Raw genomic sequence first — 69,976 nt, 5'->3', positions numbered from 1 at the left:
CACACACACCTGATTGGCATTAGCATGAACAAGCACTCAAAGAAGAACCTGTGTTATTTTACCAGGATATTTCTGTGGAAGTTAGTGCTATTTTGTCTATTTTCTCACAGGAAAACAAGAGAAGATATATACCTTTTTTTACACCATGAATAAGGAAATTTATCCTTCTTTTCATATGAATAAATGAAAAAGCATTTGATTGATTTTGTTAGGGAAATACAAAGTTTATCCAGACTATATATAAAATATATTTACAAATGTTTATTCTGATTTAATTTTCACTACGAAACAATGAATTGTGGGATTTTTCTTTTGCCATACTATAAAAATGCTACAATGCATTATGCATATGATATGTGATTTACAAGTCTGTATAAGAATTTTTACATAGCATATTACCTTGCACATTCCAAACCTGCTGAGCAGAAAATCCCAGTCTTTTTTCTAGGCAGACATATCTTTTCGTGTTTGCTTCTCTGTCCTCTGTCTCCCCTAGGACCACTAATTAATCTTGAGTAAACACCTTGGATACACAGAGTGACAACAAGCTATATGCACAAAAGAGAAAGAATTTACCAGAAAAAACACTGGTAATCTCTTGACAGGCACTGAGAAAGTGAGAGTAACTACCCTATATTCAAGCAAATATAATGAATATTATAGGCTTTAATAGCCTATAAATCATATATGCACATAGTTTGAAATAACTTACTCACCAAGTACTCAGAATAATTTGATATATATGTATATCTTCCTTCACTTCTCTCAAAACCTTCTAGTTATCCTTTCATCAGCACTCTCTGATATTTACTGTGAAGGTTCCCAAAACTGACGGAGGGAAGCCAACACAAATTTATCTTTCTCAAGATCCACTTGACCCAAGTCCATAAGACGATCACCTACAAACTCAATCACGTGAAGCATGGATACTGCATGAAGCAGAAAGTGGCATGCGCACTAAAATACACAATTGTATGTATGTACAGATCAAAAGAAGAAAGAACACATTAACATACAAGTGTAAGCTTTGCAGGATTGCATCATGGCACTGCTGTCTCTGACTTCACAGTTTTCCCAATTTTATCGGCAGTGAGATTGTTTGTTTGTTTGTTTATTTATTTATTTAAATAAGTTATGAAGGCATGGTCAGAATTTTACCAGTAGCAGCTGACCAACAAAACGCTGCCTTAGGAGACTGATAACAGACTTACTTGTAGAAATACTAATTTTACAAGTGCAATTATCATTTTTTTCTCAGCCCTGGCCTTCCGCCTGTCAATAATGAACAATTAGTAAAGGGCAAGGGTAGAGTAAGGGTATTTGTGTAGCCAGATCTGTAAATTTTTGTCATATTTGAATGAAAATGTCTATATTTAGAAAGACTCTTCTTTTCCCCATATTTCCTTTATTTATCAACTGATTTTGATAACATTTGAAATGGAGTCAGTTTCCTCTTTTGTAGAGACCCCTCATAGGGTGAGGCCCTAAGATGTAGTTTAGTTAATTTATGCCTTAATCCGGCACTGTTCCTGATGAAGCCACCATACATCTTTTTTGACAAGTTCCATTGACAAGAAGGCCCTAGCCAGGCCTTCCCAGCTGAGGTTGCAACTACTCCACCTCAACAAGTGTATAAAGGGGATGTGGATTTACTGGAATCAGGGGCTATTCCTGAGAACGACCCTGTGTTCTCTCAAATAATTTTTTATATTTGTGTGTAAGCATCAGTGGGCTCATCAGAATTAAGCCCTATGACATTCAGGGTGCAATACAGATGAGCAAGGGGCTGAGTCACCCCTACCCTGCAACCTCAGATGACTCACAATGCCTTGCTACTGTAGTTCTCACCTGGGTCACTCACAAACAGCCTGTCAGCATACAGGTCACACTCAGAGTGTCTGTGTATGGTCACAGTGCTGGTTCAGCAACTCTGATCCCAGCAGCCTGTCAGCAAACACCAGCCACACTCCGGCTTCAACCGGTCTGGGTCATTACTTGTAGGGTGACCCCAACACACTTCCAGTCCTGAATCTCCTCCCCGAAATGTGTGTTCTGTAATGTGCAACCCTCTCCTGGACAGTTCAGATACTTCAGGTTCATTGTCACTGTAGGGGAACAATATACAGCGACTTACCACCTTAAATAGAGTGACCCACACAGTTCACAACACCAGATTAGTTTTGATTAAAGAGTGAAACAAATTTATTCAACTACAAAGAGAGAGATTTTAAATGAGTACAAGTATCAAGGCAGTAAAGTCAGAAATGAAAAATAAAGATAAAACACTTCCTAACCTTAAACTAGAGATGGTTCAAGGTGAAATTCTTACCACAGGTTTTTGGTGGCCTTGCTGACCAAGTTTCAGGCCAGAAACTGCTCAGAAGCTCTAGTGGTCTGTTTCTTTTGTCTTCTAAGGTGAAAAAAAGAGAGATGGACAAGGTGGAATAACATGGAGTGTTTTTGCTCCTCACTTTTATAGTCCAGTCACCCTTTGAAATGCATGTTCCTGAGAGTGACCCCTAGATAAAGTTCTTTCTGGCTGAGAGCAAGGAGACATGGAGTCTGGTGGGGAAGAGGCACCAAGTTGTTTCTTCTCCCCACGTTTGCTGAAATGCAGATTTTGTCTTCTTTCTTTCCCTTCTCATGGTCTGAGGCCTCTGTATACAGCTTATATGCAAACTGAGGTAAACACACATCATTTTTTTAAAGACAGACCTGCTTGACCAGTTCTACCTAATCAGGGATACATGAGTCTGAACATGTGCCTTTAACATCATACAGGGGGGATTTCATAACTTTACACATGATGTTGCTACATGCAAATCACCATATTATTGACCAGTAATTTAGTTTTCAAATGATACCTTACAAGGCATATTTTGTACAAAGATTATTACAATAGCGTGTGAATACGGGGCCCCCAACCTGAACCAGCACAATCCCCTTCACAATCCAGGAAGAAAAAAGCCTTAGGATATTGTTGTTATCCCAGTCGGTCAAATGCCTCATTAACATCACACAAATGGCTCCTGATAAATAGGACCTGGGTACACTTTCATTGTGGAAAACCCAAGAGGACTATAGGGATGTCCTAGAAAACTCTGCATATATCTTCTTGTGGCATTTCTGCAGATCATGCAGGTTTAATGGGGGGGGGGGGGGCAGTCCAATGGCATGGGGGTCAGGATGAGGCTCTCTAGCACCACTCACTCATATACTTATTTTCATAAGAAAATTTTACAGCTGTATGAACTGCTGTAGAAATCCCCTCTCCACTAGTCCCTGCTGCCATCCTACCTTGGACTCTTCCTCCATGTCTGGCTTATGCTATAGCCCTGCAAAGGGTATTTGACAGTGCTGATTAGAAACCCACAAGAATAATATTGCATTAACTCCTGCAGGTAAGAGTTACTCTCCTGGATCTGCAATCACCTAAACTTCTGGAGCTCTTTCTATGCAGGGCTTCCACAAGCTTGGTAATAAGACAAAGGGGCTGCTGCTGCAGCTTGGTCTCAGCTCCTCTCCCTTTGACAGATTTGGGGCAATTACCAGTAATTTATAGGCAGGGCCCGCTGTGTATTCTGTGATTCCATGGCTGTGGGATTTGTTGCAAAAATGTGCTCCAGACTCTCAGCTTTCATTTAAAAATAGTACGTTAGCAGCCCTTATGGTTACAGAAAAAAACTTCAAGTAGATGAACCAAGCATAAATCAATGCAGTGTCCATTTGCCTACATCTGATCAGAGCAAGAACCAATAGTTCTGAGAGGAGTGACCTGCTCCATTTATCTCAGTTACAGCCTGATAGACTCTCGTGGCAGGATAACTTGAAATTTTCCCAAGATGCCATGGAATTCAGCATCCCTGCCACAGTATTTATCATTTTGCTGAAGCCAATGTTTTGTTTTCTCTGTCACCCTGAGTTAATTGGAGAAGTTAATTGGATTACACCATATGTTCCTTGCATTGTTCCTTGGAGCCAGGCAGCAGGGGAGTGAGAAGTGGAATCCAGCTCCCAGACAGAGGAAGCATAAGTGTAGTCTGGAGAACAGTGCAGCAGCTAAGGCTATGTCTACACTGCACTTTTGTCAGTAAAACTTTTGTTGGTCAGGGGTGTGAAAAAACATACCCCAACTGACAAAAGTGTTACAAGCGAAAAGCATAGGTGTGGACATAGCTTTGTCAGCAGGAGACAAAGCTACTGCCCCTCATTGGGGGTGGTTTTATTTTGTCTGCAGGAGAGAGCTCTCCTGCCAACAAAGAGCAGCTACACTGCATGCCTTACGGTGGCACTGCTGTAGCAGCACAGCTGTGCCACTGTAAGGTGCACAAAGTAGACATAGCCTAAGATCTGGAGAGCTGGGGAGATAAACTATAGAAGGCTCCTAGCTCCCCTCTTCCCTGGCATGTTGGGAGAAAGCGGTTTTGAGCTGGGTCTCCTGGACAACATAATGTGAGCTGAGATGGGGATCTGTAGCAGATAAAGAGCATGATGAAAAACCCATCCTTGAAAACAATAATAATGGTAAAAAAAAATCAACATTTATATCAATTAGTGCCTTTGCCTGAGCCTCACTGTGTGTTTTGGGGGCTGGGAACAAAGCAGTTTTCATGTTGACCAGATAAACCAACATTGTTGTGTAATTTAGGGGTTACCACCACAGAATCTGATACCGTTGTGCCATGAAGTATAAGGAGTTCTGCTTATAATGAGTTTTCCACTACTTTCTCTAATCTGTGGGAAATACTGGAAACCATGATACAGCCCAGAATACGTCATTCCCACTAAGCTCTATAATCTTCCCAGGGATAGCAGTAAATTTTGGTCTGTAGTTCTCCCGTCGAACTGGTCAACAGTTTTCTGTCAAAAAAATCTTGATTTAAAATCAGTTTCTTGGAAACTCAATGAGTTAATCTGAATTTGTGAAAAATTATCATGTATTGTTTTGATAAGGTCAAAGAGCCTTGTATAAGTAATTAAGTATAATTAAGTCAATTGTACTTAATTTTCATTATTTGCATTATCATAGCACCTAGCAGCTTGCTACCCAAGCATCAGAATGAGTAGAGGGCCTGCCACATAACATAGGCTATAAAGAAATCCTCTTGTTCTGTCTTAATGATCCTGAGTCTCAAACAGAAAAAAGGTTTTAAGATAGGACAGAATGAGGCACAACACATTTCTCCCACAAGGCCTTCCAATCCACCAAATATTAACTGCATATAATTAATTTGTGGGCCAGACAAGGTTTGATCTTCAGCCTTTCATTTAAGCATGTGTATGCCTTCTATACATTGCACAACATTGTTTGATCTTTACTGACTGTGTCCGATTTAGGGTCCAATCCCACAAACCATTTCTTATTGACTTCAGTGGAACTACCAGTTTTGAGAATAGGTCCCATACAGCCTAGTCCTGCTTCCAGTGAAGTCAGTGATAAAACTCCCACTCCATGTCTTCTGTTCTCTTCAGCACTGAGCACTACTGCCACTCAGTAAAAGTTAAGGATCAGCCCAGACATCCTATCAATTTTATAACTATGAAAAGGGAGTTTAATAGAGGTTTCCTTTTTGCCAAGCTAAATTGCTGCAAATCTGTGTGCTGCAAGCTCAGAAGAGGATTCTTAGTTCTGCAATTCACTTCCTGTTTGTCAGAGCCCAGGTATGGTTATCTTCAGGGGAGAATAGGGTGACCAGACGTCCCGATTTTATCGGGACTGTCCCGATATTTGCTTGTTTGTCCCGCGTCCCGACCAATGTTAGGTCGGGACACTGGACAAACAAGCAAAGGCTCCGGAGCCCGAAGGGCTTGCGCCCTCCCCTGCCCCGACTCCGCCCCCTCCTTCCCCCATTGGATCCTTCCCCAAATCCTCGCCCCCATCCCCGCCCCCTCACTGCCCCATTGTCTCCCTCCCCAAATCCCCGCCTCTTTCCAAGCATGCCATGCCCAGGAGACTCAGGGGAGTGCGGGGCCGGGGTGAGTGTGAGTCTGGCCTGGCCCCGAGCAGGCAGGACTCGGGCGCGGTACCTGGAGGGAGAGTAGGGGGGCGGCCCGTGGGGCTAGGTGGCGGCTGTTCTCCCCACCTGGGCAGGGGACTCGGGAGCAGCCGCTGCTGCAGCTCCCACTGCTGCGGGGGGAGGAAGTGGCCAAGCACGTGGCGCTCGGCGGCTGCGGCTTTGGTGCCCGGGCCCAAACCCCCCGAGCCCGGGCCTGCTGCGGAGCAGCGCGCACACTGCGCTCAGCCCCTGGCCAGTCGCGTCTGGGCTGGCTGCCCAGCTGGTGCAATCCCGTGGCGGAGGCATCGGCAGCCCAGTCCCGTTCGTTCCCCTGCAGGACCCGAGCGGGATGCGGGGGGCTGGGGCCTGCTGCCCCCACTCCGAGGCCGCCCGCAGGATTGCACCAGCTGGGCAGCCAGCCCAGACACGAGTGGCCAGGGGCTGGGTATGCGCAGCGTGCGCGCTGGGTCCCCGCAGCAGGCCCGGGCTCGGGGGGTTCGTGGGCGCCAGAGCCGCAGCTGCCGAGCTTGGCCAGCGGCCGCTTCCTCCCCCTATGGCAGTGGGAGCTGCAGCAGCGGCTGCTCCCGAGTCCTGCTGCCCAGGTGGGGAGAACAGCCGCTGCCTGGCCCCGCAGGCCACCCCGTACTCTCCCTCCAGATACCGCGCCTGAGTCCTGCCTGCTCGGGGCCAGGCTGGACTCACACTCACCCCGGCCCCGTGCTCCCCTGAGTCGCCCAGGCCTCCCTCCAGCGCTTGCGGAGGGAGGAGGAATCGGGGGTGGGGGATTTTTTTATTTTTTTTTGCTCTGCCGCCATTTTTCCCCCTCTGCCCCCGCCCCGCGTCCCGATATTTGACCTGGGTGATCTGGTCACCCTAGGGGAGAATGTGAAGAGACAAGAGGGCCAGGCCAAGCTAATCTTTTGTGCCTACTGGTCAGCACATTGTAAAATCAAGTAATATGACTAGAGAATGTTTAAGGGACTATGAAAAAAAGATTTCAAACCCTGTTGTGAATAAATCAGAGATCCATAATCCTAGTGTTTTGTAGAAGACTATATATTTGTGTGCTCCGTTGGTTTGGAGGGGGTCTGGCATATGCTAGAAGTCCACATTTCCAGGCAGTTTTGTTTAGATCTTCTAAAACTTCCATATTTAAGAGAACTTTAAATCATTTCAGAATATGGCAAAGTATTATTTTAGGATAGGATGAATTAAAAAAATTCAGACAAAAAAGGGCCGTATCTAGCAAAATGTCTTTAAAGAGATTATAGTAATTAACCTAATGCTCACTTTATAACAAAGGGAAGTTTTTTGTAAATTCAGGGCTAGTGTAGCTAGACTGCTATTTGTACTCTTGCTAGCTCGATGAGAGTTATGGAGTACATGTAGTACCAGTTCAAGTGGATATTGCTAGGCATCAACTTTTGCATTGAGCAACAGTGAGTCTCAAGTCCCCCTCTCCCCATACCCCTTCTGTCTTGTAAATATGCAGAGTGAAAAAGGGGCAGGATGTGTGTGGAGAATGAGCCTGAGGAGATATCCTCACACTGAGTTGTTTCACTACATATTCCAGTGTAGCCTGAGGGTAGGCAGGAGTCACTTGGCCCAGGCAACACACAGCAGTACACTCATTAATGCAGGATTGGATTCCTGTGCACTCAGCTCCGCTTATCATTTTTGACTTTTCACATATGCAACATTCCTTGCATCAGCACTGTGCAAGACCAAACCCTAGCTCTTGCCTATTGAAGAGGAAAGTACTGCCTACAGCATTAAATGGTTGTCATGAGAAACTTTCACCTATGTAGCAGTTGTTGGCAGAACTGGGTGACTACTGTAAATAAAGGGTTCAAAAACATTTGTCCAAATAAAACCCATGAATTTGCCTTTGTATTGAAAATCATCTTTTCTGCAAACATTCATGGGACTGATGTTCCTGCACACAGTAATGTTTAAGAAAGTGAAAGTGTTGCCTTGAGTGCAGGGGACTGGACACGATAACCCTCTCAAGGTCCCTTGAGATCCTCGGAGCAGGTGAACACCATCTTAAGTTCAAAGTGTAGACATAGCCCACAAGTTCCTACTCAGCAGGGCCTTTGTGACTGTTCTTCAGAGGAAAGTGCAAGAAATACTCTAATAGGCAGCTCTGGGATAACCTGTCCCTAGGGAGTTTAACACCAGCAGGGAGAGGACAGCTTACATTCATCAGAGGGTTTGTATCCTTTCAAATGTACTGTTTTAGCATTCATTGCAATTTCAGATATTCCTTTTATGCATAGAACTTTGACCTTATTAAGCTACTGGCCTCAAGGGTGTTCTCTGGCACTGAGTTCCAGGAGCTGATTGTGCATGGTTCTAAAGTATCTCCTCCTTTCTTCACTTTTGATTGCCACCTTTCAACATCCCTCTTTTCTTATAAAGAAGATGAACAAAGGTTCCTGTTCTACCCTCAGTGAATACTCGCAGGCTGATTTTTGAGTCATTCCACATTATTTGCCCTAGGTCTCAATTTTATATTAAGGTGAAAACTTATTTTACAGACCAAATAGAGGGAACAGGTACTGTGAAATGCCTAGTTTTAGGTCATCTTCTAAACAGTAGGAAGGAATCAAGAAGCCAACTTTACATGGAGAAACAGGTTTATACCTGTTGTAGGACATTAATGGTCACCATACAGATTATAGACAATTTTTTTTTTTTTTAATTTGCCACAAGATCCTGACTCTGCCAGAGAGCTGCGCTTTATAATTTCATTTTGGGGCAGTGGGATTGCTGGTTGCTACCAAGTGTTTCTGAAAGGGGAAGTAGGAGTTCAGGCCATGCACCATCTACCTGCCAAAAACCACTACACTCCTCTCTCTCAAAAAAGCTAGAAATCACTTATGAATGGGGAAGTTATGAATAGATTGTTATTTAATTGCAAATTTCTATTGCTCCTGCATATAAAGCATTAGTAACATACCACTGCTGTGAAATACCTGTAAGTGAATAAATTGTTCATTAATTGAGGACAATGATTAGGCTCAGACCACTTCAGGATTCTTAAATCACCAGGTCCACTGACTGAATTAAATGCATAAAAAAATCTGCATTACTTTAAGATAATTTAAGTGAGAGTTACGCAACATCCTTTATTGGCAGAGGAAACTTGCAGGTGTCAATTACAGAATCCCCATTAATTCTTCCACATCCCTGGGGGTATCTTTTTTGAGAATCTCCCTTCTTTAGGCTGGTCCACACTCAAGTTCTTGCTTCAGCTACGGTGGATAAAACTCCTTCAGAGTAAATCAGCCTTCTTAAAGCCAGCCAAAAGGGTGCATGGAGATCATGTTTCCTTCCACAAAATGGGAACAGTTGGTAAATTTCTCCTTGCTGCAGAAGGGAGTGAGATCCAATTTCAATAGTCCTATACTTTAAATTGCTCATGTTTTAGGGTGGTCTTCAAGAAGTAATTCAAAATCTTATTTATAAATACATAAATATGTTCATGAAGACATAGAAAATACATGATACTAGGAATGGAAAACTAAAACATGTGGATCCAGCTGTTCAGTTCACTTGTTTTAGTACCTGAGTTTATAATACTAGCGACAGGTGGCTAAATGTAGGTTACTCTGATCTGGAAACTCCATAAAGGTATTATAGTGAGTAGGATTCCAGCTCAGACTCTAGAATGACACCAATGTAGTTTGAGGCATACCAACATGACAGGAAAAAGGAAAGAGTATTAAATAAAACCGTGTTTAAGGAATTTTTATTAAAGCAAGAATTTTATAATCCAAATTACGTTTCTTTGCTCAGCTATCAATTCTCACTGTTAACTAAAACAGTGGTGATATTCTGAGCTTTTCCACAGTAAAGAATTACAAAATTAAAGAAAGGAATGCTTTAAATTTCTGTACTGTGCTGAAAATTCTTTTCCCCCGGGTTTATAAAACATTAATTTGTATTTTTTATTTTACTATTTTTTTTTGTTTTAAATCAATAGGTAAATCTAGGACCAGCATTAGTTTTGCTAGCCCTGGCATTTGCTCTGTACATAAGCTTCAAAGTTTCCTTTCCTTTTTTTATTTATTTTATATTTTGCAATGTTTTTCTCAATATTTAATCATTTTTCCATGTTTAGATTTTTTTTCTTCGGTGAAGCGAAGTTCTAGTTTGAAGTCCCGGATCTTTCTGTAAACAAGAACAGTATTAGAAGCTGTTAATGTGAAAAAATTAGTAACTTACAGTAATATTCTTCATTTTCATAGTATCTTCTATATAATGATCTAAAAGACCGTCACAAACATTACAAGTTCGTGTACAGATGTGGAAAGAGGTACAGAGAAGTTGTGCCTCTTCCAAAGGTCATAGCTAGTCAATGAGAGTTGAAACTAGATCTCTTATCTTTGTACAGTGCTTAGCACAATGGGGCCATCGTCCATGGGGCTATAGTAATACAAATAAATAGTTTGAATTCAAGTCCTCCCTACTCTAAGCACTGGACTATACCACCTCATTCTGAGACAACTATTACCATACACTTAATTACAGCAACGGAGAACACCTAATTTAGTAACTATTCCCAATGGCAAGTAGTAATGTGTCATGAAGCCCAAAAAACATCACAGTATGGGCAAGCACATATGCTGGTAAGTAATGTTGTGATAGTAGTAGTGAAGGACCTTTCCAAATAATTCTAATGTTTAATGATGGTAATTTGCTGGACATCAAATCTGATTCTCCTTTAATAGTGGAGAAGATGCATCAGGTACCCAAGTAGAGCTCCAAGACAACCTACATTAAATATGAGCAAATTTCCTGGAGAACATTACCAAATAATCCTCTCTCTTCAGATACTACATGCTGAGTTTGGGCCAAAATTAGAATTGAAAACATATTTTCTTTTCAAGTAGTGTGAACACATTTTCCCCCTGTTCATCTAGGCACAAACTAATGATGGCAACAATTGGCTGTTTAGAGAGACTATATTGAAACTAGCGTACAACTGTTGTATTTGCTCCTGCAAAACAACAGATCATGATGAAACCAGATGTTTTGAATTCTCTCTCCTCAATTCCCTAACCCCCATTTTAGGGACCTAGATATAGAATTTAAACTTTCATTTTTTAAAAAGCACGTCCCTAGCCATTTCCGTTGAAGACCGTTCAAAAATGTTAACTTATATCAGGGGTAGTCTATTTTTTGTCAAGGTCAAAATGTCTTGGTCAAGGTGTAGTCAAGGTCCAGACTCCACAGAAAATAAAAAAAATTATATGTAAATAAAAAGATTTCAGGATCCGTTCAAAAACATTAGTGGTCCAGATTTGGCCTGCGGCCCGCCTATTGACTACCCCAACATATATAAAGTCAGGTAATGTGGTTTAACTGGACTAAACGCTGGATTGAATGATGGACCTTCTGCACTGTAATCATGACTCTGCAATTCTGTTCCCTTTCTGGACCTGGTCAAGTTATTTAACATTTCTGCCCCAGTTTCTCATCTGTAAAATGGAGACATAAAATTTAGCAACCTCATGGGAAGGACAATTTTTAATTGCAATACAAAAATATAAAAATTAATTTAATCAGCATGTAAAGAAAACCCTGTAGAGTGAATTCTATATACACAGTTAGTTGGACAAAAGACGGTTACTCATCTGTAGTAACTGTTGTTCTTCGAGATGTGTTGCTCCAATCCATTCCAGTTAGGTGTGCGCGCCGCGCGTGCACGGCTCTTCGGAAGATTTTTACCCTAGCAACTCCAGCGGGCCGGCTGGGCGCCCCCTGGAGTGGCGCCGCTACAGCGCTGAATATATACCCCAGCCGGCCCGTCCGCTCCTCAGTTCCTTCTTGCCGGCTACTCCGACAGTGGGGAAGGAGGGCGGGTCTGGAATGGATTGGAGCAACACATCTCGAAGAACAACAGTTACTACAGGTGAGTAACCGTCTTTTCTTCTTCGAGTGATTGCTCCAATGCATTCCAGTTAGGTGATTCCCAAGCCTTACCTAGGCGGTGGGGTCGGAGTGAGACGTGGCAGAGCGTAAAACTGCTGAGCCGAAGGCTGCGTCGTCTCGAGACTGCTGCACCAACGCATAGTGGGAGGCGAAGGTGTGGACCGAAGACCATGTGGCCGCTCGACAGATGTCCTGGATGGGGACCTGGCTCAGGAAGGCGGCAGACGAGGCTTGCGCCCTCGTGGAATGAGCGGTGAAGCGGCCCGGGGGCACGCGAGCCAGCTCGTAGCATGCTCTGATGCACTGAGTCACCCAGGAGGAGATGCGCTGGGAAGAGACCGGCTCGCCTTTCATGCGATCGGCGACTGCTATGAAGAGTTGTGTAGAACGCCGAAAAGGTTTCGTCCGCTCGATGTAAAAAGCGAGCGCTCTACGGACGTCGAGGGTGTGGAGCTGTTGTTCCCTAGGCGAGGCATGGGGCTTCGGGAAGAAGACCGGGAGAAAGATGTCCTGATTGAGGTGGAAAGCCGAGACCACTTTTGGCAGGAAGGCCGGATGCGGACGAAGCTGCACCTTGTCTGTGTGGAAGACAGTGTATGGCGGACCTACCGTCAGCGCCCGGAGCTCCGAGACTCGTCTGGCCGATGTTATGGCGATGAGGAAGGCCGTCTTCCAGGAGAGGTAAAGAAGAGAACACGTGGCCATCGGTTCGAATGGCGGACCCATGAGTTTGGACAGGACGAGGTTCAAATCCCAGGTTGGGGCCGGACGCCGCACCGGCGGGTACAATCGGTCCAGGCCTTTCAGGAAGCGGGAGACCATCGGATTGGAAAAGATGGTGCGACCTTCCAGAGAAGGACGAAAAGCGGACACCGCTGCCAGGTGTACCCGCAAGGAGGAGACCGCCAGACCTTGCTCCTTAGGGTACCAAAGGTAGTCCAAGATGGTAGGAACGGGTACGACGAAAGGGTTGAGCCCTCGTTGGTCACACCAGAGCGCGAACCTCTTCCATTTCGCCAGGTAAGTGGAGCGAGTGGAAGGCTTTCTGCTCTCAAGCAGGACTTGCTGCACGGCCGCCGAACAGTCCCTCTCTGCGTGGGTCAACCACGCAGGTACCAGGCTGTAAGATGGAGGGACTGCAGGTTCGGATGGTGGAGTCTGCCGAAGTCCTGCGTGATGAGGTCCGGCCATAACGGGAGGGAGATGGGATCCCGAATGGAGAGCTCGAGCAGCAGGGTGTACCAATGCTGTCTCGGCCAGGCCGGAGCCACGAGTATGACGGTGGCTCGATCCCTCCTCAGCTTCTGGAGCACTCTGTGCACGAGAGGAAAGGGAGGGAAGGCATAGAGGAGGTGAGTCTGCCAGGGATACAGGAATGCGTCCGACAGAGAGCCCGGCGAGTGACCTTGGAACGAGCAAAACTGGAGACACTTCCTGTTCGCCTTGGAGGCGAAGAGGTCGACCCGGGGAAACCCCCACCTCTGGAAAATCGTATGTGCAACGTCGGGACGAAGGGACCACTCGTGGGAGAGAAACGACCTGCTGAGATGGTCGGCCAGCGTGTTCTGCACTCCCGGAAGAAAGGACGCTTCTAGGTGAATGGAGTGGGTCACGCAGAAGTCCCACAGGAGGATCGCTTCCTCGCAGAGGGGAGAAGAGCGGGCTCCGCCCTGCTTGTTTACATAGTACATCGCAGCGGTATTGTCCGTGAGTACTGTTACACAACGGCGTTATAGGTGGGAGCAGAAGGTCCGGCAGGCGAGGCGGATGGCACGGAGCTCGCGGACATTGATGTGTAGCGCGAGTTCCTGGGGCGACCAAAGGCCTTGGGTGTGAAGCTCGCCCAGGTGGGCCCCCCAACCGAGCGCTGAGGCATCCGTCGTCAGCGTAACGGATGGGCGAGGAGGATGGAACGGGACCCCCGCACACACGACCTCCGGGGTGAGCCACCAGCGGAGGGAGTCGAGGGCCGTCCTGTTGACCGTGACCACCATGTCGATGGGGTCTCGATGAGGCCGGTACACCGTCGCGAGCCAGGACTGGAAGGGGCGCAGATGGAGCCGCGCATATGCGGTGACATATGTGCAGGAGGCCATGTGACCCAGAAGGCGTAGGCAGGAGCGCACGGTTGTGGTCGGGAAGGCGACGAGATCCCGGATGATGGAGGTCATCGTCTGGTGCCGGGCGCGGGGAAGAGAGGCCCTGCCAACCGTGGAGTCGAGAACCGCTCCGATGAACTCCAGCCGCTGCGTTGGGAGCAAAGTGGACTTCTCGGTGTTGATGAGAAGACCAAGCTGCTGAAAGAGAGACAGAATTTCTGCCATCTGTTGTGTCACGAGCTGACGGGATTGAGCTCGGACCAGCCAGTCGTCGAGATACGGGTAGACGTGCATCTGACGACGGCGGAGGGATGCTGCTACGACTGCCATGCATTTTGTGAATACCCTCGGCGCCGTGGAGAGTCCGAATGGCAACACGGCGAACTGGTAGTGGGTGTCGTTGACCACAAACCGAAGGTAACGCCGATGAGGAGGATAGATCGCGACATGGAAGTAGGCGTCCTTCATGTCGAGGGTGGCAAACCAGTCTCCCGGATCCAGGGAAGGAATAATGGTCCCCAGGGTGACCATACGAAACTTGGGCTTGAGCAGATATTTGTTCAGCTCGCGAAGGTCCAGGATAGGACGTAGCCCGCCTTTCGCCTTGGGGATGAGAAAATAACGGGAGTAGAATCCCCTGCCCCGCCTGTCTTGAGGCACTGCTTCTATGGCACCCACGCTCAACAGAGTCCGAACCTCTTGTATGAGGGCTTGCTCGTGAGAGGGGTCCCTGAAGAGGGACAGGGAGGGTGGGTGGGAAGGCGGGGGCGAAACAAATTGAAGGCGGTATCCCGACTGGACTGTTTGAAGCACCCAGTTGTCCGATGTTAAGCGGGACCACGCCGAAAAGAAATGGGAAAGGCGGTTGTAAAATAAAGGGGAAGGATCCGGTAGGGAGAGTGATGGGCCGTCCTCGATCGTCCCATCAAAAGGCCTGTTTAGCCCCCTGAGGGGTCTTGGAAGCGGCCTGGCCCTGGTTGCGGCGGTTGCCGGACGGATGACGGCGATTTTGGGTCGGACGTCTGCTGGTGTAGGGGCGATAGCGCTGCTGATAGCGGGAGGGCTGCGGCCGGAAGGGCCTGCGCTGCGTCGCCGGCGTGTGCATTCCGAGCGTGCGGATGGCAACACGCCCGTCCTTCAGGGTCTGGATCCGAGCATCCGTCTTCTCAGAAAACAGCCCCTGGGTGTCGAAGGGGAGGTCCTGGAGTGTATATTGCACCTCCGGCGGCAGGGTGGAGGACTGCAGCCAGGAGATGCGCCTCATTGTCACGCCGGATGCCGAGGTTCTAGCCCCGGAGTCCGCGGCGTCGAGGGCGGCCGTAATAGATGACCGAGAGGACTTCTTCCCCTCGTCCAGCAAGGCGGAGAACTCCTGGCGTGATGTGGAAGGCAGGAGCTCCGAGAACTTCGCCAGGGACGTCAGAATGTCAAAGACGTACCTGGCGAGGAGGACCATGATGTTTGCGATCCTCAGCTGCAAACCCCCGGCGGAGTAGATCTTACGGCCGAGCAAGTCCATGCGCTTGGCGTCCTTGGACTTAGGCGCAGCGGCAGGTTGGCCGCGCCTCTCCCGGTCGTTAACAGATTGGACCACGAGGGAGTCCGGGGTTGGGTGAGAGTAAAGGTACTCATAGCCTGATGGTGGGGCTGAGTACTTCCGCTCGACCCCGCGTGCTGTGGGAGGAATGGACGCGGGGGTCTGCCATAGCATAGTGGCGTTCTTTTGAATGGTCCGGACGAAGGGCAACGCCACGCGGACGGGCGTATCCGCACCCACCACATTGGTGATGGGGTCCTCATCCTCCTGGACCTCCTCTACGGGAAGATTCATGGACGCCGCCACCCTGCGAAGCAGGTCTTGGAAGGCCCGGAGGTCAATGGGCGGGGGTTCGCTGGTCGCAGCCCCTGCCACCGCCTCGTCCGGCGAGGATGACGAAGATGCACCCTGCAGAACCGGCTCCGGCTCTACGTCCGGTGGGTGAGCCTCCTCCGAATCGTGAAGCGTGGGCGATTGGCGGACCGGATGAGCAGATGGCTCGTGCGGAGGAGAGGGAGGCGGCCGGCTAACCGTCGCTTCAGGGACCCTGGTGCTGGTGGTCACATCCCTCCTGGGAAACGGGATACCTTGACCTTCATGCTGTCCCCACGGGACCCAGTAGCCCCACTGCTCATGCGGAAGTCCTTGTGGGGTAGGCCACCGGTGGGTAGTATCATCGGCACCGGAGGCTACGGAAGCCGTGCGGGATGGCCAAGGCGGTGCTGTAGTGCCGACGGACTGAACCGCTGACGGCGGGAGGCCATGCACCGACGGCACCGAGGGCCGATACGCAGAGCGCCGACGGGACGGTGACCGTGAGCGTGGACTCCGACGGTGCCGGGAGCTTGACCAGCGCCGGGAGCTCGACCGGGACCGGGATCCGCGGTGCCGGGAGTGACTCCGGGAGTCGCGGTGCCGAGGCGACCTCCGACGGTACCGACGGTACGGTGACCTGGATCGGTGCCGGGAGTGCGACCGGTACCGAGATCGAGAACGGTACCGGGACTCAGACCGGCGTCGGGATGGCGCTCGGTGCCGTGAAGAGGAGCGGCGACGAGACTCCGAGCGGCGGGACGGGGACCTGCGCCGGGACCTGGACCGGGACCTCGACCGTCTTCCACGCCGCTCGTCAACCGAGGGCGGTCTTGTCATCCTGGCTGGCTTGCTGAGAGAGACAACAGCCCGCACCGGCGGTGCCGGGGGCCGGAGGCTCGGAGCCTCTATGAGCCTGATGAGGTCTCTGGCAGAGGAGAATGTCTCCGGCGTTGAAGGCAGCCTTGGCTCAACCTCGGTCGGTGCCGGGGAGCGTGGCGGTGCCGGACTCGACGGCGCTTGCGGAGCTGGAGTCGAGGGCTCAGGGCCCGTTTAACGCACTGCCGCAGCCACTCTCGTGGCGGACTCTGTGCGTGCCTTCGCCACAGCCTTCGCCAGTCTCTGCTTGCGTGCAGGCGAGAGCGAGCGGTGCCGGGTCGTCTTCGGCGGCGGTTTAGGTACCGTGGCCACGGTGCCGGCGCCGGTCGGTGCCGCGGGTGCACTCTGCACCGAAGAAGCCCTCGGTGCCGGCGCTGACGGTGCCGGGGGCTGGAGGAACGCCTCCATAAGGAGCTGCTTGAGGCGACTGTCTCTGTCCTTACGCGTCCGCGGCTTAAAAGCCGAACAAATGGCACACTTATCTGTACGGTGTGCCTCGCCCAGGCAACGGAGGCAGGAGCCGTGAGGGTCACCCACTGGCATAGGCCTCTGGCACGTTGCACAGGGCTTAAAGCCCGGTGCCTTGGGCATGAGCCCGCACCGGGGAGGGGGAGGGAGAAAGCACTCCCCCTATCCTTATCTAAACTAACTAACTATTTAAAACTAACTATACTAACAGTAAAGAACTATATACAAAACAAGTAGAGAGAGCTAGGGATGTGGAGGACTACTGAGCACTCCACAGTTCCGACTGCCGTCACGGGCGGGAAGAAGGAACTGAGGAGCGGATGGGCCGGCTGGGGTATATATTCAGCGCTGTAGCGGCGCCACTCCAGGGGGCGCCCAGCCGGCCCGCCGGAGTTGCTAGGGTAAAAATCTTCCGAAGAGCCGTGCACGCGCGGCGCGCACACCTAACTGGAATGCATTGGAGCAATCACTCGAAGAAGAACTGTCACTGCTGAGGGAATTCTGCAAAAAGTTATGTGCATGGTATTTTAAAATTCTGTAAATTTTCTCAATAAATAATGTGGTTCCAGCATGGTGGTGGGGAGCACAGGCCACTGGCTACATTGAGGTAGAAGATCACTCTGAAGCCCCCACTTCCCCCAGTACAGGGACTTGGCAGTAAGGCTGCACCCAACCCTCACAGAGCAAGGACTGGGCCTACCCCAGAAACACCCTGGGACCCTGCCCCTCTGCACCAGGTACATAGATACTGGAACTAAGGGTTTGGGGGTACTGCAGCACCCCCAGGCTTGAAGTGGTTTCCATTATATACAGGCTTTACAGTTTGATTCAAGTGCAGAGGGGCAAGAGGTTTCTGTGTGGGGTAATCTGGGTGTGGACGGTTCAGTGGGAGATCTGGATGCACAGGGGCTTGTTGGGGGGGTCAAGGTGCAGGGGCAATGGGAACTCTGCAGGGGATCCAGGTGAAGGTGGTTGGGGCTCAACAGGGGGTGTCTAGGTGCGTCATGCCCAGGTGTGGGGAGATGAGACTTGGCAGGGGGGTGTCTGATGCTGAGGCTTGATGGGGTGGGGGGCCCGGTGCAGCTGGCTGAGGCTCAGTGGGAGAGTCCAGATGTAGGGGGTAGGATTTGCCAGGATGAAGGTTTGATGGACCTGCTTAACGGGAAGCCTCAGCTGTTGCCAAGGGGACACAGCATGCTGGGCTCCTGCTTCCCCCTTGTTATTCCCCTATCTCCTTTGCTTCCTCTGCCCTGCTGCACAGAAAACAGGAAGGCTCCCAAGCACACAGAAGGGGAGCATGACTGGCACTAGGACCCAGGAGGTGGCGTTCGGCTGCAGAGTCAGCTGAGCTGACAACCTCCTTCAGCTGGGCAGCTCTGTGCTTGCAGAAAGGGGGGGGGGGGAGAAGAGGGAGAAGCCCAGTGGCAGGTAACCCTATGTGCCCCCTCTCCCCCCACGCCCATGGTTCTGTCTCCCCGCTGGCGGGCATTCCCAGGCATTCTGCAGGGTGGGGTGTTCAATTATGCACAAACTATAGCATAAATAGCTGAGCTCCAATATCTACTGAAAAAAGGGAAGCGAAAAAAGGGAATCTCATACATACTATATAAAAAAAAATCCATCAAATTTGTGTATCCTAAAGAACATTCTCATCAAACCTCCCCAAAATTCTCAAGCTGCCATTTGAATAATTATATGGATGGCGATTTATATTTGTCAGGTGGTGATTTCCTCCAAAGTTCTGATTTATTATGTATTCCTCAATGAATTGTATTTCTGAGGACATTTACATTTCAATTATGGACAGTATCTTCTGTACTGCTAATTAGGGATATTCCTTTTACAATTCCAATTCTAATCCCCTTCTCTCCCCCTCTCCCCCCCTTATTGAGGATTTTACAATAGAATCTTGCAGTTGCATTTATGTTCAGGTATTAATATCTTGTTTCTTTTTATTCTGAAGCATTTATAAAGTATATGAGTAATTTATGACAGAATTTAACCTTCACACAGCTGCACATACCTCTTGTTTGAGGAATAAAAAGGCCATCTCTAAGTAGTCTCAAATTTACAAGGTCCCAGATTAGGGACAAGCTTTAGTGAAGTCCTGCATCCCAATAGCTCTAGTAAATAGGTCAACTTAAACTAAAGCTATATTTTTTTATATATAATTCCCTTCTTTCCAAATTATTGTTGCCAAAGCTGTCTAATGATAGTCTATTTATAAACAGTGGCTTATAACTAGAAACTTATTTCTAGGAGTACAGAAACTTTAGCTACAGCAGGTCATATTAAAACATTCTTGACTAACTATATACACAATAAAATGCCAGTAGAACACCCTGGTCAGATGAGAAAAATTAAGAATGCATTCTGTAGGAAAACTTACATATTAAACACTTGGAACCCCAGTGGGATTGTTAACTGCTTTCTGAGCAGCCTCTTTAGCTTGGTGGGCTTGTAGTACAGCTACAGCTTCATCAACCTAATAGGATAAAACAATTGTTACAAAAGACAATGCTTTAATCTCAGTAAATTTAAGATAGTGAAGCAGCTAAATTACACACAATACACATGTAACATCAAAAGGAGGGCTTAGATGCTAAAAGTCTATCTACCTTCGAACGAAGAGACTCAGGAGACTCAAGCATATGAAGGAGTTCAGAGTTGTCAATCTCCAACAACATACCGGTGATTTTACCCGCCAGAGTAGGGTGCATAGCTTGAATAAGGGGAAACAGCCGTTCACCTAGAAAAACATTAAAATTCTACAGTGATCAATGTCATTAAAATTTAATTTAGCCTTTAACAATGCTAAACATAGGCACTATCTATGGACTTGTATCTAAATTCCTCAAAATTATTAAAAGATTACGTATTATATCCTACCCACTTGAATGCTAAAAATAAAAACTCCTGAATATGATTGTATAAAACTAGAGTATCAGTCATTAAAAAGAAGATTAAAGGAGCCTTTAAAGTAATCAGCAACTGAGTCTTTGCTTTGCATATACTCAGAGGTTAACTCTGTTGCAGAAAAGTAGTATCCATTAAAAGCCTAAATTACAGCAGTATCAACCCCACTGCTATGCATTCCATGCTCTCACCTAGTTAAGGCTTTTGCATTAGGTAAACAAATCATTGGTTTATTGGAATAGAAAATACATCAACTGCCTAATCCTAACCTAAAGTGGTCTGATATTTCATTCATGTCACTCCATTCTACATCTGCTGAGGACAGACAGCAGTGCTATAGTCAGATGTCAAATCCTACAATGTGAAAAGGGGCAAATACTTTCATCTTAAAAACTCAACCATGTATCCTACAACAAGAGGATTCAAAATACTCCTTTACAACTGATTAGAAGCACATATTTTAAAGAGGTTGAAAACTATTTAATCTCTACTACAATTGGCTAGTGGGATCAAATGTACATACCTAACATCTGCTTTTGTTCCTGTGGAGGGGCAGAAGCCAACATGGAAGCAGTCAAGGGTTCCTGACCTTGCACATGGACAGCTGGCTGCAAGTTAATAAAACATTGTACTTTAAAGTTAAATTCTGGAACATTCAAACATATTTTATACTTCCACGACTTAGAACATAAGAACGGCCATACTGAGTCAGATCAATGGTCCATCTAGCCCAGTATCCTGCCTTCTGACAGTGGCCAATGCCAGGTGCTTCAGAGGGCATGAACAGAACAGGGAATCTTCAACGTAACAATCATGCCTGCATATTTGTCAAATATTAGAAAAAATTATGGCTGAGTAATTTTCTTCAAGAGGCTGGTAAAAGATGACTGATACTGCAAGGCATACTAGTATGGACTCAATCCCTTGTTGAGCATAATTTATATATATTAAGCAAAGCTCAAGCCCAGAATGTAACATCAAGCACTTGGGTAGTACAAAACAAGTAGAACAGGGTCATGTCCTCCTTAAGAATGCTTGAGATTTATTTTAAACTCCAAGCTTGCAAACTTGGTGCCACAATTTGGTACCTGTGGCGCAACGGGGGGAAACCTAATGCAGAAGCACAAAAATATCTCAACCACATAAGGTGAGAAAACTCAAAAATATGTAATATCACTATAGAAAATAAGTTTTGTTCCCAATATATTTTAGATTTGTGAAAAATAAAGTCTTAACATCAGACTCTGTGGCTTCAATGATCTCAGTGGTGAAGGCAGATGCTTTACAGTTATGATACAGATTAGGCAAAAGAAAAGTTTCCTCAGCAAAGACATCACTTGGCTACCAAAACCAAGACTACATACCTGCTGCATAGCAACCTGTGGCTGTGTGTTAAGATGTTGCTGAGGATTACGAACACCTGCAGCATACTTGTACTGTGGAACTGTGCGTACAGCAGGAGTGGCTGCAGCAGCAGCTGCTGCAGGACGTGGACCCATTGTCTGTGTTGATGTATTAGCTGTAAAGATTAACATGATTTATATGTTAATAATTCAGCTTTCATTAAGCTTACATTTTGTACAAGTTAATGAATTGACACAGTGTTAAGGACTATACTGAATATCTAATTTTAGTATTGTATTATATTTGATTACAGCAATGATAGTAAACAACACCAATGGTCAACCTGTGGGCTCAAAACCAAAAAGCATGTTTCTTTTCTCATTATTTTGCTAATTACTTGCTTCTCTTTAAACACTATAAAAAAGCACCATGGAGAGAACATCTGCTTTTGATTAAATATGTTTACTTGAATTTCATTCTACCCCAGTCATAATTAAAGGTGATTCTCTTTTTCAATTAAAACATTTTGCCAATTAAGTTACTCTAAACATTACTTTAAATGATTAGATGTGTTACTAATATATAGCTGACTAATACATTCTGAATGTGCTTTTCTTTATATAACAGTGGTCCCCACTTGCCGCTGATCTCCAGACAGTACTGTCATGTGATACTGGCACTCCTTGTTCCCATCTGCAACAATGTTAAGAGCTAAAAATAAATGTTTTCTCAATATTATTCTGCCACATAATCCACTGCTGTAGTTACCACAGGAATGGTACAGATACAAATGGGAGGGGGAGGCCACCCACGCAATATCATTAAGATGTGGCCCACAGTATGAAAAAGTTGAGAACTCCTAGTTAATATTAATCTAGTGGGTTAAAAGTTGATCTATATATTGAGCAACATCTTCTCATAGTTGCAAAATAATTGGAAAATACAGGTTACGACTGAGAAGGATTAAACAAGCAGCCTCCCCTAGAGACACTAGGTCAGCCTCAAATGTGCAGTCTTGACAGGGCACATTCCTAAGCAGAGAGAGGGTTTGATACTGGGAGAGGGGTAGGTGGTAGAGAAATCACAGTGAGGGAGTAGGAGGACAGCAATCTAATCTGCGAGGGAAATACCGAGAAGTATGAACTAGCCATATAGCCATAAGCAGAAGAGAATGGATGGTGCTATGGGGAGTAGGAGCCTCCTCAACCTCCCTTACACATGCTGGGCTAACATGTTAGCTGGCCATTAGGAGGTTAGAAACCCCAAGTCAGCTAGGGGCAGGTACAATACAGAACAAAGGGGTGACTCCTCTGCACTATTCAGCTTCAAAAAGGTATTTGAAATATTATTCATCATTAACAGAATCTCTGAAGTGTGACCACAAATGAGTTACATACCTAAACAAAGGTGGATATTGGTGCAGCCTGATGAAGGAACATTCAATTTTTAAAACCTGAAACTCACCAACACGTTGTGTTGACATGACTCGTGGAACCTGTGAAGAAGCCGGCCTCATGGTACTAAAGGGTGGTCTGGGTGCTGCTGGGCGGATAGCACCAGGCATGTTCTGGAATGCTGCATTTAAAACAATCAGTGTTTAAGTTGCATCATGTAACAATATTGAATGGTGACGAAAGACTGTCAGTCATTTTTTTTCCTTTGCCATCCTCACATGGCATGTTAACTAGTATTACAGATAAGGGTAGAAAGGGAAAAGTCAGCAGTCTAGTTTTTGGGGGGCTGGAATTTAACCCAATGACAATTTGAGATACAGCTGCTTAATAAAAGCTAGGTGGTTTGTTATAAAAACCTATCTCATCAGTTATATTTTAAAAAGTTAACCTTAAATTAGGTCTCCTGGCAAACATCCGCAAACAGGAGCCAAAACTGGCGTATTACCTTTCTACCAATTACATGTAATGACCATCAAACATTTTTATTTTAGTGCTACATAGTTAACCTTCGCTAGACAATAAGTGTTCCATGAATGCCCCTTTAAGGGAATGCCCCAAGTTAAGGAGACTACTTACGATGAGGTCTAGCACCCTGAGCAGTCCAGCGAGGACTTGGTCTGAGCTGAGCAAGTTGGCTAGTTGGATAATAGGCAGCACGGTTCTGAGTCTGCCAAAAAAATAAAACGACATCTGTTTATTAATCTTGATGTATCCGTTCCACCCACCACCCAGGCATTTCTAAGTACTTTCTTCTATAAACGTTCCTAATTCAAATATCTGAAAAAATACTGATTTATATAATGTAATGTATGGTTCCATCCAGAAATTTAGACATTTTCATAGGTTCTTCAGTATTTAAATTCATAAAGCTGGTGATTTTGGTGTTAACATACTAACATTACAGATGTTCGATTGAGTCATAATTTACTGCTAAATCTAAACAGATTCTATCAATGGTATAGAATATGAAATTAATTATTTCTATACATACCGGTGGGAGAGCTGCCATGAAGTAACCTGAAGGAGGTGCTGGTTGGTAGGGGTTGATTACAGGATTAGGTACTGCTCTGACACTTGCCATTCTCTGCATATATTGGTTGGTGAGGTGAGCCTGGCGCTCTTCTTTGCGTTGGGCTAGAGCTACATATAATGGTTTAGTGGCCACAATTCTACCATTCATTTCTGTGACAGCTTTGGTTGCTTCTTCTGGTGAAGAAAAGCATACAAACCCAAACCCTTTGCTGCGGCCACCTTCCATCATGACCTGCCAAAAAAAAAAAAAGGTCATTTTTTAAAACCAGTCTGGAGCAGGATGCACAATTTGGTACAGATAAGAATTGAATTCCAGGTTTGTTTTTTTTTTCCAAACACTTTCTGCAAGTGGAAGGTATATGATGTATACTGCTTAGTTTTGAAACATAATATACCCACTGTCAATGCTGCCTTCTGCTAGGGAAAAAAATCCAACCCAGTTGACTGCGAACAGGCAAAATCTCAAAATATTGATCTAACCTACAGTTTTCCAAGAATCAAATAATCTGTTCCAGCTTTGAACTGAGGAATATATAATTTTAAAATCCCTTTTGATAAGTTGCTCTGCATACAGTGGACCTGCCAGCTCCTGTGCCAGGACTGTGAATGGCACAGGATGATTTTTGTTTTCTTTCAGAGATGGTTTATTGGATACAAGTCTATCCTCTCGCAACACTAGTCACTTCAGGCCTATTAGTGAGGAATAGTATGAATTAACCATTGCACTGAAAAATATTTGATTTTTTGTTAGTAATGTCAGCATCCATCCATCCCAGATATAAATTGAGATTTCTGGAGTTTTTCTATGGTTGATTGGTCTGAGTTTTTATTAATCTGTGAAAAACTGAGAGAAATAAATACTCATGCAGTGGTTCATGACTATGAATGTGATGCACAAAAAGGAGTAATAAGGTAGTGCAGACAGCCTATAATACATGCATTTTTAAAACTATTATGTATCACTACATCCAAAAATACAACATGAATACACTTTTAAAAATGGTATGATTTTTTTAGTAAGAATCAGTACTCAAATTTAATGATGGTCGGATGTAGGGGTGGTTGTACGATATCGTCACATCTTATTTTTGCCATTTGAGAAAAAGTTGAATGCCACTCACTTCTTAGGTGACAAACCATGACTTTCATACAAGACATTGCAAAACACAAAATAAGTCTAAAATGCTAACTTTACCTTTGCACTAGTGATTGTACCAAATGGGGAGAATTCTTTTCTTAGACGTTCATCATCAATCCCATCATCAAGATTTTTCACATAAAGGTTTACACCCTAAAAAAATAAAACTACCCTCTTTAGAAAAGACAGAATTGCTTTATTTAAAGAGATTAGTAATAAAATAAACGTCTTCATTCAATTTAAAAGTGTAACCTGGTATCTGGTGATCCTGTCCTGCTTCATTTGTTCGAATTTGCGCTTGAGCTCTGTTTGTCTTTCCACTTTTTTCTGAGCCCGGCCAACATAAATTTGCTTTCCATTGAGCTCCTTTCCATTCATCTCATCCACAGCCTTCATAAATAAACAAAGGGTTACCAATGCTCGTAGTATATTAAACGTAACATGTTTTTTCAGCCACTGACTAATGCAGTTTAAGTGCACAAGTTATATAAAATTTCCAACAATAAAAACGAAATGTTTTCCCCGCCTTCTGCCACAATAAACCGATGTAAAATATGGTTAATTGAAACAAAGCCATCTTTAGAACCTCTTGGATCATATTTCATTAAGTATAAGATGATATATACAAGTATTTTCTGTCCAGTATATGGACTAAAGAAAAATCAAAAGGGGACAGAAGTAAACATTCATCAACTGTACTGTTAAATGCACTGAAGAGACTATTAAAGATATCCTTTAAGAATTTTTCTGAGAACCAAAGCCCACAACATGTTCATAGCCCTGTTTAACTCAGGGCTAGTCTACATTAAAGTTAAGTTGACCTAACTACATCACTCTGGGCTGTGAAAATTTCACGCCCTGTGTGACATAGTTAAGCCGACCTACCCCATGGTGTAGACACCACTAGGTTGATGGAAGAATTCTTTAGCCAACCTAGCCACAACCTCTCAGAGGTGGGTCAATATCTACAACTACAGCAGTGCACTTGTGCCCCTATAGCATGTCTAGTATAGGCATACTCTGAATCATATGCAAAGAAGATGGTTAAAGGGCCATAAGCTCAAAAACCATACATCTGAATTTTACCCACAATGGTTAAACATGTAAAATTACTGTCACTTAAAGATTTAAGAAAAACTTTTCCAAATTTTGTTCACTTTGTGCATTTGACAGTGCGATCCATATACTCAATTTCCCTTTTTTCCTCCTGCATCTTTCACGCATTTTCAAAATATTGATCATCAATTCCAAATGTGTAAGGGCACTCTAGCAGAGGCAATACTTGACACTAAGATTTTGAATTTATAGTGTATCCCCATCAGTGTGAAAGCTTTAGTACAGGTCCATGTCTATTAATTTAAAAGCTTTATTAAATGTGTATTTACCTAATATATCGGAATCACTTGTCTACCATTGTGCAAATGCATTACAGTTACTAAAGTGAACCATTTTCCATAAGAATGTAATACATATATAGAACAAGAGAGCTTAAGTACACTCAGACTAAGAAAATGTGCAAACCTAAATGTTACTTATCTATTTATAAGGTGGGATTTATTCTAATGTGTTGTGTGCACATTTGTGCTGGTGACAACTGAGGGAAACTAAGATGCTCTTTCTAACTTCCAGCCCTGTAACATCAACCTGCGCTCAAAGCAGCATTCTTTCTGTCTTGCAAATCAATAGTAATAAAGATTATATAGGCCAAATTATGTCTTATTTTTTCAGTGTGTTTTACAAAGGTGTAAGTAACTATAGTTTAAACAATTGTCCATGTATACAAGATGGAATAGAGTCCTCAGGTCAGTTGTCATATCTGTGTTGCCTCTGCAATGCAAAACGACATAAAAAGCAGCACAAACCATATGCTGTTACTAAAGCAAGTAGATATGGCTGAATACGTACAGGAAACAGTTTCGTTGTGTAAAGTTTCCAGTCTTAGTAATTTTTAAAAAACAATGCACTCTCCCTGCCCACTTGTCATAGCCACCTGTTGTACCCTGTCTTTCAGATCATAAGCTCTTTGGAGCAGGGGTTACTTACTGTTTCCACAATGCCTAGCACAACGAGACCCAAACCCCACGGAGCTCTCTAGGCAATATTACAATATAAATGTTAAATAATTTAAAGGCCACTATATCATTTCTAGACAGGACTATTTCTGGGGAAGCAGCAAACTTAGTGATATGCTCCAAACATCCAACCCAGAAGTCTTCTCAATGTGAATCAAAAACCACTACATCATCCAAAGTAGCAGATTTCATTCCTGTTTCCTCACATCTTTTCATAAAAATCAAATCAATAAAAATTTGGAAGGATCTACAGGATGCAAAAAAAGTTTGTATTCAAGACTCAAAATTACTAGTCTCCCAGAATGATGCATCTAAAAGAAAAAAAATCCTGTGTAAACTTACTTTCTGGGCATCTTCATGTCTTTCAAAGCTAACAAAGCCAAAGCCTTTGGATTTTCCACTCTCATCGGTCATAACTTTCACACTTAAGGCAGGGCCTGAAAAAAGTATGCAATATTTATATTATATGTACATTCTATATACCTGTCTATTTGGTGGTTAAATCTTAGTATTACCTGCAAGAAGTTAAATCCTAAAAAACCTACAGAATTAGTAAATCTGTTCCATTCACAATACCATATGATGTTATGAGATCTTACATATCACTTGAAGATGTGGGTTTTCCATAAAAATCCATTTTCCATGCCCCCCCCACCCTTTTTTTTGTTAAGTTTTATAACATTCACAGGTTTGCTAGGTGCTTGATAGTACAAAAGGACACAGTCCCGGTCCTGAAGAGATTATAATCTAATTTATATTATTCAGCATCTAACTAAGGCTTGCGTTATCACTGATGCTATACAGAATGTCTATTGGTCCAGAAATTTTCCAGTTGCTAAGCGTACAGCAGATTCCTTTCCTAAAGAATGCCCCAGGTGTGCTGCCATCCTCAGCCCCTAGAAGCACTTTCTATATGAGTGATGTTTACTTAAGTCTCTTGGCCAAAACTTTCTGTCACAGTTGCCTCAGGTTATGCTCCTAAATCTACATTTTGGTATTTAAATAGAAGTTGCCTGATTTTCACAAGTACTGAGCACCCACAAATCCTACATATGCTAATTGAAGCTCAGCAACTCTGAGAAATAAGTCACTTGTATTTAGGAGCTTAACATTAGGCACTTGGTGTTTTTTACTGAAGTTGACAGCAAGATTCTGCATAAAGAAATGGTGCTTTCCTAGATGAGTTTACCTTAACTGACATAACCCTGAAATTTTATGACAAAATTTCAATATACTTTATTTCCTTTGTACAAATGCACAGGCAGGGCTGGTAGCCCCACCTATTATGTTTGCCCGATACTTCTCATTATAAAACTGTTTTCATTTCTTATAATTTTGCCAAATCAACAATTTGGGCTGAAAGTTTCCACGCTTGGTGTCTGTCTCAGGCCCAACTTTTCCAGAAAATTCCAGCCGAAACAGTCCAGTCATTTCAGAGAACAAGGTTAGGGAAAAATACATTGTTTAGCCCAGGGGTCGGCAACCGGTGGCTCGCGGCTCGCCAGGGTAAGCACCCTGGCGGGCCGGCCCGGTTTGTTTATCTGCCGCGTCGGCAAGTTCGGCCGATCGCGGCTCCCACTGGCCGCGGTTCGCGGTCCCAGGCCAATGCGGGAGGCAGGAAGCCGCGGCCAGAACATCCCTCGGCTCGCGCCGCTTCCTGCCTCCCGCATTGGCCTGGGACCGCGAACCGCGGCCAGTGGGAGCCGCGATCGGCCGAACTTGCCGACGCGGCAGATAAACAAACCGGGCCGGCCCGCCAGGGTGCTTACCCTGGCGAGCCGCGAGCCACCGGTTGCCGACCCCTGGTTTAGCACATATTAAAAAATTCTGGTGACCTTTTCTTTGAAAAGCATTAGTGCCCTATGCTTTGAAGCAGGACTTGAATTTGGCATAGGAGTGGCCTTTCTGTCAAGAACATGCCTTTTGTTGGCCCCATGAAAATTCAACCAAATTTGGCCAATTTGTAAGCCTTATAACGACAGGTTGGAGGGGATGGGTCAAAAGACATCTGCCCATTTCTGCAAGCAGGAGAATCTATGCCCACTAGAGCACTTCCAGAGTCTGGAATTTACTTCACTCCACCCTTTCACAAATGACACAGCTGGCATCATATACTAACTTTAAAAGGACATTAGTCATCAAGCACGCATATGAATTATGAAACACTTTTTGAAACACTAGCAAGATACTTCATGTGGCATCTGGAATTAGAACAGTACATAATGATCCATATGAATCAGAACTAGAATTTCAAGTTTTATACACTAGACTCTTTCCTCCATATAATTTGCTAAATGTCCTATATCACCACCCAAGTCAGTAAGTAGAAGATGGCTTGGCAGGTGTAGTAACATGTTTGTAAAAACCATTTACAAAGGTTTTAACATCACTAGCTTCAATAGTGATATCATACAGTATGAATTATGAGGACATGAATGACAGCACCAATACAGACTTTAGACATTAAACAAAATTGCTATGCAAGATTAAATTTAACATCTTGACACTGATATTGCCGGTAGCTTAATTTTCTATATTTCCATCCTTAATTCAGAAACCAAGCAAACAATTGTGTGGAATAGAAGACCCTCAGAGGGAAGAATGCACAGGGGTACCCGCATGGATCTTTCCAAGATCCACTATTCAATGGCCATACCAAACCTAAAAGGCTCACTTCCTCATTTCATTTGAAACTCCAAGATCCTCAACATTTATATGTATTATTCAAATGTAATGTCCTCCTGTTGTTTTTAAACTGGATGAGGACATTTCTGATGGTCAAGTTCTTGTGCGCACTACTCTGGACAATTGAAATTCTTTAGTGGATATTAATCATTTCTCTGGATCTGAACACTGAACTGACAACTAACTGTTCAGCATACATGCATTTTAATTATCTCTACACAATGGCCTGAACCCTAATGTTAAAAGGTTTTAACAAGCAAATTGAAGCTTGTCTATTTGCTGTTGTATAAACAATGTGGAAAATTAAGACATTACCAAACTTGCCAAAGAGTTCCTTAAGTCTTTCATCATCCATGTCTTCTCCAAAATTCTTGATGTAAACATTGGTGAACTCCTTTGCTCTAGCTCCAAGTTCTGCTTCTCGTTCTTTACGGGATTTAAACCTTCCAACAAATCTAGTTACAGGAAACCAAAGTGACTATAGGGTTAAAATGAATCTATCCAGGTCTAAGGTTCTTCCTAGACTACATACATCAGCACATGGCCAGACTAATATTCAACCATGGGTTATTTCTTAAACGCGGTATTGATCAATGATAGGCATGAAATCCGCAACGGATAAAATACTTAAGATACAACTTTACAAGAGACAATTACATTACTCTTTACCATTTAAATCCTTTTTATCAGAGTAATTGTGATAATCTTACCAAAGACTTGATAGAACTGTAATTTTCATTAGTATAAAGCTTACTTTTCAGCATCATTAATCAGACAATGGGGAAACTCTAGCATGGTGGTTTCTGCCATACTGAAAGTTTTTTGTAGCCTTCAAATATAGTTTCCATAGCCCATCAGACTTTTAGACAAGGGACTTTCACTAAACCCCCAACTTTCCTCTTCTCTACAGAATCCTCATATCATAGTGTCCCTCCTTACTAGTAAGAAGGTATGGATCTGGCTTGCTCTTGAACTGGCCAATGCCAAAAGCTGATTGAGAACAGTGAGGTCAGTTCCTACCACCAGAGGAGGAATGTGCTGTTAAGCACAGCCTTTGTTGGCCCACAGAATCACTTCAGCACAATCACAAATGCTACTACATGACTGGTATAGAAATTGAATCGTTCTTCTAGTCTCTCTAATTATATTTTAAAATTACCCCACTGGCAAACCCACATCCCAATCGATATGGCTCAGTAGTCAAAATTTAACATTGCCTTGTCTCGGTTTGTAGCTACATTTGGACTTTAATGTTGGTGATGCCTGGTACTCTGCAGATTTGATAGTCAGGAAAATTGTTAATCTACTTTAAAATGTTCTTCGGAAGACTGGACTAGATGACCTCTCGAGGTCCCTTCCAGTTCTACGATTCCATGATCTAAATAGAAGCCTGAAGCAAATGTAACTTTTATGATACACTAAATCATGTTTAGTTATTTAATTTACAGGTTTTTTCAGTGATTAACCTGCTGGAACTACTGGGCTAGTTAAAAAACCACCACCATCTATTAAGTGCCTCAATTCAGCTAAAATCATGATATAAAACTACTTGGAAGAGCCTCCCATAGCAACCTTTTACAGAGCAGGGCCTCACACCTCTAAAGCTTACTTGGCTGCTGCCTCACTCCCCCCTTTATGTATAAATGAAGATAACAGGAAAAAAAGAATTCTGATTTTCTATTATTCCCATTTTACCAAGCCACTACCATTCTTAGCCTGCCCTCCAAAAGACTGTTACACAGCCATGCTTGTGTCACACATGCTAAGTTTTAGCAGTACTGTGGTCTGGAACAGGGATCATTACTATGTCCTAAGAACCTTTTGTGTAACACATTCAAACCTCCATTAGACTAGGAAACAGGAATCCAGAGGTCAAACAAGAGCTTTCATGTCAGTTTTTGAGAACACCTGCTGTGGAAAATAAGTATTGTTTTGAATACTTGATGGATTCAATTTTATTCTAGCCTGATCAAAAGGATTTTATTCTGGCCTGAAGACCAGTAACCGGTCCTAGTGTCCAACTGTACTACATTCAGCTGTAAACACCTTAGCTGCAACAGTATTGTACCACCATAAATTGAGCTTTAAAGACTTTAAGATGTCAATTTTTATTCACATTCCTCTTACCTTCAGCACATGCAATCAATACATTTACAGAACAACTGCACTAGATTTTTAATCATTTTAAAATTAGCAACCTATTTAGAAAAATCTGCCTTTTCTAGATAAACTTCAGGAAGTAATCTACTTTAGGTTGAATTACAGTCTGTGAGAGCCCCAAAGTATGTATTTATGTACTTACACTTTGCGGTCATTAAGCAGCATACCGTTCATTTTTTCAATAGCTCTTTCTGCTGCTTCCTGTGTCTCAAAATGTACAAATCCATAGCCCTTGGACCCATTTTCATCACATACTACCTATAAGAAAAAATGTCATAACATGTCAAACAGCCCCAGTACAGTTTTGTAGCTTCTAATATCAAATCACTGGGCACATTTGTTACTTTCCACTTACCTTACAGGAGAGGATGTTTCCAAAAGCAGAAAATGTATCATACAAAGCTTTATTATCAATTGATTTGTCCAAGTTCTTGATGAAGATGTTTCCAACACCACTTTTGCGTAGAGATGGATCACGCTGAGACCACATGATGCGCACTGGCTTGCCTTTAATGACATCGAAGTTCATGGTATCCAAAGCTCGTTCAGCTGGAAGAGACACTAAAGTTAATGGGAAGTATTAAACCATTCATCTTTATCAACACACTAACTCCACCTGAAGTTCATTAATTCTTGGTAAACTTTAAGACATTAGAGAGGTTTTGATAATGACTTTCATACTCCCATCTCAATCACCAAAATAATTTTTTGTTCAGTTAAGTAATTAACTCCATTCTACCAAAGAGAAAAATACATAGATTGGATTGCGAATGGTAGGATTTTCTCTGTTCCTGGGTTAACAAGAGCTGTGATCACTGTGGACACCTTGTGCTCAAGATACAGTATGGAAGAGCAAGGATCACAATGTATCAATTGGTGGCAACCTTTTCTACCCTTGAAAAGGTTTCTGGCATACCTACACCAGCAAACCCTCCTAGTGCAGATATAGCTTATACCAAAAAAGCACTTTTGCCAATATAACTGATATCAGTTCTGCATTAAATAAGTTATAACAGCAAAAACACTTTTATGCTGATAGCCCTTATGTAGATATAGTTGTCTTATTGGTATAAAAAGTTGCAAAAAATTGTACCTCTAACTAACATTACCAGCAGTTTCTTGTGTAGACCTGACCTAAGTCAGGTTCCTGAATAAGTCCAATACAACCCTTAGATCAACATGTTTACTAAGATGGTGTGAGGCGCAGAAGAGGGATCCAAGAGGGATGAGGATGAAAAAGCAAGACTAGGACATATTAGTTTAACCAAGCTTATATTGTTTTCAAATATTCAAAGAAAGAAGTGAACAGAGTGAACAATGCATGTGGCAAGCATTTAACTCATTAGCATAGAAATACTATTTGTACTTCTAAACAACGGATTTAAGGAAACACTTTGCCGTACTTTTCATATACAAACTCTTTTTACAGATAAAAGCAATAATTTTTTTTTTTAGAAAATTTGCAAGATGCATAAAGTATTAAGTATTAAAACAGCAATATGAAATAATGGAGAGAAGGTGGGTACATATTATCGTTCACTGGACCAACTTCTGCTAGGAAAGAGACAAGCTTTCAAGCTTACAGTTTACACAAATGTACTAAATCTCCCAGACCTCAACACCTCCGTGTACATGCAAGAGCTTGTCTCACATAGCAACAGAAGTTGATCCAAAAAAGATATTACCCACCCACCTTGTCTGTCTAATACAGGGGTCAGCAAGCTCTGGCACGCGGCTCGCCAGGGTAAGCACCCTGGCGGGCCGGGCCAGTTTGTTTACCTTCCGCATCAGCAGGTTTGGTGGACCGCGGCTCCCACTGGCCGCGGTTCGCCGTCCTAGGCCAATGGGGTGGCAGGAAGCTGCGGCCAGCATATCCCTTGCCCGCACCGCTTCCCGCCGCCCCCATTGACCTGGGACAGTGGGAGCCGCGGTCCGCCGAACCTGCCGACGTGGCAGGTAAATAAACTGGCCTGGCCCACCAGGATGCTTATCCTGGCAAGCTGCGTGCCAGAGGTTGCCAATCCCTGGTCTAGTATCTTGGGACCAACACAGCTACAACACTACATATAATATGAAATAATGTAAGTTAGTTTTTAACCACTCCAGAAATCCTCTTAAAAAAGTTGGCCGTGGACCTCTACTGATGTCACTATATTTGACATCTCCATCTTTTAAAAGTAATCCTCAATGTCCATGGGATGGTAATTCCTAGCAGTAACATGACTAAAAATCGGCATGTATGAAAAGAGTGAGAAGTTATTTAAGCAAGAAGTAGTGATGGTACTAAATTATGATGGACCAGCTTCTTTCAGTGTTTATTTCTTCATATAAGTCCAGAGAGGGAGTTCAAAGCAGAGCCCAAGTAGATGCCTGAAGTCTCAACCAATGGAACTATAGAAAAAGTGATGCGATGTAAGCAGCAACCAAATCAGAAAAACCTTTGATACAAATAAAAAGCTGTAATTATCAGGACTAAAATGTTGCTTACTTTCAAAAGAAAAACATCAACTATGGAATTATCCCTTCTAACCTATGAGCCCGTAAGATTTTTACAGAGCATTCTTTACTGTTATAGTCATCCACAAAGATAACACGACTTCTATGAAAAGAACAGAATTGACAAACTATAACCAAAACGGAGCCTGTCCTTTTCACAACATAAGGAGACTTTGAATCATTTTAGTGTTATAGTAGGAAAATGTTAACGGAAAATCAAAATACTGTACTGTATTAGTAAGCTGTTCTTTTAAAAATAGTAATGTCATTTAACCATTTTTTCTAAGTGGAAGAAGAGTCAAATGTATAAGGAGTTGTAGAATTTACTGCCAATTTCCATTTAAAAATCTACTTTATTTCTAACAAGATGAACGCTGCCTAAATTACTAATATTTTATGCATTTTTGAATTGCCATCTCATTTCTATCTAAACAGGTGCATATCATAGCCCAAAGAAAATCTTTATATCCTGATCACTGCCTTTTTGATAATGCACATGCCTCTGTTACTTCTAGCTTATTTTCAGATTTTCACATTAAACTGGAAATGTCTGTGTTGAAAGATTACTGCTCTGCAGAAAGTAGGTAGGTACATACAACTGACGGGGGTCTACTACTAGAAAGAAATTGATGGAAAATTGGTTCCACTTAAACTCTCATCCAAACAGACACGTTATCCCTATATTCACATATAACGGTACCAGTTATAAAGTGGAAGGAGAATAAAATTAGAAGAGTATTTGCTCTGGAGAAAATATCAGGTTGCATAAAACACTTTATTAAAATTGTTAAACTGGATAAAAATTAAAACTGTACAAAATGAAAGTTTATTCTCCCACTGAATAAACTAATGCAATGTACACACAAATTTAATTTAAGTGGACAATTTGGGTGATCAGTAGTGAGAAATGTAGTCTCATCCGAGGCCAATAAAAATCAGAAGTTTTTACCATCGAAACAGTTGGTGGCCAAGTGAAATGAATTGGAGGATTCAGTAAAATTCTCACAGTTACCACAACTGGAGATAATTAGAATCATCGTTGGCAGTCTTAGAAGAGGGGCCAAAAATGAGTTCACTATTTGTTTCCAGTAACACTTAAGGACTTGCGCATACACATTAATTGTTTGTAAAGGACAGTGTTCCAGGACACATTCCCTAAATATTTGTTCCAGGGTGAGTCCAAACTACCCTTTTACAAACATATTAACTACAGTAAGTTAATGACCATCTTTAAGGTTGGTGCAACTTTCCCACATAGACAAGGCCAGCGCAAAAAATCTGAACTACTGTTGCCCATGATATACCTGGTCTGGATAAACAGGAGTCATCAGCGTCTATGGCTGCCAATTTGGCACCTTTCCTGAGCACTGAATTCACAGCAATTCTTAAACAATAACCTTTGTATAGAGAAAAAGTTTCAATTCCTTTTCCATCTGTAAAGCTAGTCACTTGGCATAAAATGAGAACTGAATACACTTTAACCTCAAACTAGATATCCCAATCAGTCACTGGCCTTTTTACACATCTGTAAAGTTATCACTAATAAAACTGACTGCATCCAACATATTTTAGTTTCTTTTCCGTAAAGGACTGTGCATTAGTTTGAAAGAGACAAATAGATTAAATAGTTAACTTATTACAAAATGGCCACACCTACTGAGTTTACCCATGTTATACTTTTGCTGATTCTGCTTAAGCGTCTATTGAATGAGTCATTAGTTCCCATTTTAGTTGGGAACAAGACAGTCAGCTTCAGAAGTGACTGCACTTTGTCACTTTAGAGAGACTCTGCATGGAACATATCCCATAATACCAGGAATGGTACTGCTAAACAGACACAGAAATATATTTTAGTACACTAAACAAAATGCTGCAAACATTATTTAATCTAGAAATTGTCTGAAAAAAGCTGCTGTTTGAGACATTATTTGCCCATAATTCTCTCTAGTATATAGGGATTAGACAAGATACCTGTGTCCTAGCTCTGACTGACACTGACTCACTCTCATCAGATAAATCAGAATTAAGTGGAGATACTTGCATACCTCACAAGGGTGTCATCAGACATAATTAGTGTTTGAAGAGAGTTTTGAGTGTCCCGGATTAGTGGTACTCAATATGTGAAACAAGAATTTCAAAGACCTCTTAACTAGTTACTAATAGTTAATAAAACAAAAATAAGATATGTTAAAGTATATATAAGAATTAAGCCTAGATTGAGAAAAGGCAGATAACTAGTTTTAATTTGAATTTTGAATTAAGTAGGAGTCAAGGATGATATTTCAGCTTCAACTCAGTTTTCAGGCCTTTACAGGATTATCTGCAAAATTCTTCCACAAATATAGCTTTTGATGGTATTTGCAAAACTTGTTAATTTAAAAAATATTGCAAGGTTTAATTCACTAGATACAGTTTGGATACATTTTGAACATTGCTGTCACTTGAACATGAGACTATAGTGGAAGGAGAGATTTTCAAACAAAACAGTTGTACTTTTGAAAAAGACTTAGTTGTGTGTATACAGCCTTCCATCCCAAAGGATCTCAAAATAATTTACAAATTTAAAGGACACTAACTATATGGAAGGATCATTATCCACCACTGAAATCCAACTGCCTCTGGGTGAAACAACAGGTATTGAAGAACCAACAACTCTGTATTAAGAAAACATCTTATCCAATTGAAATTGCAAATAGAATTTAGGCATATAGCAGAATGAAATTACCTATTCAATCCAGTGACTACAGTGATCAAATCAACCCTTGTAATATACAAGGGCATGTTTCAATACAAAAACAGAAAGAAGACTGGCATATGTTGAATCACCTACAACTTCCTAAAACACTTACACATGTCATGAAGTTACCACATCAAAGTACTGACTGGTTCAGTCCCAACCCACCCTTTTCCCTTGTGAGAGCTGTCGGGATCACAACACAAGGGTAATGGTTGTAGGCCTTTGTCAATTTAAAAGAAGACAAATTTATGTTAAAAATAAGCACTTAAATCCTCTCATTCTGAAATATTAGTCAAATTAAATTAAAAGCTCTCTAAAGTAAGAGAGAATTGTTAAATAGGCTGAAGAGATCATATCTACCATCTATATAGACAGTTAATTTAATACATATAGATGCCAGCAAACCAGACTCAGGAATTTGGCCATAGCATATACATAGGAAAACTAATTTCAAACACCAGCTAATGCACATGCCTGAACAGTTGGGAAATCAAGTGTTGCAGACTCCTTAACATTTCTAAAAATACATATTTTGGTATTTGGCAAATTGTGCTTTAATCAAAGTCATTTGAGATAATGACATTTCATAATCAGAGTCATTCAATTTCAAATTGGTCAGATGGAGTCTTCAAAATATAATTCCAAAGGAAGGCCTTGTATGTCAAGGTTCACCTTGAAGCTCTGTTTACAGATTATTTGTGAACTGCATAAAAATAATTTGTCTTGCTTTGCTTTAACCTAATTTATAGCTACACCAACACTGTAATGCAAGCTTTTACAACTCAACAGTACACATTGAGGAATTTATTGTAGACAAATTAAGTACCAAAAGCAAGATTGCTAGATGACACAGACTGTAGATGTTCAACTCTACATTATTTCAAAAGTAAAACCCTACATTTTGCTCCACGCACCTGCTTATAAAGCTTTAACTTTTTTTTTACACCCATTTCCATGGACATTATATGACTTCATATCTGAGTACTAGGTTATTTCACAATGGCCTGACACTTCCACCTTTTACCACTTCACCACGTCATGCCTACACACCCAATTCTTAGGGCAACAGTGAAGGTGCTAATTATTGTGGCATTTCCTTCAAACAGGCTTTAATTCCAGTTCCCCCCGTGTACTCAGCGTATTAACCTCGGGAGAAATACCTGGACACTCCCCTCCTGGTGACCACCGACATTTGCACGAGCCCAGGTTCCGGAAACCAGGGAGTCGCTGCAGCGAGGTCGAAACTAGTTTTGAGCAGAGCCGGCCGGGCCGGCGGTTACAACTGGGCGAGGTACCGAATGCTCTTCCCGGAGACAGCAGGCCTTTGGGAGGCGAGGCCCGTCTCTCGAGTTTGATGGGTTCGCGTTTGCTTTCGGTTCCCGAGTAAGCGCCTCCCCCACGCCACGAGGCGCAGACACAGCCCCAGGCCGCATGTCACCGAGCAGCAGCGGCGGCTGCGGCTCCAACGCACAAACTTCCCCAAGCACCGCGCCAAGTTTTCCTCGTGTCCCAACACCCCGCACCCCAACTTCCTGCTGGGGAAATACCGGGAGGAGAGGAACCCCTGCCCCCTCCCAGGGAGAGGCCGGAGAGGGGCTTCAGGGCTCTGCAAGGGGAACGCAGCACCAGCCACCCAAGGGTGCTGCTGGGGGAGGGGGGAGCACTCTCCCCGGTTCCGACCCTCTCGTCTCAGGGTGTGGGTCTGCCCTACTGCCCCCCACGGGTGCTCACCGTCGGCGGGTTGCTGGAAGTTGACATAGGCGTAGCCTAGAGACCTGCGGGTGATCATGTCCCGGCAGACGCGGATGGAGAGGATGGGCCCGGCGGGGCTGAACTTCTCGTAGAGCATGGCCTCGGTGACGTCGGGGTGCAGGTCCCCCACGTACAGGGAGGCCATGGGGTAGCTGGGGGCGCTGGGGTTCATCCTGCCGCCGTCTCCAGCAGGGGAAGGGGTCACACTGACGCGAGGAGGCCGCGGCGGCCCCGGGTTCCGTGAGGGGCGAGTGGAAGATTCGAAACTTAACGGCTCCGGGAGGCGGATTCTCGGCGGGGAGGGCCCGGGTCGCTCGGGGCCGGCCCTGGCGCAGGTCTCGGCTGCTCCTGGTCTAGGCGGGGGTCAGGCTCGCTCGGTGTCTCCTCTCGGCTGTGCCGGGTCCGGGGCTTCGCTTCACCGGGTTATTTTATATCAAACCGGCCGGTTTCGGGGGGATTTTTATGGGTTTTTCAGGATTTTTGGATTTTTTTTGGATTTTTTAAGTATTTTTAGTAATAAATGGTGCGGCGGGGCCGGGCCGGCGTGTCCGGGGGGCCGGAGCACACGCACTGCGCACACAGCACCGACAGCGGCCGGGGGACAAGGGGGAGGCCACCGCCCCGGCCGCGCACTATATATACCCGCCCCGCCCCCGCCCGCCCCCACCGTATTGCACGCCACGCACCGACCGCACGCAGAGCGCAGGCGCCAGCACAGGGGACTGGAGACGCGCACAGCGCCTGAGCGCAACAGGGAGAGTTAGGGAAAGCCGCATGCGCCGAAGAGGGAGCGGACGACAGATTGAACACAGGAGAAAGGCGGGGGGGGGAAGGGGAAGTGGACGAGAGCGCATGCGCTAAGTGACAGCGGCGGGGACGACCGTACACGTGCAAAGGGGAGAGAACGAACTAGTTAAGAGCGCATGCGCAGTAGAGATGTGTGACGACTCTGCTGAGACGTAAAGCGCGTGCGCCGCTGAAAGTCAAGCTGTCTAGATAGGGATATTGGCTAAGGATCTCGAGAGCGCGTGCATAGTGCTAGAGACAGAAGAGAGCGCATGCGCTAGAGAAGTAAGTGTCCGTGTGTGTATTGCCTAGTAGGGGAGGTCAGGAATATACTGACCGCGCACGCGCCGTGACAGGACTGAGTGCTCACGTCGCGTGTGGTGTGAGGCGGAAGGCCTTAGTGCGCGTGTGCAGGGTCTGTCTCCGCTCTGGGTGGGTAGGAGGCTTCTGCTGAGCCTGGCTCGTGCCCTTCTCCCGCGCGCGCCCCATGAGGGAGCCGTTTCACGTAGGGTTGGTGCTGTTCTCTGAGCCGCCTAGGCGGGAGGAGGGGCTGTGCGCGCGGCTGAGGCGGTTGCACTGGGGGAGCACCTGGGTGATCTGGTGCCGGCCTGTGCTGCTCGGCCGCATCTCTAGCCCCATCCTGCTCCGGGGCGCGGGGACGAGCTGCGCTGCCTCCCCGTCTGCTGAAGGACAGGGCTGCCCAGGGGGCTCCGGCTCCCTCTGTTCCCCGGCCTGGGGTACAAGGCGCTGGCTGGTGACGTTTGCCTGCCGCTGCCCTGCCTGCGTGTGTTCCCATGGCGCCATGAGGCTGGGGCGGTAACGCCTTGCGAGGGCGTTGGGCTCAAACTGGCCTTTGCAGGCAGAGACCCGTAATCCGTATCCTCCCCCTCCCCTAACTTACCCTGGGCTAGAGTTTGGCCATGCCCTGCTTCTGCCCACACTCAACCTGCAAGGCTGCAGTTCCCGGACTCCTGACCTAGATCCAGCTCCTAGTCAAGCATGATTGATTATACAGCACCCTTGTGGAAACTACGCAATTGATAACACGGAAAATTAGGAGTAGGTCAACAAACTACATTCAAAAGCAGCTAAAAACACAGTAACAGGCGGAAACAGTGAGGAGATTTAGAGCTATGTGGTCGACAAGCATGGGCAAGGGGGGGAGAAATTCAGGAGGGCACAGCAGGCCCACTGCAGTCCCAGACTGCATGCCAGGGGGATCTAGGCACATAGAGTGTTGGGGTTCTTAGGGACTGGCTTGTTTTTGCCTTGTTTTGAAATGGGATTTGCTTGATTTTTGGCTTATTGTGAAAGTTGGGGTGCTTATTTATCACGTGAAAATTGGCAACTGTGCTATAACCTTAGGCAATTTTTCTTCAATTTTAAGTGCTTTAAGTTGGGTCCTTAACTAGGTGGCCTGATTTTTTTTTTAAGGCATTTGCAGCTCCCAGCACTAAAAAATAGACCACTTCTTTAGGCATCTAACTTTATGCACCCACGCTAGAGCTGGTGATTTAGGCATTGCAACACTCAGAGTTGTAGCACTTTGCTACCTAGTGAAATCCACAGTCCTGAATTAGGCACCCAGGATCTTTATATAATGCATGGGGAGAGAGGCCTCTAAAAAAGTTTCCCACTAAAGTCAGCAAGCTGAGCAGCCAATAGGAAATTATGAGGAAAGGGTTGGGACCTAAACTCTGCCCCTCAGAGGGAGTTAAGCACTTATTTCCACGTGAATTCATAGTCATGAAACCTCTCCTGGAGTTAGGTGCCTGAGCTGTTTTTAATTTTTTATTTTTCAAGAAATACCGGAAGAGGTGGCGGTGCCTCCTCATAACTTTCAGCTCAGTGGTTAGAGCAGGGGTCGGCAACCTTTACTATCAAAAGAGCCATTTTGCCCCCTCTTCCACTAAAGAAAAATAGTCTGGAGCCGCAAAACATAACACTGCTTATAAACTTTTAAAAGTTTTAATCTTTTTTTAATTTTACCTGTTACAACAACAGAATACAACAAACAGAAGTGCAGTGTGCATGTGTAGGCCTACTTTGAAATAAATTAAACACTGAACTATGCAGGCCTTTTTGAGTCCTTCCCGTATTTGTGTAAAATTAAAATAAAACGTAGCTCACTTTAATATAAAAAAAATATGGTTGCAGCTTAGCAGTTTTAAAAAAGTAAACATAAAATTAGGAACGTTTTTTGACAAGTCCATTTCAGTGTGCTCTCATCCTCTTCGGGTTTCTTTCTCGGCCAGCAATCAACCGAAGCACCTGAACATACAATAAAAAACTACATCAGCTCCGGGTCTGAAATAAATGTTTTTTTCTGAATAATAATAGCCTATTAAATGCTAGTGTTCTCACCTGTTTAATGTGACTTCTGTTTCTGAAGCTCGATGCTGATCTTCCCTATGTCGGGGCTGTAAGATGTGACTTTGATCTTCACACAGGACTGTAGGCTCTCATTTGTGAGGCGGGAGCGATATTTGGACTTTATGAAGTTCATGCTCGAGAAAACTTGCTCGCATAAGTATGTTGAGCCAAAGATGGACAGGACTCCAAATGCATACTTTTTCATGTTCATATACGTGTCGGGAATGGCACTCCATGTTTCAAAAACAAGTTTGTCGGGTTTGGGGAGGTTTTCAATATCATTCCATTTGTGCTCTTTAGCGAGAGTGGCCTTCTGACGGGCGACTTCTTCGAGATCCGCTGTCAAGCTTTTGAACTTGGACACCCATAAGTCTTTATCCGCTATGTCGGCCAGTTCAATTTCAAGATCGGGCTGACTTATCCCTGTGAATGCGGATATGTTCAGCAGGGATGGGTCGATGTCCAGTGGTGTGACAGGGAAGGACAGAGTGTTTTTTTCCTTTCTGAACTCGCTGAATCTTTCTCCAAATGCAGCTTGCATTGCCATAATTGCACGGTGTAAATAATCACAATTTATGTGATTGTTCTCTTCTTTGAACTCTCTCAGGGAGGGGAAGTGAGAGAGCGTACCTCTCTGTACATCTCTGGCAAACACTGTCATCTTGCGCTCAAACGCCAGAACATCCTCCAGCAACTGCAGGGCCGTGCTTCCCTTTCCCTGGAGATTTTTATTCAGCGTGTTTAAGTGACTTGTCATATCCACCATGAAATAAAACTTTTCCAGCCAATCGAGGTCTCCCAGTTCGGGATAGCTGAGGCCTTTGCTTTCCAAGAAGGTTTTCACATGTTCCAGACAAGCAGCGAAGCGTTTCAGCACGTCTCCCCTTGACAGCCACCGAACTCTGTTGTGCAGCAGGAGATCCAAATATGCGCTCTCGACTTCATCTAACCATGAACAAAACTGTCGGTGGTTTAACCCGTTTGCAGTTATTTTGTTCACTATCTTAATAACGAGGTTCATCACTTCCACACATTCAGGGGGGAATGTTTGAGCGCACAGTGCTTCTTGGTGCAAGATGCAGTGAAACGTCATCAGCTCTCGATCCAGCGACTTTTGAAGTAAATTCACAAAGCCCTTCTGTGCTCCTCTCATACTGGGTGCACCATCAGTAGACACTGACACCAGGTGAGTGGTGTTTATTCCTTTGGCTTTTAGACAACTCAAAACAGCCTCACAAATGTCCTGTCCCCGCATTTGGCCCTTTAGCGGTATGAGTTCAATCAGTTCTTCCTGCGGCCCATCAGAGTTCACATATCTGCATAACAGTGCTGTCTGCTCAATATCGTTTACATCACTTGACTCATCACAGGCAATTGAATATGTTTGAGCTGAATTGATGTCATCTATTTGCTTACTGGTGATGTTTGTTGCCATTTTAATGGTCCTGTCCTTGACGGTCTTTGCAGAGAGAGGCATTTCTTTAATTTTCTGAATAATTTCCTGTTTGTTTTTGAATTCGGAGAATAGATGCTCTGATATTTTTATGAACGATTCTTTCATGTATTCTCCGTCTGTGAACGGCTTCCCCCTCCTTACGATCTCATGGGCTGCCACAAAACTAGCAGCTGTAGTTGAGTTTGGAGAGTTGATCTACTTCTTGAAAGTATGTTTGCTTTGCTCAACTTTCCGTAGTAGTTCCGAAATCGCTCTCTTTCGCCCATCTTCAGTTGGGTACTTTTCAGAAAATGCTGAGTGCTTGTTTTGAAAATGTCTTTCAATGTTACATTTTTTGTTGTTTGCTAATTTCTCGCCACATATCAAGCACACAGGTAAGCCAGCGTTGTTGGCAGTGAAGGCAAAGGAATCTGTCCATGCAGAATTAAACTCTCTATTTTCTTCTGAGATTTTTCTTTTTTGGGATGTATTCATGGTTAGCTTACCACGGGGGTCGCACACTCAAGAAGCCGCCTGCAGGTAAAGGCGAGGGCTATAGACGTGGATGTGATGCATATTTTAATTGACAAATTATAAAAACTTTTTAAAAATTTGATGTTAAAGTATCACCTCGAACTCCAAGATAACTGTGCAACAAAATAAACAAAAATAAAATAATATATAAATAAAAATTAAATTAATAAATAACCGTTATTCTTTTTTTTTCTTTTTTTTTTCTTTTGTCAAGGCCGAAGGGAGCCACAACAAGGAGGCTGAAGAGCCGCATGCGGCAGACCCCTGGGTTAGAGCATTCACCTGGAATGTGTTGGAGATCCATATTCCTCCCTGTTCCAGTGCATATTCAATTATTTATACACAGTGGAAAGTTGAATTTAGGCACTGAACTGCCACTTTAGGTGCCTAAGTCCTTTTGTGGTTCTAGACCCAAGTGTGGAGCATTTTGTCCTTTGGATTTACAGTTCTCCACCGCATCTTGTTCAAAGATTTGCAGTATACAGCAGCCTACCTCATCATTTTTGTTCATAAATGCCTGCTTGAGGAGGAAGAGGAGTTATTTTCCCTTTGCATGGGACTACAGATTAAGTTGTTTTATGTGATATCCTAATGCTAGCAGATTATTGATAATATCTTCCAGTCTAAAAACTGAGAATAAGTACTAGCTGGTTTTGCCAAACTATTTTGCCCCCATCTTGGTACCTAATAAATCTGTTCAAAATAAATTGAATTTTACTTTGGATTCTATTTGAATAATGCCAGTAGCTATTGTTTTAAAAAATTAAAGGTAGATTGGTTTTTAATCAAATTATGGGCTTTTGCCTCATTCTCCAGAAATCAGTTTTACTGGTTGAGCATTTGAGTTCCAGGCAGGTTGGATTTCATATTATTGAGTCTTTCAGTTTTACTGCTGGACTTTATCATTCTGTTGTATCACATTAAGGCTTGGTTAACACTTAAGTTTTGCTGTTACAGCTGTGTTGGTTAACAACAGTGTGTGTGGGGGAGGGGGGATGACACTTCTGATTGACATAGCTATGCCAGCAAAAGCCCTATGTAGATGCAGTTATACTGGCAAAAAGTCCTTTTGAGGATTGGTGTAATATAAGCTATACCAGCAGAAGAACTTTGGCAGAATAAGATGTGTGCGTAGCAATACTGGCAAACTCTTTCTAGTGTAGGCAAGACATCCGTTTCTGCTCTAGTTGTTCTATATGATTAGTCTATTGCTTTTACTTAACCTACAAATTTTAATTTTGATCAGTTAAGTTAGACTGTTTCACAGAATTTCTGTTATCACAGTTTGCTGTGTTTCTGAATTAGGTACTGAAGACTTAATACCACATCTGGGCATTTTTGGATGGTAAAAAACAGCTCAGTTCTCTAACTTTTCATTAGGAGTCTATCACAAACCACTGTCATGATCTTCAACACATAAGGCATTAATTATGGGAAGAAATAACTGGTGCAAACACCATGGATGCAGTTTAGAAAGGCTGTATGACAGTACTCATAAAAAAATCCAAACTTACTCTTTATAAACATCCTCCATTTTAGAAGTGGAGGATCTAGCATTCATTTAGAATTGTATAGTCTTGTCTTTTTTACTTTGTTAAGATAATTAAATAAAATTTCAGATTCTCATTGAAAAACTGCTTAAATGGGCTGCTGTGTTCATTACAGCACACATACCTAAAATATCATAGGCTAAGAAGCATTTGCTTCACAGTAGTCTTAGATATACTACTTGTTTTTTATCTTTGTTAGAGTGTTTCACTCCCTCCCCCTTCTGAGGCTTCTTTACATAGTTTCAGAGGAAAGAGTAAGAGCCCAGGATTTGAAATCTTGTTTTCATTTCCTTTCACCAACATCTGTCATCTTGAGCCCTAAATAGAGCTGCAGGAGTGATTATTTGTGGTCTTTGCTACCACATGTTAAGAGTGATTTTGCTAGGGTGAGAATCCTTAACCCACCGAAAGAATTGTATCGAGCTGGGGAGGAGGGGAGTTAGTCCTCCCGTGAAGACACTGAATTTTGTAATGGAGAAATTATAATCTAGGCAACTGACTATTCAAACAATGTAATGTGAAAACCTATTCTTGCATGTTAATAGTGATAATTTGTCAATGAAATTGTTTTAATCCAGATTTAAGAATAAATGAAGATTTCTGGTTTTATTTTACAACAGAACAGACATAAGTACAATCTTGTTTACAGATGTATTTGGAAGAAATAAGGTAGTCAGATGTATTAAAACAGATACAATCCAATTATATTTACATGCTAATTTACATTATAGTAGTTATTTTTTGCTGTTTTTAATCTTTAATCCTAAAGTAAAGGTTTAGTGATGAAACTATACAAATCTAAGAGTGCTAAAGTTGCAAAGTCAAGCACTTAAATTAGGAAATGCCAAATTTAAAGTTGCCCATGCAACCTTAATTTAGCCACCCTTTTGTGTAGACTTTGATGCAGACTTAGTACATAATCACATGCAATTTTTTCCACAGAACCCTAGCCTCATTCGGTGCAGAGGAGAGACTATGCTCACTGAATGTGTTGCTGGTCAGAAATGTTCCAGCAAAAAATAATTAATTTACCTTCATGTAGGAAACATTATAATTAAGTGTTTGCAAAACAAAATTCTTGATTCATTGAGAAATTTTGGCAAATTTGGGTTTGTTCCAGTGCAGAATGGACCCAGATTTCAATTCTTACGAACCAAAAATTGTGAGTTTAGTCAGTTCTAGTAACTATTTAATTTTTTTATCCTCATCATTCTGTATGTTGTCCCATTCCGTATTTATTATATACCATCCAAGCTCTGTATTGAGTACAGAATTAGGCCATGTCTATACCAGCACTTATATCAGCAAAATTTTTATCACTCAGGGGTGTGAACTTTCCCTCCTCCCTGGGAGTGACATAAGTTTTGCTGGCATAAGCGCTCGTGCATAGTGCTATGCTGATGGGGGACGCTCTCCTGCTGACATAGATTCTGCCACTCGTTGAGCTGGTGTTATGATGACTAGAGAGCTCTCTCCCATCAGCATAACGTGGCTACACGAGCGCTCTTACAGCATCAGAGCTGTATCGGTACAATTGTGCCACTGTAAGCTTGTAATTGTAGACACAGCCTTAATTTCCTCAAGGAGTCTTTTGTTGGTGCTCACTGTAGCATGAGCACTTCATAAACATAAAAGACATTCATTAAACACGCCAGTGAATTGAAGTGGTATTGTTATCCCCATTTTAGAAATGGGGAACTTAGGCAACGAGATAAGAAAGCAAAAATTTTGGATGCCCAATTTGAGAAGCCATGGCCTGACTTTTCGGAGTACTTAGCATTTAATAGCACTCTGAAGCATGTCTCCTACTGACTTCAGTTGTAACTATAGGTGTTCACCACTTGTGCAAACCTGGCACAAGTTTTCTCAAATAGGATACCCAGAAAATGAAGAATACAGTTGCCAGCTGTGAAAATTCAGTTTGTGTGGCTTACCCAGCATCACCTGGGGACTGAGAGGCAGGGACAGAATCTAATTCTCATTGGTAGCATTCACTGCCTTAAGCACAAAACCATCCTCTCTCTTCCTGCAGTTCCCTTCCTCATTCACTACATACCTTCCAACTTCCACAACAAACAAGGCACGGGTCTTACAGACAACAGCATCCCTGCTGGCGCCGTGGCAAAAAATCTATGCCCTCAACACCTTCCTGATCCCCCGCATCGCCTTTGTCCTGAGAGGATCCGCCGTGGCAAAGGTGCCTCTCAATAAGGCGGACAACACCGTCCGGCAGCTGGTCAAGAAATGGATGTCCCTGCCCCAGAGAGCCATCAACGAACTCGTGTACATCACGCACAGGCACGGCGGCGCCAACGTCTCCCGTTGTGAGATGTGGTCTAGGTCAGTCACTCTGGGGGAGAAGGCAAGGAATGGTCTTGTGGTTAGGGCACAAGATTAAGCTGAGCTCTTAGTTCCATTGCTAGTACTGTCATAGGGCTTCCTTTGTGGCTTTGGACAAGTCACTTAACCTCTGTTCATCATTTTCTCTGTCCAAAAGATAGGAATTATTCCTTGCTTCTCAGGAGTGTTGTGAGGTATTCAGATATTACAATGTTGAATGCCAAAAAAATGCTTGTAAATAAATACAAGAGAAAATAAATGCATTTTGAAAGTTTAATGAGTTTTCAAAAATCAGTAGTTATCTCAAAATTGAAAAAGATAATTAGTTTGGTAAAGCTTGCATATAGATTGTAATAAATGTGAAGCACAACCTGTTTTTATATATACACGTGTCTTCAATCCTACATGTGATTTTTCACCACTACACTACCTTCTGTTCTCACCAAGTAACTTGTGCAATTCAGGACTTGGTATTTATTTAATTGTCTGTAAATATTGTAAACAAGATGGTTATAATTTATATGCCTAGCAATACTTTAAGAGGAAGATGTACCTTTGGTGATCAGCATAAAACAATTGTCCTCTGTGTGCTTTTTGATTATGGAGTGGTTGTGTTTTTACTTCTTTGAAGACAGACTGAATTTCCCACATAATATAGGCTAACTTAATGGATTTTATTAAAACATGATTTGCTGGAAGTAGAGAAAGTCATATCAAAACAATCCAATGGTGTAAATGTCTATATATGTCTTGGTAAAGTTAATCTAAGCAGGGTCTGATATATAGGTAAGAAATGAGAAATTTGAGAATTACCTGCTTGCAACTTTATGGTACCGTGTCAGGCACTTGAGTGCCACTCCGCTAAGCTGCAGCAGTGCCCCCTTGTCTTAGGCGGATGTCCCCTATAGATACAGTCTCACTTCAAAGTTCTATTATCATATTGACGTGGAATTCACAGGTGCACTTATCTTGGAGGAAAAAAATTGGTTCCTTTTGGCCTGGGCAAAATAGTGTTTGGTTTCATTTTTCTATAAAGATAATTTGAACTTTTTCCAGCTGAAACTAATTAAAACAAACTGTCAGTCAAGTCAATGGAAGCCTAATTAGTATCCAGAAGGATTTCAGCCAAGAAAGATGGAGATGCCTGAAGGGTGGGAGGTGAATATGGTGTTTTGTTCTCTCGCACACCCTTAAACAAAGATACAGTGCTCCTATTTTCTAATAATTTTCTCTGAAGAATTATTTCTTCTCTATATCAAATATAAATTGTTGACAGATGAAGGTTGATCTGTCACAGAAGCTAGGAGCCATGTTGATGAACCATGAAAACAGAGATGCAATACATTTTCTACTAGATGGTCATATTCAGTCACTCGTAGGATTATGAATAAGAGAGCCTAGTAAACTGTGGTGTTAATTTTGCTGGTCACTGATAAAGTGACCCTATGTTTCACTCTGTGGCTCCTGTAATATATAGTTTCTGGTTGCTGTTGAGACAGGTTTGTTTACATGGCGGTTTTAAACCAGATCATATTGAGTTTCTGGTTTGAAAATGCTTATATACACATGACCCAGTCCATCATTGTGCATTAACTCTGCATTTATCTGGAATACTCTTACAAAGTGGATTTGGTTTGAACTTACAAAGTGGATTACTCTGGAATACTCTTACAAAGTGGATTTGGTTTGAACTTACAAAGTGGATTTGGATTTGGTTTGAACTAGTTTTGTCTATTGTTTGTGTGGACGTAAGTGCTGCACATCACTTTTTTCATGCTTCCAACAGTTATCTCACAGTGCTTTGCAGGGTGACTTACAGATGTCTGTTTTCCTGTGTGCCCTCCCTGCTCTGGTGTCAAATTCCCAGGACAACACTACTCCTCCAGGTTTAAAAGCTGGCCCAGAGTCAGCTGTGGCCCACTTGCTCCTAATCCCAGTCTATAAGCATTCTTGTGATACAAATGCAATAACATACCGGAAACCCCACAGCATGCCTTGTGCAGCTGCTTGGAGCCTTGCTGAGCCCCTGGATCTCATTGCCATCTGGGAGAAGTGTCTTTTCAAGAAGCTCTTGTGACCAGCAACCGAAAAAAATACTTTTCTAGGGACATTGCAAAACAGGTGTCTGTGAGTGGTCATGACCGGGATGTTGACCAGTGCTAGATAAAGAACAAGCAGCTGAGGAGAAAATACATTGATACAAGGGACAGAGGAGACAGTCCAGTGGGGTACATGTGACCTGTCAGGTTTTTGATGACTTGGACAGTATTCTACACAATTATAGCACAACCTGCCCCAGGCACAATTTTGAGCCTTCTGCCCTCACATTACCCTCACCGGGGCCAACTGGCAAAATCTGTCAGGGTCTGAGCAGGAGGATGCCAGAGAAGAGCTGTCCACTGACAGCCAGGATCTTTTTGGGACTCAGGACCCCGACGACAGCCAGCTGGAAAGCCAGCCCTAGACTAGCCCTACTGCGTCTGACCCTGATTCTTGCCCTGCATCAGCTGAGCCAAGTCCCGGCCAGGACCATAGAGGTAGATTCCCTGGAAGGAACCTCAGCATGTTAGTATCTATAATTCATTATTTTTTTATTATTGTGCTATACTGGCATTGTGGCTTCAGTTCTGGTGCCCCAGGACCTAAGTTCCCTCTAAGCTTCACGGCTGCGCAGCTGCCTATTAAGCCGCAAAGTGGCTCAGGGCTGTGGCGGGGAGAGATGCTTCTCTCCCAGCATGGACCTGCTGCAGTGGGTGGGGAGAGGCGCCCCTCCCGGCCAGCCCCAGCATGGACCTGTCCCAAACTTGCTGCAGCTGGGAGAGAAGAGCCCCTCCCTCGGCCCACGCCCACCGGAGCTGCTGGGGAGAAGAGTCCCTCCCAGGGCTGTGGGAGCTGCCAGGGAGAGGAGTCCCTCCCCTGACCTCGAGCTGCTGTGGTGAGAGAGGGATGGGGGGAGTTTTCTCTCCCTGCCGCAGCTCTGGGACAGCCTGCACCCCAAACACCTCATCCCCGGTCCCATCCCAGGGCCTTCACCCCTAGACGGAGCCTTCACTCCCTGCACCCAACCCTCTGCCCGAGCCCCCTCCTGCACCCCAAACCTCTCATCCCCAGACCCACCCCCCCCAGCCAGAGCCTTCACCTCCCCCCCACACCTCAACCCTCTGCCCCAGCCCTGAGTCCCCTCTCACACTCCGAACCCCTCAGCCCCACCCCCACCACATGAATTTTGTTATGTGCACCAAAATGAAGGTGATGTATTGGTGCACATAACAAAATTCATTCCACACATGGACGTAAAAAATTAGAGGGAACACTGTGCCAGGACCGCTACCATTGTAGGTGGATGTGAGCAAGGAGCCTTTCAGAGTATCCAGCCCCCACCTCTCTCACTCAACCCATGCTGTCTGTTCAGCTCCACTCGCCCCCTGCATGTTTTCAAAATGGCAGCTGCTCCACCTGGCAATCGGCCTCAGCGACATGCTAATGCCACAGCTATCAATTGTTTACAGGTCTATGGCATGGAGGGCAATTTTGCCCATCTGCCTGTTTTCCTTTCCACCATCTGTCCTGAGAGGTGGAACATCCCCTTCCCCTTTCTGCTGTCTCAAAATGGGGGCTGCCATCATGGTGCAGCTGCAGCCTTACACCACACCACCACCATCTCCTCCAGCAGATTCAAATAACAAAAGCATTCATTTGGGCAAAAGTCAACAGTTTACTGAGACAGTGGTTATGGGAGAAGAAGGTTGGTTAGTGTTCATAGTGTTTGGTTAGTGAGAGAGAAATTCATATTGCATACCTGGGTAAACGTGTAAACAATATTACTCCCTGCTGAGATATAAATGCCCTGTGACCCGCATTCAAGCTGACAATCATTACAGGACTCTGTCTATTTTTCTCTGCACTTTCTCCGTGTTTGCAAGAGAGATACAGCAGAACTGAATACTGAGGATTTGCTCCATTTGTTTTGCACATGATAGTGCATAGCTGTGCGCCCCCTCCTTGGTATAGCTTGTAAGGCCTTCCCACTCCTGCACACGTCTAGGGGGCCTATCCTGGTTGAAAATTTTCACAGTATATCTTGCTGGTCTGCCTCTTGCCTTTTTTGAATAAAACCATTCTGTACTTCCTAGTCACTCACCTTAGCACAACATTGAGACCCTAAAGGGGATGTAGAGGGGATTACTATCCAGTTCATCCCCATGCCCCACCATAAATCTCCTTTAACTCATATCATAAAGTGCTTCTAGTGCACAAACAAAATGGGAACATAACTCCAACCCCTTCACCCCCAAACAGCATATACAGAAATCCCAAGGTACCAAGCAACTGCCTCTTCCTCCTCACATGTAGATCATTTATCATCTGAGAGATTCTCCCAAGACAGGGAAGAGTCTCAGGGAGCTAATCACATGTAGCTATATAAGAAATGCTACCATGGCCAGTCTGGAATATGAACAGTAAGCAGTTCATTTCCCAAACTCTCACAGCACCTGCAATGGCCAGAGTCTCAAGGACAGGGTCTCTATATGCTGCTGAAACACTGGCTAACCTGAAGAGGAGAGAGGGGAAGACTTGGGATGAGAAGTTTTCAGAATTCATGGCAGAGTCCGATAGGAAAACCAGATTGAGAAGTGGAAGCTGTATATGAGGACCCAAAGGGAGAAAGAAATGCAGTTTTCCCAGGAGATTGTGGCATTGGGCAAGGACAGCATGGAAAAAGACAGGGAGCTGTAGCAGTAACTCGTGGATGCCATTTTGAGCCAGACTATACTATCCTCCAAAACATGCTCTTGCTTGGCCAGCAGGTCCTGCAGTCATGGACCCAGATGAGTCCATCAGCCTATGAGCAATACTGGGTACTGGGACCAGCAGCAACTCCTTCCCGCCAAACTACCCCCAGCAGTGCTCCTGATGCTGCTGTTCTCTCAGAACCAACCTCTGGGCACCAAGAACTCTACACCTGAAAGCCAAGCTCTTTTGAGCTCTGCAATGCCCCTGAAATCTTTGAGCCACAACACTTCACTGAAGAACACTCGCCGAGAAGAAGAGCCAGATGGAAGTCATATACACATCTGTAACTTTAACTCCTTCCCTCCCCAGTTTTTTTTCTATTTGCAGTGTTCTTATTGTTGCACTTTCAGTTCTGTTTGCACTGTTGCTTTGATTAAAGGTTGGCTTTATTAGTTGGTAAATTAGTAGATTGTTTAAATTTATTTGCAAAATACATATTTTTCTATTGGTTTCATAAAACCTTTATTTTGGGTTTATCGTTCTTTCATAATAAAAACAGCTTACAATGCATCCGTTATGTGTCATCATTGCACTTAATTGAAATTTATTTAAATAAAGCTGAAATAATTCATAGGGTTTTACAAAAGTACCTAGGGAATGTTTCACTTCCATCACCCATACACAGCACCCCAGTGCTCACAATGTATTTTTCCCAACTGTCCCCTCCACATGCTAACATGCTCAGGCGTAAGACTCAAAATACGAATGATAGGCATCCCCATCAGCATTCCCCTAGCTGTGGGAAGCCTAGCTGGCTGCTTGAACTTCCAAGCAAATCTCCATAGCTCTGCCTCCCACCCACCAAGAACACTTTCTCCCTTGCTCTCACAAATATTCTGTAGAACACAACATGCAGTTATAATGGTTAGAATATTTTTTCTGCCACTTCCAACCTATTCCGTGAACAGTGCTATCTGCCTTTCACACGGCCAAATGCATACTCGACCACCATTCTGCAACTTCTCAGGCAATAGTTAGTTTTTTCCTTGTGTCCACCCCCAGATCTTAATAGGTGTTCACTCCCTCACTCTGTAACGCTCCCCAGTAACACTTTTTTTTCCCTTGGGGACTTTCTTAGTTCCTCATCCCCAGAATTGCTCAATGACTGGCGTCCACTTGGATTATACTAACTGGACTGGGAGAGGACAATGAAAGTGAAGTAGATTTCGGAGAGGAATGTGCTCATAATACATCCAGTTCAGCAAGCTAGTTACGGATGTGCCTAACTTAGGTCCCATTTGACTTCATTGGGACTATTAATATGCTTAGTTAGGCACATGCTTAAGTACCTTGCTGACTCAAGACCAAAGTGCTGCATAACTGGAAGGTGGCTGCTATGTAATTTAAGTATAACGTGCCACACAGAATGTGGGACTTGGCTTTGAATAGTGCAAATCTAATTGGGAAAATTCTTGTTGATCTTTACTGATGTCATATATGATGTTTCCTGGCTCCTTTGGCTCTGATGCTCTTCAACCTCTATATCGGGGTAGGCAGCCTATGGCACGCATGCCAAAGGCGGCACGCAAGCTGATTTTCAGTGGCACTCACACTGCCTGGGTCCTGCCCACCGGTCAGGGGGCTCTGCATTTTAATTTAATTGTAAATGAAGCTTCTTAAACATTTTTAAAACCTTATTTACTTTACATACAACAATAGTTTAGTTATATATTGTAGATTTATAAAAAGAGACCTTCTAAAAACTTTAAAATGTATTACTGGCACACAAAACCTTAAATTAGAGTGAATAAATGAAGACTCGGCATAGCACTTCTGAAAGGTTGCTGACCTCTGCTCTATATGATGGTTGCTTACCTGCCTGCTGGAGGATGCAGCAGCTCACCATGACCTCCTTTCCACCAGGAACACAATAGGAGACCAGTGCAGCCCCTGTAGGGAGAGGGTATGGTCATGTCCATATTCAGTGCATCCCTTGTCATCATATATGCTAAGGACAACTGAGTAAACTGAAAGCTCTTCCTCCATGCAGAAGCATGACCACTCTCCAAGGTAAATCTTCCTTTAAAACAAGGGGTCCAGCTGGCATGGGGAGATAATTTACAGCTTCTTTTTACAGTTTGGATGAATCTAGCCTAACAGGGTAAGGAGCATAAGGAGTGATAATTCTCTCATTATGGGTTCTTGGAACATTCCACAATCCAGATGAAGTTCCGAAGACTTACCAATGCTGATAGACAAATTGCCTGCTGTCAGCTAAATAAGAATGAAACCACTGAACAAGAGAACAAAAGCCAAGTATATTTGCTGTATTTCACTAATAGTGATTGGTCAGCCATTTCAGAATCTTTACTCAGTGCAGAGACCTAACATGAAATTTAATAAACGTCACATATAACTTTAAGCACAGCTAAATTGGTGGAATGGTTATCTCTAGAGCCCTACCAAATTCACGGCCATGAAAAATGCATCACAGATGTGAAATCTGGTCTACCCTATACAATACAGATTTCACAGGGGAGATAAGCATTTCTCAGACTAGGGGTCCTGACCCAAAAGGCGGTTGCGGGGGAATTGCAAGGTTATTGTAGGGGGGTTGTAGTATTATCACCCTTACTTCTGCACTGCCCTTCAGAGCTGGGTGCCCGTAAAATGGTGGCTGCTGGCCGGGTGCCCAGCTCTGAAGGCAGCAGCACAGAAGTAAAGGTAACAATACCATACCATGCCATCCTTCTGCACTGCTGCTGGCAGTGGCGCTGCCTTCCGAGCTGGGCTGGCCAGCAGCTACTGCTCTCCAGCTGCCCAGCTCTGAAGGCAGCACCACCGCCAGCAGCAGCACAGATCCCCCTACAATAACCTTGTGACACCCCCCCCCACACACACACTACCCCTTTTTGCATCAGGACCCCTGCAGTTACAACACTGTGAAATTTCAGATTTTATTATTTTTAAATTCCTAAGACTATAGAATTGACCAAAATGCACCATGAATTTGGTATGGCCCTAGTTATCTCTAAAGCAGGGGTAGGCAACCTATGGCACGTGTGCCAAAGACGTCACATGAGCTGATTTTCAGTGACTTATAGAAAGATACCTTCTAAAAACGTTAAAATGTATTACTGGCATGTGAAACCTTAAATTAGAGTGAATAAATGAAGACTCAGCACAGCACTTCTCGAAGGTTGCCGACCCCTGCTCTAAACAATTAAGATTTTCCTCATATAAAAAATGTTACAACTTGTGAATTTACTTATTTCTCAATCATTTTAGATTCCAATGGAAATAATGAAATTGGTTAATACTTTATTAATGTAGATTTCTCTTTCTGCCCCATAGGAAGTGGGACTGTGAGGATTAATGTTTACATGGTGTAGTTTACTAAATACTATTTAATCCTTGAAAATGATAAATACAGATCAGACCTTATAATTTGGTTTGGAAAACATTTGTTTTAAATTTGTCTCCAAAATGGGCTAATTCTGGATTTGTATTTCAGGTTTTTTGCTGTCTGTTTGTTAGTCTAGTCATTTGAAAACACAGGTAATGCTTGATTTAGAAAATAAGGTCTTGGCATTCAGATGTATCGCACTGTTGAGCTCAGGTACTGCAAGATCTTTCTTGCCCTCTTCTAGTTTTTCCTCTCTTAACTGGTTGCCGTGCAATACCATATGCTAAAATTACTATTATGAAAGCTAAAAGGCTGAGGAACTGTGTCAGAGAGATAAGGAAGAAACTGTGGCTTTCAAAAGGGAGTGTCAGTTACCTTAAACTGAGTATATAACTGATAATGCTTTGTACTTTTGGTAGCCTACTTAGTTCGGACATGCTTTTCAGTAGCAGATAATCTTTTGGGCAGTGCAGTCCCAAATTCCAAGTAATACTTTTTTAAAAATAAGAATCTAGGAGAAAAAAAACCCTCAAAAAATTCAAAGCTATATATTTGTGGAAATTCTTGTGGCCAACAGCCAAAGCAGTCACTTCACTTACAAAACAGACCTTAAAACAGGGAACTGCTCAACCATTCAAAACATTGTACTTCTGTTTCCTTAACAAAGGTCAGGAGTGATACAAAGAAGTCATTTTGGAAATAGACAGCAAAAGAGGAGAAATCCTCTTCCTGTCCCCCAAGCAGCCATGATGCAGAGGAGAACATAAGAACGGCTATACCGGGTCAGACCAAAGGTCCATCTAGCCCAGTATCTGTCTACCGACAGTTGCCAATGTCAGGTGCCCCAGAGGGAGTGAACCTAACAGGCAATGATCAAGTGATCTCTCTCCTGCCATCCATCTCCATCCTCTGATGAACAGAGGCTAGGGACACCATTCTTACCCATCCTGGCTAATAGCCATTTATGGACTTAGCCACCATGAATTTATCCAGTTCCCTTTTAAACATTGTTATAGTCCTAGCCTTCACAACATCCTCAGGTAAGGAGTTCCACAAGTTGACTGTGCGCTGCGTGAAGAAGAACTTCCTTTTATTTGTTTTAAACCTGCTGCCTATTAATTTCATTTGGTGACCCCTAGTTCTTGTATTATGGGAATAAGTAAATAACTTTTCCTTATCCACTTTCTCAACATCACTCACGATTTTATATACCTCTATCATATCCCCCCTTAGTCTTCTCTTTTCCAAGCTGAAGAGTCCTAGCCTCTTTAATCTTTCCTCGTATGGGACCCTCTCCAAACCCCTAATCATTTTAGTTGCCCTTTTCTGAACCTTTTCTAGTGCTAGAATATCTTTTTTGAGGTGAGGAGACCACATCTGTACACAGTATTCGAGATGTGGGCATACCATGGATTTATATAAGAGCAATAATATATTCTCAGTCTTATTCTCTATCCCCTTTTTAATGATTCCTAACATCCTGTTTGCTTTTTTGACCGCCTCTGCACACTGCGTGGACATCTTCAGAGAACTATCCACGATGACTCCAAGATCTTTTTCCTGACTCGTTGTAGCTAAATTAGCCCCCATCATATTGTATGTATAGTTGGGGTTATTTTTTCCAATGTGCATTACTTTACATTTATCCACATTAAATTTCATTTGCCATTTTGTTGCCCAGTCACTTAGTATTGTGAGATCTTTTTGAAGTTCTTCATAATCTGCTTTGGTCTTAACTATCTTGAGTAGTTTAGTATCATCTGCAAACTTTGCCACCTCACTGTTTACCTCTTTCTCTAGATCATTTATGAATAAATTGAATAGGATTGGTCCTAGGACTGACCCTTGGGGAACACCACTAGTTACCCCTCTCCATTCTGAGAATTTACCATTAATTCCTACCCTTTGTTCCCTGTCTTTTAACCAGTTCTCAGTCCATGAAAGGACCTTCCCTTTTATCCCATGACAGCTTAATTTACTTAAGAGCCTTTGGTGAGGGACCATGTCAAAGGCTTTCTGGAAATCTAAGTACACTATGTCCACCGGATCCCCCTTGTCCACATGTTTGTTGACCCCTTCAAAGAACTCTAATAGATTAGTAAGACACGATTTCCCTTTACAGAAACCATGTTGACTATTGCTCAACAGTTTATGTTTTTCTATGTGTCTGACAATTTTATTCTTAACTATTGTTTCAACTAATTTGCCCGGTACCGACGTTAGACTTACCGGTCTGTAATTGCCGGGATCACCTCTAGAGCCCTTTTTAAATATTGGCGCTACATTAGCTAACTTTCAGTCATTGGGTACTGAAGCCGATTTAAAGGACAGGTTACAAACCTTAGTTAATAGTTCTGCAACTTCACATTTGAGTTCTTTCAGAACTCTTGGGTGAATGCCATCTGGTCCCGGTGACTTGTTAATGTTGAGTTTATCAATTAATTCCAAAACCTCCTCTAGTGACACTTCAATCTGTGACAGTTCCTCAGATTTGTCACCTACAAAAGCCAGCTCAGGTTTGGGAATCTCCCTAACATCCTCAGCCGTGAAGACTGAAGCAAAGAATCCATTTAGTTTCTCCGCAATGACTTTATTGTCTTTAAGCGCTCCTTTTGTATTTCGATCGTCAAGGGGCTCCACTGGTTGTTTAGCAGGTTTCCTGCTTCTGATGTACTTAAAAAACATTTTGTTATTACCTTTGGAGTTTTTGGCTAGCTGTTCTTCAAACTCCTCTTTGGCTTTTCTTATTACACTCTTGCACTTAAGTTGGCAGTGTTTGTGCTCCTTTCTATTTGCCTCACTAGGATTTGACTTCCACTTTTTAAAGGAAGTCTTTTTATCTCTCACTGCTTCTTTAACATGGTTGTTAAGCCACGGTGGCTCTTTTTTAGTTCTTTTACTGTATTTCTTAATTTGGGGTATACATTGAAGTTGGGCCTCTATTATGGTGTCTTTAAAAAGGGCCCATGCAACTTGCAGGGATTTCACTTTAGTCACTGCACCTTTTAACTTTTGTTTAACTAACCCCCTCATTTTTGTATAGTTCCCCCTTTTGAAATTAAATGCCACAGTGTTGGGCTGTTGAGGTGTTCTTCCCACCACAGGGATGTTGAATGCTATTGTATTATGGTCACTATTTCCAAGCGGTCCTGCTATAGTTACCTCTTGGACCAGCTCCTGCGCTCCACTTACTAGCTCATTAGCTTTACCTAAGCAGTTACATTCAGGTGAGCATTAGCTCAGAGCAGCAGCTGGAAGATCCTGAGTACATAGGCGGCAGGTTATATACATTTGCGGTGCCCGGGCTCCAGGAATATTCAGGGCTAGGTGCCCTGCTCCAGCAATATTTGGAGCTGGGTCTCTCCCCGGCCCTGCCTGGATCGGGCCCCGGCCCCCGCGGGCCTCCCCCCCCACACCGCGTCCCTGCCTGACAAAAAGCAGCGCGTGCCTCTCCCCTGCCTGCTCTGTGCTGCCGGAGTAGAGTGGCTCCCGGCAGCAGGGCCGGCTTTAGGAAGTGCGGGGCCCAATTCGAACAGTTTTGACGGGGCCCCGGCAGGGATGACTTAAAAAAAAAAAAAAACTTAAAAAAAACCACCTTTCATTTCTTACATGTATTATTTACTTTCCATGACTAGATACATAATAACAAAATTATATATTACTACATAATATTGTATATGGCTCTTTTCTTACTCCCACTTGGGTACTTTCTACCAATATCTCTTGATCTCTTGCCCATATTGATAGAAGTTACCACATTCTAAAAGAATATTAATTATAGATTTTCACTTTCATATTAGGAAAATAATTTGTTTTGATAGTTGTACAACTGATTTTCTTCAATAATGTTTATTTTATGCCCCCTCCTTCCCCCAGCACTGCCCAGCCCCGTGGAAACACTGCCCCCACCAGCGCCGCTCGCCTCGCAGAAACAAACCCTCCTTCCTCAGCGCCACCCCATCAAAACAGCTGTGGGCCAAAGAGGAAGGTTTGAGGGGGAGGGGGAGAAACGGCACCCATAGGCAAAAAGAAGTATTCCATTCTATGCATCCGAAGAAAGCTCATGCTGAAATAAATTTGTTAGTCTCTAAGGTGCCACAAGTACTCCTGTTCTTTTTGTAGATACAGACTAACACAGCTGCTACTCTGAAACCTTGCACAGATAGGGTGACCAGATCACAGCAGTAAAATAGGACCCACCCACTCCCCGCTCGGCCCCACCATCACACTCCTCTTCACCCCTAGTCCCCCACTGACTTGCTGCGTCCCTCCTAGTCAGTCCCCCACCCACCACTCGCCTCCTTTCACTTTCTCCCTCCCCTGCCAGAAACCCCCATGCCCGCCCCTAAACCCCCTGCTGGCTCACTGCTCACCTCTGTGCCCACCTGCCACTTGCCCACCCGCTCGCCCCCGACTCGCTGCTGCACTCCCCCCCCTCCCCCTGCAGTATATAGCCTTATTCAAAGACCCAGGGGTCACTATATTACTGCACACAGCAGTCAATCAATGGAGTTGTAGATAAATCTCTGCATTATGCATTTTTGTATAACTTTTACATGACTTTGGCTTTGGCTACACTTGCATTTCAAAGCGCTGCCGCGGCAGCGCTTTGAAGCGCTAAGTGTAATCAAAGCACCAGCACTGGGAGAAAACTCTCCCAGCGCTGTCCGTACTCCACTTCCCTGTGGGGAATAACGGACAGCGCTGGGAGCGCGGCTCCCAGCGCTGGGGCTTTGACTACACTGGCGCTTTGTAGCGCCGCAATTTGCAGTGCTGCAGAGGGTGTGTTTTCACACCCTGCTGCAGCGCTGCAAATTTGTAAGTGTAGCCAAGCCCTTTGTATTGAACCTTAGTAATATGTTATAGCAGGCCCCTAAGGTAGTGTAATTAAGGTAAAAGAAAAATGTCTTTTTGCTAGAAGTAGAATAAGATCTTCTCTCCACTTTGTAATCAATTGCCCTATTGAATGAATGAATGAGGTGTGAATGAGGAAGGTGTTGAAGGCAGGCACCTCCAGACAGCTGCAACCCTTGGAGAAGGGCTGGGAGCCAGACCAAGGAGCTTTGCCCAGGGCTGAGTGGGACAGAGTTTGGGTGCTGGGTGCAGGCTCCGGGCTGGGGCACGGGGTGGGGTGCAGGAAGGGTGGAGGGGTGCAGGCTCTGGGAGGGAGTGCGGAGGGGTGGGTAAAGGCTTTGGGACAGAGTTTGGGGGCTGGAGGGGAGTGCTGGGGGGAAGGGACTGCCATGTGGCTTCCTTCCTCCCCTGTTGTCCCTCACCATAGCCTCAGTGGGGGATGGAGCTGCCCCTTTCCCAGTGTTTGCAGGAGTGGTGGCTGGGGGGAAACCCAGTCAAACTCTGGTTTTACTCTTTCGCTGATGGGTCACTTAAACCCCTTACAAACTCCTTCCCGCCTCTCTCACTCCCCTTTTCTACTGGGCTTGTTTGATCTTTTTGGTGGAGCCAGATGAAAAACCACAAACCCCAATGAGAGCAACAGGCTGGAAGACTAGACTGAACCCACCACCCAGCCTAGTCCATCCCAGAGCCCAGGATTGAGGGCAAATGTCCCCCCACCCCCAGGGCACCTGCTTCCACTCCTGGCCTCTCCCAGCGCTGCCAGTGATTCTGTGTGGCTGCATCGGGTGGGATTTCAAGCAGACCCCACAAACCCCCGCTAAATTCACCCCTGTTTTGCGACCACTCTGCACCAAGAGCACCTACCTTCCCTGCCCTAAAGCTGCTGGATGGCTAGAAAGCTGAGCTGGGCATTTGATTGATCTAGAATATTATCATGCCCCCACCCCCCCCCAAAAAACCTTAATATCCACAAAGCTTTAGGGGGGGCTATTCCCCCCCCCACCAAGCCGGTCTATTTCATTGTTGCAGGGCAAACGAAGGAGCCATAGTTTAATGGAAATATTCATCCCCTACAGCGGTCTTGCAGCAGGGAAAGCAGAGTTGATGGGAAGGGAACTGGTTTGGACAGGAGCCCCCGTCCTCCTCCTTTGCAAATAATTTGGAGAGGGGAATCTGATCACTCAGTGCCTCAGTTTCCCCTCCTGCGGGGAAGGGGGGCGGAGATAAGTCTCAGCCTGCCCTGTTGCAGACCTTTCGCATTCTCCCCTCTTGATGTATTTGATTTCCTCCTCCAAACCTCCCTCTCTCTCTCACCTGGAGTTCACAGCACTAAGTACCGGCTCGGGGCTTTTTTCCTGGGTTACATGATCCCAACTTTAGTTTTGAAACAGACACAGGCAGGCACAGACTCACCCTCAAACAGCAACACCACGTAAACCACAAAACCAGCCCAATATTACAACCCTTGGGGAATCGCAGGGTCAGACACTCACCGCTGGAAGGGTGCACTGCAGAGATTCCTGTCTGCCACAGACCAGAAGCTCCCTCTGCGTCTCCTCCAGGTGAGTGCTGGGGGTGGGGGAGGGGGAGGGGAAGGAAGGCTGCAATGCACATGTGCCTTCTCCCCCCTCCCCCCTGCAAGTACAGCCAGGGGCCCCCGCTGCCTCAGCTGGCCAGCGTCTCTAGTTGCCTAGCAACAGCTGCTGCTTCCGGGAGACGCAGAGCTTTGCTTCCGGGAGAGACGCTGCAGAGCAGGGCCCTGTCAGGGGCGGGGCCCGATTCAGGGGAATCGGGCAAATCGGCTTAAGGCCGGCCCTGCCCGGCAGAACTGCTGTCTGCTGCCCCAGGGTCCTAGTGCCTTCCATCCCCTACTGGCACGGCAGGCTGCCCTTTCCCTGCCCTTCTGCCCTAGCCCTGAGCCTCTCCAACACACCAAACCCCTCATCCCCAGCCAGAGCCCTCATCCCCCCGCACCCTAATCCTCATCCCCAGCCAGAGCCCTCATCCCCCCGCACCCTAATCCTCATCCCCAGCCAGAGCCCCCCCACAGCATGAACCCCTCATCCTCAGCCCCTACCCTCATCCCTCCACACCCTGATCCTCTGCTCCAGCCCTGAGCCCCCCCCCGCAGCATGAACCCCTCATCCTCAGCCCCACAGCCCTCACCCCAACCCTCTGCCCTGAGCCCCCTCCTGCATCATGAACCCATCAGCACCAGCCAGAGCCCTCATCCCCCCACACCCTAATCCTCAGCCCCAGCCCTGAGCCCCATCCTGCATCATGAATCCCTCATCCTCAGCCCCACAGCTCTCACCCCTGCAGCCCCTCCTATCCCCAAACTCCCTCCCAGAGGGTGCATCCCCTCCCCCTTCCCACACACCCCTTCCCACCCCCAAACTCCCTCCCAGAGCCTGCACCCCTCACCCCTTCCTATGCCCCCACCCCTAGCCCAGAACCTGCACCCAAACTCCATCCCAAAGCCTGCACCCTTCACCCCCTCCTGCACACCCACCCCCTGCCCCAGCCTGGAGCCTGCACCCAGCACCCAAACACCATCCCAAAGCCTGCACCCTGCACCCCAATCCCTAGCCCAGGATCTGCACCCCAGACCTCCCCCCCAAACTGTCTCCCAGAGCCTTAGGCAGGTGGGGGCAGAGTTTGGGGGGGCGGATTCTGGGCCCCACCAAAATTTCTACAAACTTGCCACCCATGCCTGAGTAAGCTACAGCAGGCAACAGAATGAGACCCAAAGACAGTGGTGAGGTTACTTTATGGGTCTCAAAACATAGTTGGCAAAAAAAATTCCCCAAAGAACAATTTTAATAAAGTATGTCAAGGGTGTGTGTATGTACATACTCTGCTGAATTTTAGATTACTGTGAAGTACTTTCTAGTGTGTCTGTCTGCCACTGCCCTCTACCGGCTAGAATTAGAACTGCTGAGTTGTATGTCATATGCCTTATACTTCTAACACCTACGGGATTTTCTCCTCGAGCTCAAGCTGTAAGAGTATGTGTTTTGGAGCAGAGTACTATGCCTGGTGTTGCTGGGAAGATTTCAGTAGCCATAATATGCCTCACAGTGACTGACAACTGGGAAATCATAGATGGCCACAGCTTTGTTACAGTATTTTTTTACACAAATATCAGGGCGTCAAAATTGATACAATTTTCTGTCTGATAAAGATCTCACAGAGCAGACCAACAGGACTAAAACAAAATATCCACTAAATCACACATTATTTGCCCTATAGGTTGCATTAATAAGTGACGTTTCATCATAATGATGTAACACTGTAAAAACACAAAGCCACGCAACATGTGCTGACACTGCCAAAATATATGCAGAAAACAGTGATAGGGAGATCTCAGAAGCTTTGGCATTTGTGAATGGGTTGGCTAATCATTCAACAGCATAGATGCTTATATGAATCTATAGGAATCCCCACCATGCCCCATGGCTCTCTGACACACAGCCACCTTGCCCCCCAACAGCTACTCTTTGCAGTAGGAGAACTGCTGGGCAGATGCCCTCCTCAGGCATTAGGGAAAGGCAACAGACTTACTCTCCCTCCAGTGGCTTTGGTAGTCTCCTCACCGAGGTTTTTCTATCTTACTTCGCTACTCAAATTGGCCTGCACTATGGACAGTGCCTTACAGTTACAGATATGTGGAGTGAAAACCTCTGGGCCCTGATTCTCCTCTGTGACATACAGCAGCATCGCTCAACTGACTTCAATGGACTTATTCTCAGTTTATATCAGTGAGAGGAGAATTGGGCCCTTAGTTGGAGCTAAGTTTGGGTCTCATTCTGTTGCCTGCTGTAGCTTACTCAGGATCTTCCAGCTGCTGCTCTGAGCTAATGCTCACCTGAATGTAACTGCTTAGGTAAAGCTAGTAAGGTATAAGTAATCTGACCTAGGTAAGTAACTACTGTAGTTAGCAATCAATTCCAAATTCATCATGATTGCTTAATCTGGGCCAGGACATTGACATTGTGCAACATGGGCTGTGTTCCTCAGTGAGCTAGAAAGCCAGGATCACTTACAGCATCAGCTATATGTTCAGCATAAAAGATGCCAGAGAATAACAAAAGCAAAACATAAACCCAGCCTTCAGGAAATTGCATGTAAATGCAGCTGAAAAGAGGACTAAGAAGGGACTCAAAACCTGCCCAGTGCAACAGATTTAGTTCAAAGAAGAATACTATAAAATCTTAATGTAGATCAGTGACTCTCAACCTTTCCAGACTACTGTACCCCTTTCAGGAGTCTGATTTGTCTTATATACCTCCAAATTTCACCTCACTTAAAAACTACTTGCTTACAAAATCAGATATAAAAATACTAAAGTGCCACAGCACACTATTGCTGAAAAATTGCTCACTTTCTTATTTTTACCATATAATTATAAAACAAATCAATTGGAATATAAATATTCTCTGTACATTTCAATGTATAGTATATGGAGCAGTACAAACAAGTCATTGTCTATGAAATTTTAGTTTGTACTGACTTCGCTAATGCTTTTTATGTACCCTGTTGTAAAACTAGGCAAATATCTAAATGAGTTGAGGTACCCCCTGGAAGATGTCTGTGTACCCTCAGGGGTATGCGTATCCCTGGTTGAGAGCCACTGATGTAGATGATATCCTGAGCTTCTCAAAGGAAAAAACTGTTCCATTCTGAACCCCACTACAGTAGAAAGCAGACTTTTTACCTAAGTAGAATCCATCTTTATGAGTGACAGAGGTCTCTGAACCTGCCCAGGAAGCTTGTTGTCAGCCATCTTGTAAGTGGCAAAAACAATGCAAACAAGCCCTACCAAGTTGCCTAGAGGAAACCAAATATTCTGCATGTTGGAACAGTTCAAATTGGATAGAAAAGAAAATGAGAGAGGGAAAAAAAGGATAAACTACAATTCAGTAATTTCAATAAAAAATAGAACGCAAAGAACATAAATCAGACAATAAAAAGAAACTAAAGGGGAAACTGAGAGCAGCAGGGCTCCCGTCAGTCCTTAGATCTGACACACTGAAGAATGGATTCAGTATTTTGAAAGCTGCTGGAGAGCACCAAACTTTTGAGATGATTCCAGAAAGTGAGCCATGTAACTGTACTATGTAATGCAGCAGTCACACAGGTCTTTGCTAGACCTGAAACTGGAAATGAGTATGCAATACCTAGGTAGAGTGCAGCTGGAAAAGAAGGTGATTACACCTGTGGAGATTTCCTCTACATGGTGGAAGTTCTCTGCTGGCATCTCTAGCTGCTTTAAGGCCACTCTGTGTCACAAACATGAAGCAAAATGGCCTCAGTGGAGTAGAGCATCTGGCTCATTGGAATTACTATTGACTAACTGCTTCAGTGATACCCAAAACCTTCTCAACAGCACTGAGAAAGTCAAAGGCTTCCAATAAAGCTACCTGCTGATGTCAGTGTACCACTAGTCACTTAGAGCCACCTGATTCCATTTCAAAATGTGAAAAATGTGGAACAAAAAGCTTGAATATACTGAAGAACTGGAGATCATGGAAGAAGTAAATAGAACACACTGTGGACAGCTTGGATTTGTTATTTAACATTTACATTGCAGTAGTGCCTAGAATTCAACAAGGTAGAGTGAAAAGTCATTGGAGAAGGGGACTGGATCTCCTATATTTTGGGTAAATGCTTTAACCATCAGGCTATAGAGTCATTCTCACTCTCATGCTGAGTCATTTGGGCAAGAGAGAGAGAGCAAGAGCACAAGCATGAGCATGATTGTATAGCCTTGTGTTTAAAGCAGTCAGGGTTATGAGAGACCCAGGATCCAGTCCCCCAGCTCCAATGACTCATTATTTATCCAGAGTGCAGCAGCTTCAACAGGAGAGACTGAGGGACTCTCACATCAGAATATCTCATAGCCTAGTGGTTAGAGCACTCTATTACGAGGCATCTGATCCCTGTTCAAATCCATTCTCCCTATCAGGCAAAGGGGGGACTTGGACCACAGTGCTTTTTTGACACTGAGTGTCACAATGCCCAACTCCTTTTGTGCATGCAGGTCTTACTGTCTAGAAGAGTAAGTGCAAAACCCAAGAAACTCAAAACATGTGTGGATATGAGTCTTCCTAAAACTGCAGTTCTCTAGTAGTGGTATATCTCATCCATAGAACTACACTTTTCTTCAACCTTCAGCACAATTCTGGATATCACCAGCTGGAGCTTGCATCAGGATCAAGATATTTATTGGTCTTCAACTATGCACGGGGCTCACGGTCAGCATCTGCTCTGCTGCTGCAGTGTTCCAGAACACAGTGCAGCCTGTTGTGCAAGGCAACCCTGCCGTAAAAATATTTCAGCGATGACAACATACATTACATGATATGCTGTGAGGCCAATGACAATTTAAAGCAGAGTTTAAGAGACTTCAGCAGACAAACCTCACTGTAAATCAAGATACATATGAGTTCCATAAAACCTCATTAGGGTTTTTTGACCTTATGTTTTTCCGCAGCGGGCATAGCACCAGATGCTAACAAAATAGCAGCCATCAAAAGCTTGTCAGCAACCCCACAGAATTCCAATGAAGTACGCAGCTTCCTGTAATGCTCAACTATTTTCCATGCTTAATTCTTGACTGTGTGACACTAGTTCATACAATGGCTGAACCATCTCCTGATTATTCTCTATGAATGTTCATGTGACTCAGGGTAGAACTTGCCTCACCTACTTCTTCACAAAAGGTTATCCCATTACTTGGCAAAACATTCTCTCAATCTTGGAGGTCATCTCTGCTTATGAACTACCATTTCTCTGCCAAGATTGTGCAAACTTTGCCCAGGATTTTGATTTCCATAACAGGAACATGATTTCTGATTGCCCCCCCAGTAAATGTGGAAGCTGAGCACTTCACAAACATTTTACAAAAAAGCCACCAGTTTCTGTATTAGAAGGAAAACCTGGAAACCGAATTATACAAGTTTCTCTGAAACATGGTTTCTGTTGGACAGTCATTATGCATCAGACTGCCAAACTTTGCATCTCAGCCAAAAGCTGCATTACTTGGACATTATGGGCGCAGTATAAGAACCTGATTGGAATAGAATCACCATCACAATGGCCTTCTCTATGTTGGGAAGATGCATTGTATTAAAAAATGTTAATTAGCACAAGTTTGACTTTACAGTGTACAAAAAGACAGCCATGTTTACGTAGTCTTTGTGCCAGGTGCCGAGGATGGCAACAAGGGCTGTGTTCAATCTTTCAGGGGGTCCTTTTTCTACAATAAATAAAACAATGGCCTGAGCCCCCATCCAGAGTTCTACTCATACTTCTGGCTTTGGGAAACTAAACATGAAACTCCTTGTGATCACCGTTGCAGGTGGTTCTTCCCCACTTGCAAGAACTGAGAGTTCTTGGGAACATGGATTCACAAGGACCTTTTATTTGGGGGAAAAAGACACAAGAAACACAATAACTGTATATATGTATATACAGCAAACTGAGCAAACTCAGTCAGTGTACCAGGAGTACAGCTAACTCCACAGTTCTGACTATTAACAATCTGGCTTTTTTAGGTCCTGAACTCAATCACAGAACAATCCCTACTCATCTAAAACCCCACTCACAGATCCATTCAGACTCAGTGTAGTCAGGGAGTGCCTCTATTCTGTGTGTCTGCTCGAGTCTAGAGATGACCTTGCCAACAAGGCCCACTCTGATGTGTAGCTACCTGATCCAGTTCTATGACATTAGTCCTGTTGCTACTGGTGTGGTTAGGTCCCATTGTAAAGTTCAGCCTACACTCTTACTTGTCAGGGTGCTTGGAAATCAGCATTATACCACTGCTGCTGGGCTAGTCAGGTCCTTGCTGGGAAGTCAGCATTAGCACTGCCACTGCTGGAGTCCTGCAGAATCGCTCCACACAGTTTAGAATCTACAGGTGGGAAAGCTAGAGTAAATCAGGGCCCTTGGACAAAATTCTTACTCCTCAGATTAGAGTTCCTGGTCTCTAGAACCGAGCCATCTACCCTAGATTCTTATTGAACTTGAATTCCATTCCCAAATGAAAGTCCACTACCTGTAAAGTCAGGGTGACCCACTTACTCCAGCACGTCTTGCAGTATTCCTATGTTCTTTCATGAGTATTCTTACAGATTTGTACAAACTATTCTAGATTTGATTTTTGACAAATGGGGGAACTGGTTGAGAATTTGAAAGTGGAAGGCTGCTTGGGTGAAAGTGATCATGAAATGGGAGAGTTCATGATTCTGAAGAATGGTAGGCGGGAACACAGCAAAAAAGATAATGGATTTCAAGAAGGTGGACGTTAGCAAACTCAGGGAGTTGGTAGGTAAGATCCCATGGGAAGCAAATCTAAAGGGAAAAACAGTTCAGAGAGTTGGCAGTTTTTCAAAGAGACATTATTATGGGCACAAGAGCAAACTATTGCTCTGCATAGGAAAGATAGGAAGTATGGCAAGAGACCATCCTGGCCTAACCAGGAGATCTTCGGTGGAAATTAGGTCAAATTACAAAGGATTAATATAAACAAATAACACAAGTATGTAGGGACAAAATTAGAATAAATAAAGACACAAATAAAATAGAGACATAAAGGGTAACAAGAAAACATTCACAAATACATTAGAGGAAGATGAACAGAGTAGGGCCATTACTCAATCGGGGGGAGAGGGGGGGAGAACACTAAATGACTTTTTTGTTTCAGTTTTCACCGAAAAGGTTAGTTGTGATTGGATGTCTAACATAGTGAATGCTGGTGAAAATGAGGTAGGATTAGAGGCTAAAATAGGGAAAGAACAAGTTAAAAATTACTTAGACAAGTTAGATGTCTTCAAGTCACCAGGGCCAGATGAAATACATCCTAGAATATTCAAGGAGCTGACTGAGGAGATATCTGAGCCATTAGCTATTATCTTTGAAAAGTCATGGAAGACGAGAG

General features: G+C 44.2%; 1 protein-coding gene across 3 annotated transcripts; it reads right to left on the bottom strand.

Moving 5' to 3' along the window:
• Positions 1-9,733: 9,733 nt before the first annotated feature.
• On the bottom strand, positions 9,734-39,636 carry PABPC1 (poly(A) binding protein cytoplasmic 1). Of its 3 annotated transcripts, none has more exons than XM_045002906.1 (15): positions 38,997-39,636; positions 32,388-32,581; positions 32,175-32,290; positions 30,188-30,327; positions 27,530-27,624; positions 25,368-25,505; positions 25,173-25,268; positions 23,937-24,209; positions 23,522-23,612; positions 22,956-23,066; positions 21,512-21,666; positions 20,671-20,755; positions 19,850-19,980; positions 19,621-19,716; positions 9,734-10,172 (listed from the first exon to the last, which is right to left on the bottom strand). In XM_045002906.1, the coding sequence occupies exons 1-14, from the start codon at positions 39,187-39,189 to the stop codon at positions 19,624-19,626; spliced, it is 1,911 nt and encodes a 636-aa protein (XP_044858841.1). In that variant the 5' UTR covers positions 39,190-39,636; the 3' UTR covers positions 9,734-10,172; positions 19,621-19,623. The 3 variants fall into 3 exon arrangements, with proteins under 3 accessions (XP_044858841.1, XP_044858842.1, XP_044858843.1); XM_045002907.1 differs by having other exon boundaries at positions 9,734-10,168; XM_045002908.1 differs by having other exon boundaries at positions 30,197-30,327.
• Between the last annotated feature and the right edge of the window lie 30,340 nt (positions 39,637-69,976).

Source organism: Mauremys mutica, chromosome 2, assembly GCF_020497125.1.
Source record: "Mauremys mutica isolate MM-2020 ecotype Southern chromosome 2, ASM2049712v1, whole genome shotgun sequence".
In the NCBI taxonomy this organism is placed as follows: Eukaryota; Metazoa; Chordata; order Testudines; family Geoemydidae; genus Mauremys; species Mauremys mutica.
This window is presented reverse-complemented; position numbering and strand designations above follow the sequence as displayed.

What these genes read in the sequence shown, in the direction of transcription:
- PABPC1 (XM_045002906.1), bottom strand. Translation starts at nt 39,189, where the DNA reads ATGAACCCCAGCGCCCCCAGCTACCCCATGGCCTCCCTGTACGTGGGG. An exon ending in TCATGGCAGCTCTCCCACCG is followed by an intron (nt 23,613 to 23,936) that starts GTATGTATAGAA and finishes TTTTTTTGGCAG; the next exon opens with ACTCAGAACCGTGCTGCCTA. An exon ending in CTGAGTCTCTTCGTTCGAAG is followed by an intron (nt 19,717 to 19,849) that starts GTAGATAGACTT and finishes TTATCCTATTAG; the next exon opens with GTTGATGAAGCTGTAGCTGT.